A 72,089-nucleotide genomic window follows, 5' to 3' on the forward strand; every position below is an offset into this window, starting at 1 on the left:
AAAGGAGAGAAGCTGTGACAGTTGAGAAGACATATTTGCCATTTTCCAGTTTTTTTATGTGTAAATAGATTGATTGATAATGGGGGTTTAACGTCCGAGCAGCAATATTTCAGATATATTCAGACGATAAACATGAAATGGAGGATAAAATAAACATGAAATGGTGATGAAATGAAAAAAGGGATAGGACACAAGGACAAAAGGGTCGACAACCCTTGGTTGCCACTGGAAAAAGGGAGGGATGGGTAAGGTCGGGCAATTTAGCCTCCTGTGGCGGAGCGCAAAGGTTCCTACTCCTATCAAATACCTTTAACGTGCGAGGAACGTGACATCTTTCCCAACATGGTGCATCACTATGGTTTGCGGTCAGGTTTTCCGTATTATAGCCTGACAACCCCAGCATGTAACACGCCAGGGGTACCCCATTCTACCACCTGGGGCACACATCCCAATTGCTCTGTGGGCAGAGCGCCTAGCCCCGGCTAAGTTACTGAGCACTATTTAGTCGCCTTTTACGACAAGCTCAGCGCTGCTGCGGGCCTATTCTTTTAACATCCGGACCTGCACGGGGCTATGTGTAAATAGGATGCAAACCGTACGAATTGTTGTACCAGATTGAGGAATGTCTACCTAACTATATTTTCAACAGTCCTGTCATAACGAACTATATGGAAAGTAATTAGACCATTTTAAAATTACCCAATACCTCTTAAAAGCTCTAATACTGTATGAAGTATCATCTTATACAAGTATATGTACATATAATTGTTTATATTCGTATTCAGTGAACAAAAAGGTGTTGATATTTACAATGTTTTGTTTTATGTAGAAGTTAGACACAATAAACTTTTTGAAAACTGTTAAAAGGTCCAATTTAGAAATGTCATTGAAAATTCTACTTTAACTTTATATTGTATAGGCTTAAAATATACTTAATGTGCTCAGTTGTACAGTTGCGATCACTTCTATTCTCTCATCGATCCTGTCAGGATTCGCTGTAATAGAACAGTTCTAAACTGTCCGAAACTGTTCTGACCCGCGACACACCTTGTCAGCTCTTTCATAATTTGTCATGGGTCCTGACACCCTCCTGTCAGGAACTGTTCCAAGTAGAACAGATACGTGGATTAGAAGAGTTCCTGACAGATTCTGACAGTCATTAGTTCGAAAATACTTCTCTGTCTGAATTACATACAGTACATGTACCTGATTACGAAAACAAAGGCGTAGCACCCGAATCCGGATTCTTACGACGGGAAGGAAGCCTTGCTATGTTTAAACTTGATTTTTTTTTTCAATTGTTTTACTCGACTTTTATGTATGGCACGAGTAACAACAAAGATTATTGCCTGCCGTACTTGCTACACCATTGACTTTATAGAATTCGGACTGAATTCTTTTTGGATGCAAATCTAGACACCGGTATGATACACATGATCTATATATATATATATATATATATATATATATATAGACATTTTTAAACAGTTTATACAGCAATTTTATACCTTTATGGAACTTTTAAGTGTTCATACTCATACAATTTGAGAGAGTAGGAAATTTTGAATAATTTTGACCGAAATGTATTAGTCGCAGTCACCCACATGGTAGTTATATTACAAAAACATAGCATTTTAGTCAATAATGTTAGGCTCTCATGGAAATCAAAAGTGCTCCCATAAATACATTTTGCAAGAATAAGATAATTTTTTAAAGACTTTTGACTCAAACAAATGTGTCACAGCCACCAACATGATAATTATATTGATTTAGCATTTCAGTCATTATTTTTAGACCCTCAAGCAAATTAAAAGTGCTCGCACTCATACAGTTTGCAAGAATATGACATGTTTGAAGAATTTTGACTCAAATTTATAAAAATATGATATGGTGGACATCTTCAGGCTTGTCATCAAGATATGTCGTTCTTTTTTTTTGTATATTATTTGATATACTAATTATTAGATGGATTTGTTTCATGTTTACATGGTCTTTATAATTTTATTTAATATGATTTGTAATTGTTTTTGGAAAGAGGTATATTTTATGAAAGGCAATTACTTTTTTCGATTAATTGGATGTTTTATAGTTTTACAATCTTGAGAGTACAAACCAGTCCAATTTTCATCCGTTCACTGGTAGATTTTATGAGTCATTGTCGAATAATAAATTATTTAAAACACCAGAATGTAAATGAAATAGTTTATTACAGCATATGATGATAGAAATTCTGTAAACAAACTCGGCGTCTATATGATGTTTTCATTTGTATGGGCGTTCGTAGTAAACCTTAGTATGCGCCTTTCTTTCCTACAAAAGATAAAACAAATATTTTAAATACAATCTAACAGATAATGACTTTCACAAGATGTTTGCCCCTCTTATTGTATAAAATTCTTATTGAAAAAAAGTAACAGCAATAATCACTGCATTTACATTCAACCATATGCATGCTCTAACAATGGATGGCAATTATATTGCAATGTAATATAAAAATACTAAAATTGTACATGTATCTTAGTTTACTTGTTAAAAATAATAAAAGATTAAGCGATTAAAAAAAACTAACCAAGACCGAGACCTAAACCTAATCCACCTCCACCACCAAGGAGTAATCCACCACTTCCGATGCCAATTCCACCACCTACGATTGGACCTCCGAGAATTGGACCGCTCAGAATTGGTCCGCTGAGGAGTGGAGCACTGATGACTGGTGCAGATGCTTTGATAACGGCAGATGGTGCACTGATAACTGGTGCACTTACTACGGCTGGACCAAGACCACCGAGACCACCAATTCCACCAAGACTATCAATACCACCAATACCTGAAGTTATGTACATTATACCGTTAAGTGATACTTTGCATTTTCATCATTCGAAAATAAATGATTTGTCTTCCGAAAACAATAAGAAAATGTTGTTGCGCACATAAGCAAAGTAAGAGAACTCGGCCAAATTAAAAGTCATGCATGCATTCAAGATTGCGTCTTCGCATTTTGTATATCAAAGTAGTAGTTTTGTTCTTGTTTTTTTCTTTTATTTTAAAAAGCATATGTCAAATTTAAATAGTTTATATGAGTAAAACCAATAAAATATAGTTGTTGATTTATGAACAGCAACACCAGAATAAGTTATAATATCAAAATAGTACTTACCAATACCCCCACCTATAAGGCCACCTCCTAGTCCAAGTCCACCTCCTAGTCCAAGTCCACCTCCTAGTCCAATTCCACCCTTCAAAGTTGCCGTACAGGCAGATACTAGGAAGATGAAGGTCGCACAACTGAGGAATTGCATTGTACTGAAATGTTAATTTATAATTGACGGAATAGGTTCAATACCTTAAACGAACAGAATTTTCCGAAATATTTTATATCATTTGCAGGTGTCCATCATTTGAATTAGAACATCATTTCTATACCACAAAATGGTGAACAGTAGCTACAGTTATAGATGTGTTAGTTAGGAAAATATTCTAAAACAGGTTTTAGGTGAGGGTACTAATATTGTAATTTTCATACTTGTCTTTAAATACAGTTTTTTTTTTTTTTGTTTTTTGTTTGATTTGTTTTTGTTTTTGTTTTTGTTTTTGTTTTTTTTTTTTTTGTTTATCAAATTTTACGTACGAATTGTTTTTTATTCCTAACTTCAGAACTGATTCAATTTCATTTCCACAAATATGAGTAAATAGTATTTCAGCAAAGAAGTACGCAGGAGAAATGTCCTACGAAACGTCTTTTAAAACTCACAAACATGAAAAAAAATACCAACTTCCATTTACAAGCTTGGGCGGTCTAGATCTGTCCTGTAGCATGTTTGTGTCAAAACGTTTGACAATCTATGGATCTCAATAGGTTTTCACGAATTATTAATTTGTGACTTTATAAAAAGAAAATTCTTGATAATTAAATATATGATTTTTTTAAACAAAAGAAAACAAGAATTATCGAGATTACACTATTTCCCCCAATAAACAAAACCAACATGTAGCTTTTGTTTGCAATAAAAACAAGTTGCTTATCCGGTTTTCTACTTATTTTTGCAATAAAAGAGACAGGTTTTGAAGATTTTGTAACCAAAAAATGTTTATAACATGATTTTTTCTTCAATCGTGTATCTTCTTTGTCAGTGTTTGAAAATCGAACAAATGAAAATATTTTTTTTTATCATTTATAACAAATAAAATCATTAAAGTAATAATTTGAATATGTGTTGCTGTTATTTGCATGTTTTCCTTCTAAAGCTGTTGATGAGAGATTACTCCTTAAAAAAAGTATAGAGCATATCGAAATTGCAATATATATAATTGGTATTATATGGTAAACCCAAGCATTGAAAATTTTCACACCAAACCAAAGTTGATTTGAAACAAATTGTGAACATTAAACAAACATAATAAAATACAGTATACTTACGGTTGTGTTTTGATATCGGCTTTATTTAGATGTGAGAAATAATTTCCTTTTATATACGTTTCGTTAGGTTCAGAAAAAGATGATGCAAGCGATTTTTTTAATAGGAAACACGGGCCCTATAATTTGAAAATGACATATCACGGAAAACAAGACAAATATATCATCCAAATTGACCTCTCTATAGTTAGAATTACAAAAAAGTGATGATGGTTTGATTAAATGTCTACATTTATGACTGAAAACTGTTTTTGTATTTATTATGTATCACACAGACTTGTGCTGATATTTCAATATCAAAGGGTTTTGCAGTTTAAAGGAATTATTAGTAGACTGAGGTCAAGACGGAGATGTTTATGGATGGATCCAATAAAGTCACTTAGATTGAAAGTTAAACAAATTGATAAGAATATGTTTATATTAAAATCATAAGCTGTACTCTAAACATAAAAATACATTACTAATTTACTGATAATTATTTACGTTGATGGTCATGATATTGCTCAGAGACTAACACAAATTGAGACAAGGTTACTTTAAAAACTGGTCATGACCTTGTGTTGGCTGCTGTCACTCAAGTAACCAAGAAACTATAAAAAATCTCTATAGATAAATATATTTTGTCTTGTTTTAGTGGTCTAGATCTTCTCCGAACCGGGCGTTTTGCTTGCATACCCCATAGTTTACGGCAGCAATAAATGTTAGCCATACATGTTCTGAGGGTTTATATTTGTGTAATTCTGTTGTGTAGAATTTTGTCTGTTTTTACTGACGAATTTCAAGTTGACGCCTTAAAAAAGTCTAAAGGGGATGCCTAGATATGTTGCCGAACCTTACGGTCTCTGTAGAAACACAATTAAAGCAGATTTATTTCTTAAGTAAGCCACCTATCACAAGGACAATTATTTTAATTATTATGGCTGCCAGCTATCGTATGCACCAAAGAAAAAGGTGTTTGTTGATCACGAGGACGAGTAGTGGTATTGCGTTATTTGCAAGTTTCATAAATAGTAATGTCATACTTTGGTAAAATTAATCAAAATAAATTGTTAAAATATAAAATGGTGTCGAATAATAAGTCTTACCAGTGCAAAGTATCTACTCTTACATAATGTTATAACATCGACAATACTGGTACAAGGAAATAAATTGAAGTGACATGATAATAAAAATGTAAAAAAAAACCTGCCCTGTGGTGTGAAGGTTTCGTCGTCGTTTATTGAAGACCCACGCGTGGCCCAAAGCTGACATTTCTCATCTTGGTTGTGTAATTTTCTCTCTCTTTGAAATATTCACCATTTCCCTTCTTGTTATACAAAAACAATACAAAAAATAGATATAACATATTAACGTTCAGTATTACGACTACTGCTACATGTGTAAAATGACCTTTATTCGACTCTGGTTTGTGGTCTATTCATATTTGACAAAGCATGTGTGCTTTTCTACTACATATTGAAGTTCAGGGAAGTACACAGATTGTCATGTCAGTTTTCAAAGACTTTATATTGTTAGCATTGTCGGGACACGTAAACATCAAAGCTGGGGTATGATTTACAAGGTCGATTGAATAAAACCGTTGAGATATGTACACAATAATAAAAAGTATACTTTATTAGTTACTTTATATAATTAAATTATTCTATGTTTGCTTTAAATATCCTTAGATTCTCCTGTCATCATTTGTAGGTATATAGGAGGCTTCAATAAATACATACTGGTCTTATAAGTGTATCAATAATGCTTAAATCAGAGCAAAAGTAGAAATGAATGCAAAGCAATCTATCCTAGCTTCCGCCACCTATTTTTGTTATGGCTACATTATTTCGTAATTTGCCACTTATTTTTCTTGAAGGAAAGACCACTTTTGCACTAAGTTGGGCTCTTATGATAAATCATACCCACGTAAACGAAAATAAATTGACCTTTAATGCAAAATGCGCTTTTATAAAATGCTGAAGGTTATGCAAAGTTCGAAATCCTTGAAATGTAAGAGGATAGCCATCTTGCAGAACTCTCCTATCTAAAGGAAGATCATAGCCAGATTTTATTTATTTCTACTAATAGCTTCCGATTGGCTCGTGAGGTCACTAAGTCGGTTTGATACTGATACAAATACAGCAAATAATATGTAAACAAAGAATATTCCGTAAATTTTTCTACGATCATGTTTATCTAATCAACACGATGACTTGTCAAGCTTACGATTGCACGAATGATAAAAGGGAAATGTTCTAAAAGTTTTTTTACCAGCAACACGAGAATTGTTCGGAAGTAGCCATACGATTTTCCTTACAAATACTAGTCATCTGGCTGCAAATCCCGTTGTTCGTCGATGATGTCTGACAATTATAAATCTCGATTTATTAATTAAGAAAAGGAAATTAATTTGTTTCAATTTAATTTTTATGAATATTTAACAGGTTACTTTCGATATTTACGACTTTCACAACAACATGGTCTTTCCCTTTAAGGCACCGTCTCCCAAACTGGTAACGTGTCCACCTATTCATTACAAAAAAGTTTCACATTTGTTTTCAAATACCCCGGGTACCTCATTATATCACTGTCACTAAACATAGTTATCGATAGAGTTAACTTAAAACCAAATGTAAAACAGAATATATTCAGCGTAGACTTTCATCTACTTGTCAGAGATTATATGCCATATCTGATAACTGACTTTAGTTGGAATTATACATGCTTGCACTTGACTCAGTTTGTTATTATGTAAAAAAAAATGTCCAAACGTTAATACTTGTAGAAATAGGGCCGCTTTCCACAAAGCAGGTTGAACCATTTTTTCTTGTACCTATGTTAATTCATTTAGTAGAAAAAAGTGACAAAAAAATTAAAAGCCAAAAACAGAAAGGAAAACACTGTTTGATAATGTTTTCTTTTCAAGTATTTAAGGAAAAAACTATCGATGATGTTCTCACATACCTCATTTAGTTTCAACTCTAAACCAATTAGTGTAAATTCGTTCATGCCAATACATAAGGTTAAATCACACTTGATAAATCTAATATCAGCTACTGTCGAGATGAACGTACAGGAGAGCTTTTCTATAGAAACAGAAAGCCTTCATTTACTATTGATTAATCTTGCGTTATTCTTTATTGCAAACTCCCATGACGTATATGTTAATCATAAAACAATTATTTATACACGAAATAATTATAGTAGCTTGGTTTCCACTTTTAATATTTTAGGTTTGATCACTTCTTGAATGCGAATTATTTCTGAAAAAGAATTTTTCTAACAATTTGGGACTAATGCTGTTGGTTGGAGTTTACACTTTAAAAAAGCTCGTGTACAGCATACCAAATATACATATAATTGGTATGTCAAGAAAAAAATCCGAACGGAACGAATATAACATGTAATATTGTTTTGAAATGGAGGCTTTCTCGGGAACTTTAGAAGAATGATTTATGTGTTTTCTTTTTGTCGAAAAAAATAGGAATCAAGATGTCCAATGGAAGGCAAAATTTTAATCACAAACTGCACTAAAGATAACAACAAACGTAGGTGATAAAACAAAAAAGTTGGTATCCACGAATAAAACTTCTTTCACTTGAAAAGTACATAAAAAACAACAAAAAACTAGTAAATACTACATCAAACAGTAATGATTATGCCAACGGGGCCGTTTTTAGGTTAGTTAAGGTTACTCAACTCTTACATTTGTACATTAAAATATTAACCTTACTTTTAAAGATTGTGGTATAGCATTAAAATATGTGAAATTGTAAGAGCCCAGGCTCAGATGGTTTCATTTGTGAATTTTACAAGTTCTTTTGACAAGAATTAGATTATTTTGTTTTTAGATCTATATATATGGATATTGGTTACTTTTCAGAATTTCAGTATCGAGGTGTTATTACTTGCATTCCTAGGGAAGGTAAAGATTTGACATTTGTGTACTTGAAGGCCTATTAGTACAGTAAATGTAGACATATATATTAAGTGATCTTCAAAAAGGTTAAGATATGATCTCATGCATTATGTAGAAGAGAATGATATGGAAGGCTTACTTTTACTTGTTGACTTTGACAAAGCCTTTGATTCTGTAAAATTTGGAAATAAAAAATATTCTAATCAAATTTTGTGTGCCGATAGATCCCATTCTAATGTTAAACTTCGTTGGGATTTTTTTTCATTTTGTATGCCAACAATGATTGATATAAATTTCAAACAAAAAATTCAAGAAATTTCTAAGCTTTTGAAAATTTGGCAACATCCAAAATTAACCTTTCTTGGGAAGAATACTGTTATTAATCCAATAACTCTTCCAAACATAATTCATCTGCTGAAATCTCTTCCAAGCCTTTACACTTAAACTTTTGGAAAAGACTTCTGGTACCTGGCAATCAGTAGCTGAGGCATCTTGGCGATTTTTGACTTTTTAGGATTTAAAAAAAAGAGAAGCTTAAATATGCTGTAAATGAAGTTACCAATCCATTTTGGAAGAATGTCATATTTGGTTTATATAAGGTTTAACCCACTGTGAGCATAGATATATACGGTATACTTAGTTATGATATTTTGAATTTCGTGACTTTAGACAGTTTCCAGTATTTTTGTCATTGGAAGTTAAAAGGTATTGGGAATCCGGTTAATCTTATTGATCGAAGTACAAAGAAATTTTATTCTTTTGATAAGATCAGTCAGATTTGTAATACCAAATATTTCCTTAAGTATTACAGTCTTCTAGCAAATACCCATAGATCAGTAAAAATTTGTCTCAATGAGGGTTTGAGAGAGATGACAGCAAATTAATCTTCCCTTAAATTACAAAAACGTTGTAAGAGTAATGAAGGGAACCAATGGTATAGCGGTAATCAAAAGAATGTAATCCAGGGACAAAGACCAGACATGGAAAACAGACATACACACAAAGAACATAAAGTAACTAAAATCATACATGCAAAGTAACAAAAGTAAATGAGCAACTAGGACTCAACTAAAAACTAGGAGCATGGACCAGGTGCACCGGTAGGGTAAGAGTCCCTCTGCTTTTCTAATTTTCATGGTGCAGATGGATACACCATACGGATCCATAAGGAATTCATGATGACGACCATAAAACTTCGGTAGTGATGACTTCAATCTTGTAGCAACATAACCTTGTTTCAGGAACCTATTTGTTAGAGTTCTAGTGCGATACAAAAAGTCTGGGTAGTCTCGGCAAGCTCTGGCATAACGTGTAAGTTGTGATATGTACACTCCATACGCAGGTGCCGAAGCGATGTTGCAACAGACGAAAGGAAAGTTGAAAATTCTGAATGAAAAGTCATCACGTTTGTCGTAAAGTTTGGTCAATAGTTTTCCTCTGTACCATCGATTTCTAAGTGTAGGTCAAGATATGAGGCTGACTTCACAGCGTCTGTATTATCCTTTATCTCAAGTTCTTTGGGGTAGATGTGATGTATCAAATCCCCAAAATTAGGATTGTTTACAGATAATACCTCATCTATATAGCGGAAACTGAGATTGAAGGATCTAGCCAAACGATATTCTTTCTTTCGGATCAGATCAGCTATGAAGTCAGCCTCATAAGAGTAAAGGAATAGGTCAGCAAGTAAAGGAGCACAATTTGTTCCCATTGGAATCTGGACCGTTTGTTGAAAAACACATCCACCACACTGGACAAATATGTTGTCGATTAAAACTTCCAGCATTTTGTAAACATCTTCCTCTGCATATTTGAAAGATAATTTGGATTGAGAAAAGATATTTTCACAATGTATGAGGAATCTCTACCAAGAACTATATATTTGTGTCTAGGTGTACCATCTTTTTTTGAAGAAAAAAAAACCAACGATGTATAATGCTTTTAAGTCGGGATTTTAACTGAGTATGGGGAATAGAAGTATACAGTGTTAAAAAAATCATAGGTTTTAATGCTATTATATTCAGATAATGGTCTTGAACTGATTGTCTCCAACAGATTTTTGGAATTTTTCAGGATCCACATTGAATTAATACCACTACGGGAGTAACAAGTGTTGTGGTAGGACTGCAGACCCTCTTTGACAGTTGTGAGTATAGAAGTTACAAGTTTTAAAAGAGGTTTGATGCTACATTTTGCAGATCCAGCTATGAAACGTTGTTTGCATGGATTCCTGTGTAGTTTAGGAATCCAGTACATAGACGGTAAATCACAATCATCGTCCTTGGTAAGAGTCCAACAGAGGATAGTACAGATTTATGGTTTTCCACAATCTCTTTTTTGGAGAGTGTGGTAGCAGTATAGGTCTGATCACGGCTTTTATTTTCTACGTCTACCTCTGATAATAAAATTGGTGTAAAACGTTTTGCAGACAAAACGATGTTGTTTTGGGCTTTGTCTGCTGGTACGACAACACATTTGTCATGTATAGTAGACAATGGTTTGCTACATCGGGGTCTTTGAAAACTGATGTAGCCTTGGCACTCATTGACCTACTCAAAACTTTCATTCGTTTCAAAATTAAAGACCTCACGGCCTTTAACCACTCTGACAGAGAATCAGTGTCCTGTTGTTCTCGTTTTATCCATTTTCTTGCATAGTCCTCGACGGCATCCATAAGAATTTTAAAGTTATAATTCCAATTTATGGAGCCTGGTTCACAGTACTTGGGACCTTTATAAAGGATATTATGCAGAGATTCGTTTGATGGTTAAATCTCCCTTAACAACGTGAACAGAAGGACCATATTTGAATGGAGAGTTTTTACGAGAATAGTGAGGTGGTTTAGCCTTGAAGTCCTCAATCTCGAGGTTCTGCAATAGCCTTTCATAATTGAAAATTTTGGATGCAATGGGTGAAGTATAGGAATATAAAATAATTGGTATGGATTTGTCTTTGAAATATGTGGGAATTTTGTTGGTAACGTTTTTGTGATGGAGGATGTTAGCCAAATAATTACATCTATACCTTTGTTGACAAACGGTAGTGGAAGAAATGATCGTTTTTCGTCGTCTTGACTTTTCACACAAACTGGTTTAAAGAGGCCTTAAAAACACATATCTTGGAAATTTTCAATATAAATTGTGGAATAGCATTTTGCCACCAAAAACAATACTTTACAAAATTGGCTATGTAAGTTCAAAACAATGTACTTTTTGTAACAATTTATGATGAGATAAATGATTTTAAAATACAAACGAATTTCTAGAAAGCTTTATTGTAATTCTGCGGAAAATGTTTGTTAATATAAATTTTGAGATAAAATATGCGTAACTTGGATACACAGACAAAAATTCGATTCGTAATTTGTTGCTTATTATTGCAAAATCTTATGACTACAAATGTAAATTAGATATGACTTCACCGTGTAAGACTGGTTTACGAGAAAAGGTTAAATATTGTAGAAGCTTAGATTCATGTACTGGTAAAAAATAATGATTTGTATAAAACAGAAAACTTTTGGGCCCCTTGTTATTTTCTCTTAGTGAGACCCATTGCTAGAAAGAAAATATTCAATACTTAGAGCAGTGCTTTTATTGTTGTTGATATTTAAACGAACAAAAAACAAACTTTGAATGAGAGATAAGAACAATAATTGGAAATTCTTGATTTTTGTTTTACCGAGTCCAGTATGTGTGTTTGAATGAATGTGTAATAAGTATATGTAAATTGAATTTATATTAGGTTTATCAATTAATTGAATATGAAATAGTCATAAGTTATTTAATTTATATTCTTTACAATTTACCCCTGTACACCCTAGTCAGGTGGTGATGATGGGGTTATTGTATAAATCCTGGCTATTAGCTATTGAAAAACAAATAAAAAAAAAATTCTGAACATAAACCTTTAATATGTATTTTTGTCGCTCCCTTACAAACTTTTAACGATTATTACATACTATAACAGTAGTATTTTATTTGAGTCAATATTTTTAAAACTCTTTTTATTATGTCTCCTTGCAAAATAGTAGGTGTAGTATATAAAAGTGGTGTTGTGATATTTTATCGTTTAACTTTGAATAATTATACTTTGATCCTCAAAGGAATTACTGTAATAAAAGGCATTAAATTTCTTAATACAGGTAGATGTTTTGTCTGTTGTTAACATCAACATTCTAAGGTTTGTTCATTCAAGGTTATCTAGGTTTGAGAAAAAAAAGAAAAATCAAAGCACTAGAATTACTCTAAGTAGAAACACTTGGGGATAGATATTGATTCCTGTTACGATGCCTTTAGTTTATACAATTGATGTTTGGATTTAGATCTTCCTGTTCATTTTGATCTAATGTTGCTAATGAAAGGTGTTATTTTCTAAAACACGTATACAGGATATCAAAGAGTAATCAAGGGAACCAAGGTTCTAGCGGCAATTACAAGAATGTAATCCAGGGACAAAGACCAAACATGGAAAACAGACAAACAAAACAAAGGACACAAGCAACTAAAAAAAATGCAAAGCAACAAATGCAAACGAGCAACCAAGACGCCAGTAAAAACAGGGAACATAGGCAAGGTGCACTGGTAGGGTAAACGTTCTCTGCTTTTCTAGAAACACCTGTTGAGTTGCTCATAAAAAGTCCAGTCACGGTTAGAGGAAAGAGGAAAGGAAACCTATGACAAGTTGAACAAATCAGTTTTCATGGCACTGATGGAAGAGTAATCAAGGGAACCAAGGTTATAGCGGTAATCAAAAGAATGTAATCCAGGGACAAAGACCAGACATGAAAAACAGACATACACAATAAAGAACATAAAGTAACTAAAATCATATATACAAAGTAACAAAAGTAAATGAGCAGCTCGGACTCCACTAAAAACTGGGAGCATGGACCAGGTGCACCGGTAGGGTAAGCGTCCTCTGCTTTTCTAGAAACACCCGCCGAGTTGCTCATAAAAAGTAAAGTCCGGGGTAGACAAACGAGGAAAGGAAAACTATGACCCGTTGAATAAATCAGTTTTCATGGTGCAGATGGATACACCATAACGATCCACGAGTTCATGATGACAACCATAACGCTTCGGTAGTGATGACTTCAATCTTATAGCAACATAACCCTGTTCCAGAAGCCTATTTGTTAGAGTTCCAGCTCGATACAAAAAGTCTGCGTAGTTTCGGCAAGCTCTGGCATAACGTATGAGTTGTGATCGGAACATTTCATATGCAGGAGCCGAAGGGATGTTGCCACAGATGAAAGGAAAGTTGAAAATTCTGAATGAAAAGTCATCACGTTTGTCGTAAAGTTTGGTCAATAGTTTTCCTCTGTACCATCGATTTCTAAGTGTAGGTCAAGATATGAGGCTGACTTCACAGTGTCTGTAGTATCTTTTATCTCAACTTCTTTTGGGTAGATGCGATTTATCAAATCCCTGAAATTAGGATTGTTTAAAGATAATACCTCATCTATATAGCGGAAACTGAGATTGAAGGATCTAGCCAAACGATATTCTTTCTTTCGGATCAGATCAGCTATGAAGTCAGCCTCATAAGAGTGAAGGAATAGGTCAGCTAGTAAAGGAGCACAATTTGTTCCCATGGAATCTGGACCGTTTGTTGATAAACACGTCCACCACACTGGACAAATATGTTGTCGATTAAAAATTCCAACATTTTGTAAACATCTTCCTCTGTATATTTAGAAGATGATTTGGAATTATTTCTTACAAGGTATGAGGAATCTCTACCAAGAACTATATATTTGTATCTAGGTGTACCTGGAAAAACAACGATGTATCATGTTTTTAAGTCGGGATTTTAACTGAGTATGGGGAATAGAAGTGTACAGTGTTGAAAAATCATAGGTTTTAATGCTATTATATTCAGATAATAGTCTTAAAATAATTGTTTCCAAAAGACCTTTCGATTTTTTCAGGATGCACATTGAGTTAATACCACTACGGGAGTAACAAGTGTTGCGGTAGGACTGCAGACCCTCTCTGACAATTGTAAGTATAGAAGTTAAAAGTTTTGAAAGAGGTTTGATGCTACATTTTGCAGATCCAGCTATGAAACGTTGTTTGTATGAATTCTTGCGGAGTTTAGGAATCCAGTACATAGATGATAAATCACAATCATCGTCCTTGGTAAGAATCCAACAGAGGATAGTACAGATTTATGGCTTTCCACAATCTGTTCTTTGGAAAGTGAGGTAGCAGTATAGGTCTTATCACTACTATTATTTTCTACGTCTACCTCTGATAATAAACATTGGATGTAAAACGTTTTGCAGACAAAACTAATGTCGTTTTGGACTTTGTCTGCTGGAACGATTGGAAATAATGTATGGGCTGCTGTCATTCCAGTAACTATAAAAGGTGTCTTTTAGAAAAAGGTATTTTTTTTCTTGTTTTAGTGGAGTAGATTTTCTCCGAGCTCCGTGATTTGCCCTCGTACGCGATAGTTAACGTCAGCAATAAATGTTCTAATTGGTTATGTTTGGGTTTTTTTTTGTTGTTGTTTTGTTTTGTTTTTTTGTTTTGTTTTGTTTTGTTTTGTTTTGTTTTTTTTTTGTTTTGTTTTTTTGTTTTTGTTTTTTTTTTGTGTGGAATTTTGTCTTCGACTGTTGTCTATGCTGATCTTCTCGGCTGTATTTTGTACACTGATGACCATTTATTTGACTTTTGGTATTTTAGTTTGCTTTGTATATATTGATATATCAAATTGGACAGCTGTAGTCAATATTTTTGTCAAAAACGTTTTATACCCAAATATTTCAAGTTGACGCCTGAAAAAAATCTAAAGGGGATGCCGAGATATGTTACAGAATCTTGAGGTCTCTATAAAAACAAATAATAAAGCCGATTTTAATCTTAAGTAAGCCGCCTTTCACAAGTACAATTATTTTCACTATTATAACTGCCAGCTATTTCATGCACCAAAGAAAAAGATGTTTGTTGATCACGAGGACTAGTAGTGGTATTGCGTTATTTGCAGGTTTCATAAATAATGTCATACTTCGGTAAATGTAATCAAAATAAACTGCTAAAATATAAAATGTGTTGTCGAATAATAATTAGGTTTACTAGGGCAAAGTATTTAACTATAAATATTAATATAACACCAGCAATACTTGAAAACAAATACGTTGCAGCTATATGGGCATAACAATGCTAAATAAAGCCTGTCCTGTGGAGTGAGGGTTTCGTCGTTTATTGAAGACCCATGCATGGGCTAAAGCCAACATTTGTCATCTTAGTGGTGTATTTTTTTCTTTGACATATTCACTATTTCCCTTCTTGTTATATAAATACAATACAAGAAATAGATATAACATTTGAACGTTCAGTATTACTTCTGCTACAAGTGTAAAATGAGTTTAATTTGACTCTGGTTTGTGGTCTATTTACATTTGACAAAGAATTTTGTGTTTTTCTATTACATATTTAATTTCACAGAAATACTGTTTCTTGTCAATTTTCAAACGACTTCATATTGTTACACTGTGCTATCGAGACACGTAAGCATTAATTCTGATATGATTTACAGGGACGATTGAGTAAAACCGTTCAGAAATGTACTCAATAATTACAAGTATACATTTGTATTTACTTTACATCATTAAAATATTTTTCCGTTTGCTTTAAATATTTTCATATTCTCCTGTCATCATATGTAGGTATAACGGTGCAATAAATACATACTGGTTTTATTAGCGTATCAATTATGCTAAAATCAGAGAAAATGTAAATAAGAAAGCCAAGAAATCTATCCTAGCTTTCACAATCCATCTTTGTTACGGCTACATGTTTCGACATTGGCCTCTTATCATTATGAGGACACCGTCACCCAAACTGGTAATCCGTCCAATTGTTCATTACAAGAAGTTCAAAAATATATTAGTGTCACATTCGTTTTCAAATACCCCATGGACCTTATCGAATCACCGTCATCAAACATAGTTATCGATAATGTTAACTTAATACCAAATGTAAAACAGAATATATTGAGCGTAGATTTTCACCTACTTCGCAGAGATTATCTAACATGTCTGATAACTGACTGAAGTTGGAATGAAATGTGCTTGCACTGGACTCCCGGCGAAGTGCTCATAAAAAGTCAAGTCCGGGGTAGAGGAAAGCGGAAAGGAAAACTATGACATATTGAACAAATCAGTTTTCATGGTGCGAGTTCATGATGACGACCGTAAAACTTCTGTAGTGATGACTTTAATCTTATAGCAACATAACCCTGTTCCAGAAGTCATAGTATAAGACGTCTAGCGCGAAACAAAACGTCTACCCAATTACGGCAAGTTCAGGAAAATCGTTTGAATTGTGATATGAAAACTCCATACGCAGGTGCTGAAGGCATGTTATCACAGATGAAAGGAAAGTTGAAAATTCTGAATGAAAAGTCAATATGGTTGTCGTTAAGTTTGGTCAATAGTTTTCCTTTACCACTGATCTCTAAGTGGAGATCAAGATATGAGACTGACTTCAAAGTGTCTGTAGTATCCTTTATTTCAAGTTCTTTGGGGTAGATGCGATGTATCAAATCCCCAAAACTAGATCGACGAATATAGCATATGATATCGTTTTAGAGGCTTTCTCGGATACTTCAGAAGAATCATTCATATGTTTTCCCTATGTCGGAAAAAGCACGAATCATGATTCCAAATAAAAGGCAAGATGTACTAATGATAAAAACCAAAACAAGCTTACGTACTTGAAAAAAGAAAAAAAAACACGAAAATTGGTATTCTCGAATAAAAGTACTTTCACTCAAATAATACATAAAAATCAACAACATCAAATCTAACAAAAGTGTAAAAAATATGTCAACGGGGCATTTTTAAGCTAGTTCATGTACTTCGACTCTTACTTTTTTAAATTAAAAGTATTTTTTCATTATAAACCTTTAAACCAGTTTTGGTTTTTATATATATATTTCAATGAACTAATTGTGTTAGAATATTAAACAAATTATGACATATATATCATAAACATTTGTTGTAAAAAGCCTCTTTCTAGAACAGATAATCGACAGGAAACATTCTTTCAGGATGTAAGCAATTGCCGGAAAATTTCCAACAAATCCATACTTGTTGTAAAATTTTGTCATTATTACATTTTAATAAGACTCATTTCGAAATCAAGTTCAGTTACCTATGTTGGCTACATTTAAAGTATGTTTAAAATATGTTCATTCAAGGTCATCTTTGAGAAAACATTGAAAAATATTAAGTCTAATCTTCTTTAAGCTAAATCGGAGAATTTCTACCATGACTTCATTGTTAATGATCTTGTCTTAGTGAAATGTATGGACCTGGGAAGTAATTATAATAGTTGTACAACCTAATGTCTTTCAAAGACTAAATATTGCATATACTGTATATAGCACTATAAAAATGCACATATTCATTAAAATTTTACATATACTAGTTTGTGTTTGTGGTTAGTGAAGGATTAGAGGTTGAGATGTAATAACTATTGTTTAAGAGTAAAGTTAGAAACAAGCAAAACATATAGATATTTTAAATTTGAAAAAAAATATCTTTGCTTTTTGCATTATCCTTTTTTCTAAATAATTTGATGGATAAATAAAAAAACAGCCAGAATATAAATCATCCATTTTTTCGAAAATTCCTCCTTGATTGTTTTACGAACAATAATATTGAATCTCTATTTTGATTTCTAATTATTTTACTGTCGATCAGTTTTTTAACTAATGAAATGTGCTCAATCGTGTTGCTGATTAGAGTTAGGCACTAAAACTCATGTACTACATATGGAAATATGCAATTAAATTAATATGGTATTTTCTGTGTTTAAGCAATGTTTTAATATTTGTATATATTTTAAGATGTTCTATTATATTACGTTTAAAAGTTTGAAATCAGAAATTTAGAAAACATAGAAACATAGAAATATATACTTTTTTACTTAAAAAGTGAATAATGTTTTCAGAAAATATGTTTTGTACTGTTTCCAGCATATCGAAAGTTGTAATATTTATATGAATGATATTGTTTTGTATTTAATAACCACTTGGTCGTTGCCACTGATGGACCAACATCCCTGAATTTATTCAGAATCAAGCAGTCACACTTGTCTGACCTTTTTCAATTATCAACATTTGATTGTTTCAAATTTCCAAATCCCTAAATAATTGAGATATCATTCCTTGCATTACACAATGTAGAACCTCTTTGTTATAGATATGGCTTCCTGTTACGATGGTTTTGGTTTTGAGTACTCCTTATATACAACTGATGTTTGGATTTTGATCCTCCTGTGTATTTTGTTGTAATGCTACCAATGATAGGTGTTATTCATTGAAAGACATGTACAGGATATCGAAATTTGCAATATGTGCAAGTGATATTTTTGTATTCAATAATACTCAGTTACCTCAACATTTTCCTGAAACATTACATTAGAATGCTACTTCTCAATCAGGTTTTCATAAAAGTTTGAATCAATTTCAATGTTTGTAAAACTTTTAAGAGGTATTGAAATGTTGCCAACAATTCTGCCTAATTTCAAATTTTAAAGTCTTTGAAAACTTTGTGCACTAAACATGAAGTTAACAAAAAGATAACCTTGGAATATAGAATATGTTTATACAGCCTCACGAACATACATGTCTGTTATTTGCGCACGGATGAAATAAGTTTTCATTGCTAAAAGAAGTAGAACACTGACTGTAAAAATGATCAAACTTACGCTATAACTCTAATAGAATGATTGCCATTGTTTTAATAACAGATTTATGTCATATTCTGATATCAATTTAACTTATTTAAAATGTTTGGATGCTTCAATTGTAACTAAAACATTGAAAATGCTTTACAATATTTGCATTTCTAATTTAGCTTAGGTAATATTAACGAATCAAAGTCTTGTTTATAATGCATTATTTGAGGCTATTTTAAGAGTAATAAGACATTATTGTGTAAAAAAAAAACCTAAAAGCTTTCATAATTTGATTTAATATGACAAATATATTTTTCTTTGTCGATGGAGGTATATTAATTTTTCCCAACTCTAATGAAAAATACATTCTAAACCAAATGCAATTATGTTTTCTTTTTCTTTTTTTTTTGTTCTATTGTGTTTTGTTTTTGTTTTTGTTTGTTTGTTTTTTCTTTGTTTTTGTTTTTGTTTTTGTTTTTGTTTTTTTATTGTTTTGTTTTGTTATTTGTTTGGTAATTGCTTTGTTTGATGAATGGAAAGTATATATATTCATGGATACGGTTTTTGAATTTCAACAATACAAAAAAAAAACACTGAATACTAGTAAAAAATAAGTTTTCATTGTGGCATATCACGTAGTGACATCAGTTCTGTCTTTATCCCTGACGACTATATGAATGGGCGTTCAAAGTAATGCTTAGTAAGTGCCTTTCGTTCCTACAAAAGATAATATGAATATTTAAATACTTCATTATGACAGATTATGCCGATCTCATTGTATGTCAAATTTTATATTGATGAAAGTAATTGCAAAAAACATCGCCATAACAGGTAAGAATATTACATGCTTACATAGTTGTAAATTCTTTAATTGATTTATGCTCAGAATTTAGTATGAAAGATATAATAAATATTTGAAAGTGGAAGACAAATAAAAAATATTCGTTTTTAGGGGGGATTACAAAATGTTAAATGATGTAGTGATTACAAATTAAACTTACCAAGACCGAGCCCTAAACCTAATCCACCACCACCATCAAGGAGTAATCCACCACCTCCGATGCCAATTCCACCCCCTACGATTGGACCTCCAAGGATTGGACCGCTCAGAATTGGTCCGCTGAGGACTGGAGAACTGATGACTGGTGCAGATGCTTTAATAACGGCAGATGTTGCACTGACAACTGGTAAGTTTACCAAAGGTGCACTTACTACGGCTGGACCATATCCAAGACCACCGAGACCACCAAGACCTAAAGAATGTACATTATATCTTTTGGATTGTCATCATTGCGAATAATTCTCGGTGCTCATAAAATCAGATTAAAACAAGAGAAATCGACCCATTTTAATGTTTGCAGGTTGCAAGAATAAATATTTATTATGCTTGCATTCAAGTTCACCATATTGCATTTGTGTATTAAATTGCAGAAAGGTTACTGCTCTTTTTTATTTTAACAAAATGTGTCTAGTTTCAGCAGTTTTAACGAGTAAAAAATATTGACATTTTCAATTTTGTTGATTTATGAATTACTAGACTAAAACAAGTTGTAAATATGAAATAGCACTTACCAATACCCCCTACAAGGCTACCTCCTAGTGGGAGTCCACTTCCTTTAAGTGTAGCCATACAGGCTGATGCCATGAGAAGAAGAGTTGCACAACGGAGGAATTGCATTGTGCTAAAAGTACAATTAAAAAACGTGTTTTAAGCAAAGTTATCGGGAATATATTGTCATTCACTTTTAATTCATTTTACGTTTTATTTTGTTTATTTCATGTTTGGTTTGTTTGAGTCTGTTTTCCCTTTTAGTCTTTCAGTCCTGGGTTGCATTCTTTTTTATTTCCACTTGAGTGTCGGTTTCCTTTATTATTCTTCCAAATGCATTTTTAGGATATCTTCATTTATTTATACTTGATTTTTTTTGAAAAATCAAAATTAAAAAAATGTGTTTTGCCACTTCTTTAGCTGAAAGCTAAATAATAATTCTGAAGACATTGGTTTACAGGCAACTAACTGGTAAAATTAATATGTATTTTGTTTAGCATTTATTTTGCCAAATGTCAAACGTTTGACAATTTGTTGATAACAATATATTACCTCAGCTTATTAGTTGTAAATTGATATAATATAAGATAATTGCTAGTGAATTATTCACGACCGGTATATTTTAATTAATTCAAGAGATAAAATGAAAAACTTTTTTTAACGAAATGAGATACTTTTCCGAGAACATTAATGCAGAAATTTATTACATTTTCACTAGTTTAAGCTATACAAAAAAATCTTTGGGAAAATTTGCTTTGATAACAATAGGATAATCTAAATCTATTTATGTATCTATAGAAAAAAAGAAAAAAACAAAATTTGATTTCAAAAACACAATATTGTAGCCATGAATACAAGTAATGAATAAATTGTACTTACTGTTGTTTTCAGGTATCAGTTGTATATTGATGGGTAAAATCATATTCTTTATATACTTTTTTGTGCGGTTGAAAAAAATGATGATGCAAGCAAACTTCTTCTAAAAATAGAAACACAATCCCTTTTTTGTATTACTCAAAAGTGACAAATTGCAAAATCAAATCCAAGACGAACATGTCATTAAAATTGACCTTTCTAAGCTTCAATAACAAAAAGTGACAGTTTGAATTTTAATGTTTACAACTCTGACTGAAATCTGTCATTGTACTTTTTATGTATCACGCGGACTGGAGCTGGTATTACGTCATCAATGAGTTCTGTAGTTTACGGAAACAATCATTAAATTGTGGCAAAAACAAAGATCTTATCGGATATTCCGTCACAAGTAAAGACAAAATTTAAAATAACCATCGAATTTCGAAGACGAAAAGATAAACTTGTTGACATTTTTTTATAGATCGAAAATAAAATTTAGACCATAAGTGTACTATTTCTAAAAATTAAAAGTATGTTGCAGATATGTTTTGTGACAGAACAAGCTGTTGTGTTAATTTTCAGACCATTGTTTAGCTGCTTACACAGAAGTTTAATAGGATCTTGGTGTCAATTTGTTACGATCTTTACCATGACCTATTTTAGCACTTTCAATTTTAGATACGTCAAAAGCTCCATTTCCGTTATCTGTCGTTCCTTTTCCTGCGGACAAGACCTTCAATTAGTTTTACAACTTTGGTCTTTCAAATTGGCAATACTGTTCCTTCCAAACACCAGAACTAACGCCAATCATATAAACTATAGTTCATACCTTGCAGTCCTGTTTGTAAAATAGGCTTATTTTGTATTGTTTAAAACATTTTCTCCGTCTGTTGACTTTTTATATGCGCATATATTTGGACAGTTTCCGTCAATATATCTTTCAAAAAACTTATTCATACCTCAAGTTGGTATGTTAAAACTCACAAAAAAAATAATATGGATATGGAAAGCTTTTCTAAGGAGCAGATTTTTTGAAGCAAAATATAAAGCATGAATTGAAGGGTATTAGAAGTCTAACGTAAACTGACTACGACAATGACAAAAGTTTGTTATGAATGAAATATGGTTTTATGTGCCAGAAAAATGTAGTTATACTTACGAAAACGAGGAGTTATACATGTAATCAACCGTATAACTAAAATTTAAAACACAGGTGTAATTTTTGTCGAGCACAAAAGTGAGTTGATCATATTACCGTCTTGCAGGACACGGGTTAAAGGTCTTGTCTCACAAGAAAATCGTTGTAACAAGCTTTTATCATAGTTTCAAAAAACAGTGGTAGTTTATGTCAAGTAGAAGACAATACTTAATTGTCAATATAATTGTCTAAGTAGCTTCTGCATGAGCCGCTGAACCATATTGTTGAAATCAACATTTAAGCAACCTTTTGTGCCAAAGTTTCTGCATGTGATTATTTCAACGATGAAGATCGTAAATTGTGTTTTCGATACATATGTGTATATGTATTAATTATCACTTATTTCGTCCTCCCGTCTTTGACAATTTTGACAATTTTCTGTACTTTTGACACTCCATCCAAAAACATATTTGTTTTACAGTTGTGAAGTAATATGTGGTAATACCTAGAGTAGACTACAGAACCCTTTGATGATGAAATAACATTACTAGTCAGCGTGATACATAAAAAGTGAGAAAAAAAAAGTTTTCAGTCAAAATAAACATTAAAATTCAAAACATCACCAATTGTCTTGTTATTTAAACTATAGAGAGGTCGCTTGTGATGATAAAAATGCCTTTTTTGTTTGAGATATATCATTTATTTACACGATAAAGGGCACGTGTTTCCTATTTTAGAAAAAAAATCGCTTCCATCATTGTTTTCTTAGCCCAACAAACAGTATATAAAGGACATTATTATGCCTATTTTATTACCACTAATATCTTAATACAACCGTAAGTACATTGTACTTATCAACTTTGTTTTCCGCTAAAAATTTGTTTTTTTTTATTAAATTTCTTGTTGTATATAAAATTATATTCATATCCATTTATATCTACAAATTCGTTTTGATTGAAATTGTTTTCTTACCAATACTTCCGTTTTTTTTCCAAACATCAAGAAGGTTGAGTTGATTTTATGAATATTTTGTTAAACAAATGTTTTAAATGCTCGCCAAATGTTGATTTCCTATCTTCAATTAGTCAGATTAATGCTAACAAACCAAATGGTTTCACTTATGTCAAATTTATATGAAATTTGATTCGAAAATCGAGTCCTCAAAATGTATTTCCATATTGCTATATGGCTACGGTTGAGGTGGTTATTTTGTGGCCATAAAAGTGGAATAGGATAATTATTAGATGTGTATCTTGTTAAAAAGAAAGGAAATCTGAAAAATGATTATTGAAAACATATTCTAAAATATTTGAGTTTTATAATATCATTCAAATCTTCTCTATTGCTGTGGGTGTTTCAGACTTCCTTTTTTTTTGCCTGAATATTGTCATTTGTTATATGGACTTAAATTCTTTGACAGTTGCCTGGAGAGTTTACTTATTAGTTTGTTAATGTTGTAAGAACATACTGCTTAGAATGTTTAAATTTGCCTTTCAGCATAATGCAATTCCTCACCTGCATAACCCTCCTTCTCTTGGTATCAGCTTGTATGGCAACCTTGAAGGGTGGATTAGGAGTAGGACTTGGACTAGGAGGTGGCCTAGTTGGTGGGGGTATTGGTAAGTGGTATTTGATATTATATTTTGTTCTAGTCTCACCATGCATTATTAAAAAAACAACTGGAAATGGTATATTTGAACTTGAAAATACTTTTGTCACATGTTATCTAAAATAAAAGAAAAGTTAATATTTTAACTTTTGATACACAAAATGAGAAAAACGTTGAAAGGTGTTAGTGACCGTCCTAATTTGAAATGGGTCCAGATCCCTTGTTTTTATTTAGTCATGTGCGAAACGATTTATTTTCATATCATAGATATCCATGTTATCTTCATTTGAAACAACATTTAAATTCGATCTGATAATGTTGCAGAATATCACTCAATGGTCAATTGTCAATTCAATAGGAATAGGTGGTATTGGAAGTCTTGGTGGACTGGGTGGCATCGGTGGTCTCGGATATGGCCCAGCCGTAGTGAGTGCACCATTGGTAAGTGCATCAGTTGTCAGTGTGCCATCAGCCGTTATCAAAGCATCTGCACCAGTCATCAGTGCTCCAGTCCTCAGCGGACCAATTCTGAGCGGTCCCATTCTCGGAGGACCAATCAGCGGTGGTGGAATTGGCATCGGAAGTGGTGGTGGACTACTTCTCGGATCTAGTGGTGGATTAGGTTTAGGGCTTGGTCTTGGTACGTTTAGTTTAAAATGAATAATATAAATACTGTTGAATAAATCAAACGTCTATAAACGTCTACATATGTTTAACATCACCAGAAGATGGTTAAAATTTAAATTGAATATTTCGGATAACTGATATCCTTCCTCAGCATAAAACTCACAAAACATATATATATATAGCTGGACGAGTGGTCTAGGGCGCTGGACTTAGTGCAGGCGGTTTTGCCATAGATGTCACAGCGGTACGAGTTCGAGTCCCGCGGAGGGAGCGACCAAAAATTTGCATCGCAAATTTGACAGTTCTAACATCATTGGGAATTTTTCAGACCCGTCAATAAGTTTACGTTATCTTCCCTGTATCAAATTGATCCGATGTATATATATATAAGTAGTTACAGCCTTTAGTTGTCGTTCAGTTCTAAATAATTCTTCATACATTTCAAACCTGATTATATATATATGTTTCGTCTTTTGAAAGTCTCCAATGGTACATAATCTACTGAAATTTTTATTGTTACTTTCATTTACTTTAAGATTATGTGAGGAGATCAAGACCTTAAAAGTCGAAACACTTAATCGTATTCTCTTTTGTAGGAACAAAAGGTGCATACTAAGCTTTATCTCAATCCCTTTTTTAAACTGCTATACCACCTGGACGCCGTGAATACAGACAAAATGATGACAAGATATGCCGCAATAAATTTTTTTTTTTGTTTTTATTTCTTATGTATCAATTTAAAACAATAACGCCTTTTACTAAACGGATGGATATTGTATATGTAGTAAATAATATATGTCTTTTTTAATAATCGACATAAACAAATAATAAAAAACAGACATTTTCGTAAATGTGTTAAAATGTTTCGGATGAAAGTCTTTAAGTCGATAGAAAGAAAATGAAGACCACATTACAGTGCCAGTGAGTGAATTACATTAGCATAATAGGTAAGTACCAAAGATAAGCACATTTGTGAGCAACGTAACCTAATAGCCACCATTATCGATGCTGGTTGCAAAATCAAGGAGCTTTTCAAGTGATGACTTGGTAATTGATTTAACATTATCGGGAAACAATTATTTACCAGTCAAGCGTTTAATACAATGCCATTGTTGCAGTTCGGTACATGCCATATTATATTGTATGGAACACTAAAAGAGTAATCAAGGGAACCAAGATTCTGGCGGGAATCAAAAGAATGTAATCCAGGGACCAAAACCAGACATGAAAAAACAGACAATCACAACAAAGAACATAAAGCTACCAAAATAATACATGCAAAAAACAAAATAAATGATCAACTCGTACTCCACTAAAAACTGGGATCATGGACCAGGAGCATCGGTAGGGTAAGCGTCCCCTGCTTTTCTAGAAATCCCGTCGATGTGTTCAAAAAAAGTCAAGACCGGATTAGACAAAAGAGGAAAGGAAAACCATGACACTTTAACAAACCAGTTGTCATGGTGCAGATGGATACTCCGAAACGGTCCATTTGTTCATGATGACGACCACAATATTTCTTTAAGCAACATAACCCTGTTCCAGAAACCTAACTGTCAGAAGTCTAGCGCGATACAAAAAGTATGCATAGTTACGGCAAGCTCTGGCTCTCGAACATTCCAAAAAGACGAAAAGAAGAGTCGGGGGAAATTTATTTAGAATAATAACATAACTCATAGATTGAATGATAATTTAGCTTTTTCAAACAAAACAAAATATATTGAGGGTAAACTAATGGGAATCATTTCCTTAGTTTAAAGCTGTAATCAAACCTAAGAGGAAATCAAAGCAAAGCCCGGAATAAAAGCAGACAGAAGAAGAGAAATAAGTCACCTGACACATATCCACTTAAAGAAAAAAACAGGAACTAGATGCACAAACCACACATAGAACCGGATTTAATGTAATTGCTCGGGAAATGTTATCACTGCATGCTCTTCTAGTGCTTCTCCTTGAAATGATAACACCATTACAAGTCAATTCTGTTTGACTTTTACTTGACTTGTGCAATCAATGCCTTTGCTTCTTCTTTATAGAAAATTCCAAATTTCCCAGCTTTTCCAAAGATCGCCATTGTAGAGCTCGTACTTATATTATTGTGTTATCTGCTGAATGAATATTTTCATATTTTAGGATTTCTATCCTTAAAATATTATCAAATTCACAACAAAAAGAAACATGACCGATTCTGGTGTTTTATTTCCATCTCTTTCTGAATCATCCATATGCCATTTTTCATCTCGATATATCATTTACATAATAGGAACTTTATCGTCTTCAAGGATTTCGACCCTGTCTAGGTAGCTGTTGTGTTCTATCTGAAAAATGATATGGAACACTGCCATCACATTTCAAATCTTCATATAATAATTTATATTTTGACTTTGTACAAATTACAATTTGTCCAAAAACCGCTTGGACAAATTATAATTTGTAATATAAAATCTATATTCTAAAAATGCATGGAAGTAATTAATTGACTTTACGGTACACTTATTTGACATCTTTCTCAATCCTTAAAATGTTGTTAGTATTTTCTTGGGGAGCATATAATTAATAAATAAATTTGTCATTCAGTTAAAACTACTGATTTAGTTTGTGCTCATTCTGATATTGAGAATGGTTGACCACCAGGATAAGTTTTCTCCATATTGAAACTAACTAGAAATAATACATCACAGCACAATGTACTACACACCTAGTTTAAAATTGATGACTTAATCCAAACGGCTTTGAATGCAAAAACTGTTGATAAGAAAATTGATCAAGATCGGCACTTGATAATCAAGGAAACCAACATTTTAGCGGTAATAAAAAATATGTGATACAGCAATGAAGAAACGTACCTTATTCAAGTGCAAAGATTTCAGAAACTGATACGACGTCGGCAAAACGGTAAGAAATGTTTGTTTTAATATCTGAAACATAATGAATGTTGATAGATACCCCCAAACTAAGTAATAGTTAAGCCCTCCAACACCCTCCTACAAGTTTCTTAAAACTACCCATAAATAAATAACAAATCAATCGAAGCACGTATTTGATACGAAAAAATGATTCCATAAATATCGTTATTCAGTGACAATAACAATGGAATATGCATAAAGAGAAACAAAGGTAAAAGCAGAATTGATTTAGTTTTTACTCTGATATTTGGTATTTCGACTTTCAGATGATCCAATCCTATATTATGAGGCTATAGAGGACAGGTACCCTGTGATTGAGACTGTCCACATTGGCACTGGGCATGAAGGGATCAATAAGGAAGCAAGAAGGAACTCAAAAAACGGTCTGCAAGTATCGGCAGAGCAATAATCAGAATCTTTAGAAATTATTGGGAACAATGTATCATTAAACGAAAGAGTTCCGAGATTTTCAAACTAGTAGTGAAACCAATACTATCCACTGACTTTAATTCCGCACGTCAGTTTGATTTGGTAGATTTCCAGTCATACCGTACAATGACTTAAAATGGATGATGCATTACCAAGATCATTTAACGAGATTCAGTGTTTTGAGATCCCTGAAGTATAGAACGGTGAAGAGGTCCTATATCATTTTCTTGATTTTTTTTGTTGATAGGGGCACTGCATACCCTTCTAAGCGATAACGGTAGAGGCTTACAGCAAATATCATTATAGAACGGAGGTCTGGGAAGAGCTTGCAATCATGCATGGACGACCAAGACACCATCAAAGGGTCCGTCAAATTGGCAAATGCAGGTACCAAAGAATTGAAAACTTCCTGGATGAATGACAATGACACTACACAGTGCTCGAAAATACTTCGTTTCGTCCAATTTAAGAAAAATCCTTTCTATCATAAGGATATATAAATTAGCGATCATGCAAAACCCTGTTAAGAAAACGTACATGCTGGCGAACAGTACTGCTACCACCGAAATTGTCCCTAAAAGATACTTGTACTCCTATTTAGTGGGCGAAGTATTCGCAAATTATCACAAAAACTGGTGGTCAGCGATACCTTTCCTATAAAAATTAAGTGGTTGCAAAAACACAACATGTAAATGAAATCAAATGTAGAAGAGCTAAACTACATTGTAACTCCCATTGTCATGTTCATTGATATGCAAAAACAAATGGAATGACGTTAAATTGAAGTATTGTATTAATGTTTTCCATCGTCATTAAATTATTTTGTGTTTGCAGTAGAGCTACAGCTGACTCTTGTTCATATATATACATACAAAAGATTCTTGTACAAGTTGAAAGTTTTGACAATTTATTTTACAAATCATAATTTGTCCAAGCGTATTTTGGACAAATTATAAATTGCACAAAGTCAATATATAAATTTATACAATTTATTCATGCAAATTTAAACTTGTAGGAAATGACAACTTGTACACAACATATATATTTGCTAAACTTAGTGAAGGCACTGCATAGCTATTGGTCACCCGTCATGTTTTTAATATGTTTTTATTTTCTTTTTTTACGTTCCGACTCGAGAAAGTATATGACATCGTTTGTACATTTTGACATACCATTTGTGATCGTTCATGTGTTTTATATCATTTTCTTAGTTGCACTCTGAAACGACACAGCACTTTGATGATGTAATGCCAGCTTTAGTTCGCGTGATTCAAAAGCATTATATCATTCTAGGAAGAAAATATCAGTTTTATTCATAATTGGAAGCATTGAACTTTTGACCATCCATTATTTTTATCTAAATAATTAATCTAAGATTAATTTTGATGACAGATCCATCTTGTTTACTGGGATCTATCATTTTGCAGTACATGTCCTTGTGTAATCTTTGTGTGAAGTTATTTGCTTGCATCATCTTTTTCATAACCAAATATATAAAAGTTTTATCACATTATTATACAATCTATACACTACCGTAGGTACAGTGTATATAATGCTTGTTAGATTTTCACTCATGAAACACGATCGTAAAACCTTGTGAAAGGTTAATTTCAAGTTTCTAAAAAATATAAGATTTCATTCCGATGACAATTATTTGCACTTGTTATCCCTTTTACACGTTACAACCCACTCGCTTCAATGTTTCATTCTTTTAAGTTAAAGAACAATGAGATTCATAAGCCGTGTTACTATTCTTTTTGTGGTATCAGTCTGTATGGCAACCCTTAAGGGTGGTGTCGAAATAGAAAGTGAACTTGGAATAGGCCTTGTTGGCGGTGACATTGGTAAGTTTGTTTTGTTTTTTTGTTTTTGTGTTATATATATAAATCAATTTTCAAATAGTATACATAATATTTATTTATATTACAAAACATGTTAAAATAACCTATACGTAAAAGAAAATTAAAAGAAAACTATCTTTTTCAAATACCACAATATGAATTAATTATAATTCAATAGGTATCGGGAGTCTTGGTAGTCTGTATGGTCTCCGTGGTCTTGGATATAGTCCGGGAGTTATTAGTCCATCGTTTGGATGTGCACCAGCAGCCGTAATTAAAACGTCTGCACCAGTCATTAGAGCTCCAATACTCAGCGGTCCAGTAATTAGTGGAACAATTCTACGTGGTCCAAAAAATGGTGGCTCTATTCGCGTTCATCCAATAACGGGTGGCATAATCGGTATTGGGGGCGGTGGATTAGGTGTTGAACTTAGTCTTGGTATGACGTGAAATTGTTTTTTCTGTTATTTTGGAAATTGAAAAGGAAAGTTAATTTATAGATTGTAAACATTTGTTAAGTAGAAATAAAGTGATCATGGGTTAATTCATAGGTACTAAGATATAGATATTCTGAAGATATTTCTTCTTAATGCTTGGCGGTGTCGTTTATTGAAGTATTTAACTAAACTATTTTTCTAAAAATTTTTTTGTGTTTGTTCATAGACTCATCTAATTGTGAATTGCAAGTAATTAGACATTTACATGTTCTTTTCTTTTTTTTCAGGAAAGAAAAGTGCATACTAAACTATACCTCAAATCAAAGTTTTACATACAGAAGTTGATGATATATATGGACCTGGTATTAAATCATCCAATAAAAAATAAATTCCTGCTGTTATTTTCATTCAGAGTTTAAATGAGTGTAGCAGATATCTTAGGTATACAAAACTATTCAATTGTGCTTTTGTTTCGTCTTTAATCTGCTGAGATAATAACAAAGAGAACCAGATCAAAGATACCAAAGATATTTTCGTCACAATATATCTTGAAGAATTTATATCACATAGTGAAAAGTTCACGGCGCACAGGAAATGAGTCCTAATACAGAAGACACTAGAGATGGCAAAAACCTGGACAAAAATCACCTAGAAGAACAAACGATAAAAAGGGAAGATCGAATTCTATAACATGAACAATATAAACAGTACACACAGGAAATGAACCCAACATATTTTAGTCTTTTTGTTATTGTATAATCAGTATCATTGATACTGTAAGTATATTTAAAACAACCACATACATCATCACATCATCACAATATTTGCTAGTTATATCATGTCAATATTATGTTTATATATTTATTTTATTGTTTTTGCATGCTTTCAATATGTATTGTTACACACTGTATATGGGAGAAGACTTAATAAGTTTGTCTAACTTTTGTCTAATCCCTTTTGCATAATTACGCAAATAAAATATGTTTAAACTACAAGTCTTTTTGCGACTTTAAAGACTTTCCCATTAAAACTTAGTGAAATTGTTTTAATGATCTCTTAAACCATGTTGCAATCAATTATATTCAGTTTCATACCCGGGGCCAAGGATTACAACAATCTCTATCGTGAGCACAAATGTGTTTAAAACTGCATTAATTAGATGGGCTCAAAATTGGTGAAATTCTGTTAAAGACATGAAATTTCTGTTCAAAGAATCCCCAGACAATTTAGAGCTACGGCTATGTGTTTACACAGACGGTTTTGTTTGGTTGAATTCAAAATTTTGATTATTGAACAAAAATCATTATTTGATACATATCAATTAAAACTGATAAGCTGAAGACATTCATGGCAATTAATTTTGTTAATAAGCACAGGAAAATGCGGTCAATAAAGTGTTAAAGTTATTAATTTTTTGTATTACTTCTTAATATATAACTTTGAGAAACAGATCAAATTAATAGAGATGCAACCGATTGCCTTGGCGCAAATACATTTTTAAAATTAAATACGAAAGCTGCAGAATATGCAATTAAGGAAAATAAAAACTTTCAAACCTTTCATTCACTTGCACTGTACCGACCGCAGATCTTGAAGACCAGGAGAGAAAATGTATAAGGGAAATATATTTATTTATAATATATACATGAAACGAAATCGGTGAACAGGCGACTTTCTAATATCAATTTATTTTATTTATTTATTTTATTATTTTTATAGACGAATTCTCCTTAAGGATACTGTATATTACAATGGTGTATGTGGCTGTGTTGATGACAGTGTTAGTAAGAATATTGACATTTAATTTCAAATTTTTAATGTTCGTATCTAGCACACCGTTTGATTTGGTTTTATGCAATACGCTTAATTGTCTCATTAGATCAAGGTGAAATTGACAAATCAAGTGTCACAATCTTAAAGTGGAATTGGATTTATCTATTATATGTACCTATGGTATAAAACACAATTTATTTATAAATGGTAAATGGCCAGTTAAAATCTTAATTAATTACTGTTAATAACAAAGGAAGAAAATTACTAAATATAAATGATTGTAAAATAATTTGAAAATATTATATCAAAACGTTTTTTTAAACGATAAACTATATGATAAGTATATCTCTTTTTCTAATGGTAATGATCCAAATGATATATTTTTTAAAGAAATATAACTACATGAATATGTCATATTGGTTGGTTGTTTGATGGATCATATACTAGATAAGCAATTTTTTTTGACAGGATAAAAACAATATAAATCTGTCAAGTGAACCTCAAATTACTTGTCTCTATCTCGATTATTTATAATGTGTATAACTTCCATATTGAAAATGATATAATATAGGGGTATTGCGTGAATACTGGTGAATATTGTCCCGAGCAGAATATAATATTGCACGAGCTTGCGAGACGACAACTGTGCAATAAATTCAAAAACGTATTCGGAACGTCTCCGAATTTTTCCGGATACGAATGAATGTTTGCGTGCAAATACCGGGATATATTACATGCTTTGTTTTCTATTGATTTGCCACTGAGGAAATAATGTTTTAGTTTAAACAATTTAAAAGGCTTTATAATCAAAAATATTACACCAAATTCAATAGAATATTTTATTTATATCGTTTCGTTTAGAGTCCACCAGTGTACATTCATATTTTAAGGGGTTTTTTTAATTACTCACATTCCAATCGCTTTAAAATGTGTTCTTTCAATGCAGTTTTACAACAAAATCTATAGTTTCAATTGGTTTTTAAGTATATCAAAACCTTGCTATTACAGGTATGAACCTTTTTGAAGGAAATTTAAGAGTTATTTTTTTTTATAATTATTTTTCTCATTTTTTTTATTTTTATTATTTTTTTTTTTTTGGTATATTGTCTTTTATTTTTGTCTTCATTTTTTTATTTTTTTTTATTTTGTCTCTTTTATATTGTAATGCTTTTTGTACGCCATATCAATAAAAATATTCCCCATTAACTGACGAAATTACAGAATAGAAGACCGGACAGATTCTCCTGCCTAGTGCCTTCGAGGTTTTTCTGTTGAGAAACTAGAGGAGTTCTGATTGAAGGGAACACTAAGTGTAGGTCTTAAATATCGGCAAAAGATATCGATGAGTAAGTACTGGGATAATTCAAACACGTACAAATCCAAAAACTAATTGTGAACACAGGAAACACGATCTTCATACACAATGTAGTGAATCGGATAAAAAGATAACACATACAAACTAATTGTTTTCTTTGAAATTTCAAATATTCCGATTCATTCTATAGCTATCCAATAAAACTCTATTGACATGATTTCGAATACGAAAATACCAAACTTGATATTAACGAATATTGGGAATCTCAGTACGCTTTTCACGTGTTTCCAAGAGCTACCTATCATCATCAGCATTTAAACCAAACAAAAAAATAATCGACTTCAATAATAAATAGTTTTTTGTACAAAATCGAATATGAATTCAAATCCAGCCGTGTTGTGACAAAATAAAATATCGTTGAATATAACGAAAAGAAAAAGGAACGCAATCGGAACTACAAGGCCAATTACGCTATACTAAGTTCTAAGTAAGTTGTAACGTGATGTGATGTTAGTTATGTATATTACACATTATTATAAGTCATAATTTCCTTGCATTTTTGGTCATATGTATATTACTCATTTTCCTCTAGTACTGATGAATACTTTCATTCACATTTGTTACCTTTTGTTATTAATATCATTCCATGGCTTTTTGGAAGCTATATTTATCATTCTGTATTTTTTGGTATGTTCTAATTTTCTACATAAGGAGTACCCTATTATATCACTTTCACTTTTGTTTTAGATCGGTTTCCTGTTTCCTGTGTTATCAATTTCGTCTTAAGGTTACCTTGGTTCGGTTGTGCACGTCAATTTTAATCGTTTCATTATTTATCCATCGTTGTGTGACACCTTACTATCTGAGTAGAACTTTTTGTTTTTATAATCCTATTTAAGTGCGGTATGATTTACTTTGGCAGAAATGTGAATATTTCGTGTGATTTTTTTTTTTTTTTTTTTTTTTTTTTTTTTGGATAGTAATATTGTTTTCTTTTTCATCTTTGGAAATTCATTGTTAATTTTAGGGCTGATTTTAATGCTGATTTTGGTTTTTCTATTGATATTTGTTCATATCACAACGTTATGCCAGAGCTTGCCGAAACTACACAGACTGTTTGTATCGCGCTAGAACTCTAACAAATAGGCTTCTGGAACAAGGTTATGTTGCTACAAGATTGAAGTCATCACTACAGAAGTTTTATGGTCGTCATCATGAACTCGTGGATCGTTATGGTGTATCCATCAGCACCATGAAAACTGATTTATTCAACGGGTCATAGTTTACCTTTCCTCGATTGTCTACCCCGGAATTGACTTTTTATGAGCAACTCGGCGGGTGTTTCTAGAAAAGCAGAGGACGCTTACCCTACCGGTGCACCTGGTCCATGCTCCCAGTTTTTAGTGGAGTCCGAGTTGCTCATTTACTTTTGTTACTTTGTATGATTTTAGTTACTTTATGTTCTTTGTTGTGTGTGTCTGTTTTTCATGTCTGGTCTTTGTTCCTGAATTACATTCTTTTGATTACCGCTATGACATTGGTTCCCTTGATTACTCTTGCATATGTTTTGTAGGTTATGTTTAGTTTTTTTGAGTTAATACATTTTCCCTTATGGTTTCTTTTTAGCTTTTTTACTACATGACGTCAGACTATCAACAGTCATGTTGACGTAACATCTTTTCGTGATGCATGTATCATAAAACTGTGTTTGATTTTGTTACAATTAAAAATTGTCTTTTAGATTTACTTCGGTTAAGTTAACTATTATGCTCCAAACAGAATTCATGAGCTCCACAAGAAATTACGCGTTTAAGTAAAGAAAACATTATTTAATTAAAGTCACACAAATGGCCTAATGCACTCGGAGACATACTGGAGAAGTAATGAAGAGATCAAAATTCTAGCGGAAATCCAGGGACAAAAGACTAGACATGAAAAACCGACACACTCAACAAAGAACAGAAAATGACCAAAAATATCATTTAAAGTATCAAAAGTAAATGAGCGACTTGGGCTCCACTAAAAACTGGGAGCATGGATTTTTTAGAAACATAACGCTGTCCCAGTAATCTAGTGCGATACAAAAAATCGTCGCAGTTAAGGCAAGCTCTGACATAACGTGTGAGTTGTGATATGAAAACTCTATACGCAGGTGCTGAAGGAAATCTGCATAACGCATTGTTTGAATTATCTCACAAGCCGAATGTGATATATTTTTGTTTCCTACGTTTTACTTCTATCGTTTACTTTTTCACCATGATATCCTTAAATGGATGTTACGGTGTATCCATCTGCACCATAAAATTATCAGCGTGAGTCTGCATGACACAAATACAATCTATCTATATTCAGTCAACAAAAGCGACTTCGTAGACATGTTTTGTACTTTATGCATGTATCAGCCTTACTCCGCATGACACAAAACAAGTTCTAATCGGGGAATGAAATATCTTTCAGTCATAATCGTATTGAAATTCAAGTCATTACAGTATTATGTTAAGAGTTCAAATGGAAAGTTTAACTTCATGATATATGGGTCGTTTTATCATTTCAATGATTAATTATTTCAAATTACTAATATTTGTTGCATCCTCTCTATATAAACACAAATGTTCAAAAGAGAGGCTTCTTTATTCTCTTCATATTTGCTTTAGAAACAACTCCTATGTAAGTATATTACATCAAATACTGTATATTCCTTCTCACTTCATTGGGGATATTTTTATGCTTCCTAGTAAAGTTTCAGCAATCTGATCACATTTTATTACCCTATATTTTTTATTTTAACAATGTATACTTATTTCTGATACATCCATATTGTATGATATTGACTTTTTTAAGTGATACTGAACGGCTTTCTATATGTAAAATATATGCATTTGTTTTTAAATATCGAGATAAAGAGTAGCTTAGTAGAAAAGTCTACATACAATTATGGCTGCTCAGTACATGTGATATTACACAATAATTACAACTCGTGTCGATCCCTGTTAAGTGGTTAGAAAAACATAATATTGTATAGCAATATAATTTTCCCATAGAAAGCAATACAAAATTAGCGTGTAATAAAGTTTCATATTGCACTAGTGCAAAAATAATTCAATTTGTGATTATCCATGACAAAAAATTTTAAACAAGACTAAATGATATTGCTAAACAACAAAAAGGTTTTTGCATGAATACTGGAGAATATGATCCTTCGTACAATGTATATTGCACTCAAAAACACTTGCAATATTGAACTCTACCCAAAACAAATATTTTCCAGTATTCATGCAAAAACCCTATAATATTGCATGAACTATATAGCCATAGGTGTTTTATTACATTTTTTAACTGACGGACTCTTTTTATCTTGATATTTTTATGTACATTTAATGTGGTAGAAACAAGTATAAACAGTTTTTTATATGTAGTTCATGTCTTAGGTGTTTTTAAGAACACAAATTAAGCCTAATAACCACATGTTTAGATATTTGATGCAATTATTTAAGATTGTCAGAAAACCGAAAACAGAGAAATTATTCGAATATATTAATTATCACGTTACTACTATAACTCATCACTCTGTATAAGCATAAAAGTAAATACGAAGTTATCAAACATGAAATGCATCATCTCTTAAATCAAATTATTTTAAAACAATTTGGAATATTTTATCAAACACCTAATAATGCAGGCAACGTTTTCCATCATGTATAATGTATATATATTTTTGGGTGTATTATGTTGGTTTTAAATACATATATATGCATTAGTTGTATGGTATATGTACATTGTGAGTTTTTCCCATTGCAAGTATGAATTTTTCCGGTTTTGGTTTGTTTACATCTTTTTGTTATGAAAACAAACTGAGCCACGTGGGTAATACTCTCAGGGTTTGAAGTCGTATTTTACTGTTCTCTTTCAGTATCTATCAAAATAGTGGCAAAAGGAAATATGTGATATTATCAGTTAATTGAACTAAAAAAGTAAATCATTTTATGGCATATGTCTCTCCAAAAATGTCTGTACCAAAGCCGAAGGGATCAAATTTCTGCTGTTTTGAGCGCACGAAAAACACTTCTGGTAGAAGAATTATTATTAAAAAAGCGGATTATTTTTTTTTAATTGTTTTTTTTCTGGTATGTTTTGTTTATTGTTTGTTTGTTTTGTTTGTTTTTTTTTTCTGCTTTGTTGCATTTTTCGAATGCTAAATTTGTTCTTTAATGTCAAAGAGTAATTAAGGGAACCAAGGCTATAGCGGTAATCAAAAGAATGTAATTCAGGGACAAAGACCAGACATGGAAAACAGACACACACAACAAAGAACATAAAGTAACTAAAATCATACATACAAAGTAACAAAAGTAAATGAGCAACTGGGACTCCACTAAAAACTGGGACCATGGACTAGGTGCACCGGTAGGGTAAGCGTCCTCTGCTTTTCTAGAAACACCCGCCGAGTTGCTCATAAAAAGTCAATTCCGGAGTAGACAAACGAGGAAAGGAAAACTATGACCCGTTGAATACATCAGTTTTCATGGTGCTGATGGATACACCATAACGATCCACGAGTTCATGATGACGACCATAAAACTTCTGTAGTAATGACTTCAATCTTGTAGCAACATAACCCTGTCCCAGCAGCCTATTTGTTAGAGTTCTAGCGCGATGCAAAAAGTCTGTGTAGTTTCGGTAAGCTCTGGCATAACGTATGAGTTGTGATATGAACACTCCATGACTTCAGTTTGATTCCCAGGGAAATTTGGAAAATTAAAAAAAAATGCAGTAACTATCGATATGTTTGTTTAAGTTTTAGGAATAACATTATAAATATAATGAATAGTATATCAGGATATTGTGTGGTCATTTTAAATGAAAATCGAAAAATAAACAAAGCAACAAATGAGATGACAAAACTTTACGGACAGGTTTAATGTTTAATAAATATAACGCTTTGTTTATTTTTTACAGTTTCGGTATAATCTTAAATGAATAATTTATCCTTCTGTATTGACCAGCCTTCTTTATGTTTTGAGCCATATAATAACATTCTTCTATTTTACATGTACGTGCAGTAGCTATTCTGTTTATATATGATCGTACCACTCTTTCCGACACCATTATGGAACCTATTTATGGAACCTTGGTATTAAAGCTGCATTAGCTGCCAAATTTGTTCAGTTTTGATTCTACTGAATTTTTCTGATTAAATGAAATAAGTTTGTAGTATTGCAATGCCAAATTTGTTCAGTTTTGATAAGTTTGTAGTATTGCAATGGAAGCAATTAATGTTGATAATACCCACAGAATATTGTGAATATAACGTTTCTTTAATCATAGAAGATCGATAGCATTGATCTAATAATTTTTCGCCATTTCTTCCGAAGATTGCCGAAAGGACATACATGTGGGTTAAAAATACTTTAACCTTTGTACAAAAAATAACAATAAAGGATACACAGGTAAGCACGTGTCTTGTTTTTATTTCATTTCATCTATTTCTTGATTAGTTTTCAAATAAATAATGATTATATTTGAGCCGCATTTTATCACAATACGTAAAAGGATCCTTGCGTTATATTCGAACGTTTTTCTTTTACGGCTTGAGTCCGTCGGTCTTCCTTTGCGTTGAATAACCACTTTCGCTTTGCTATCAGATTCGTTATTAAAGAAGCGAACCTTACAGCACATGCGCGGATTAAGGTCACCAGAAGTCACATGTATACGAACTTATCTAGGCCGATTTTTTTGTCTTGCAAGACAATAAATATATAGACATCTCTATCATGTCTTTGATGCATTTTATGTGTGGATATCAAATGAAATTGTACAAAAAGTATAATGTAAAGGTAATAATTAAGTTAAGGCATATTTCAACAGAAACAAAAAATTGACAGCTAATGCAGCTTTAATTATTATAGTAACCATGCGATATGTAATCATCTTCTTTGGTGTTGTTGTATGTTGAATATGTAATCATTGTGTTTGATGGTTTAAAAACTACTAACTGTTTAAAGAATAGTATAAATGACAGCTATGTCCATATAATGAATTAGTGAACAATAGCCACGTTTAAAAGATAAAAATGAATTAAGTACGAATAAAATATAATTAAAGCGTTAAATTGATTTTTTGTTCAATATTTTCACTTTTTATTCATATTTCATTTGAATTCAATTCCCTCTTTTCTTTTAAACGTGGCTTTTCTTCATTAATTCATTCTTCTTATTTACGTTTAATTTGAGCCACTTCACAACATATATTATTTTTATGTTTACGTAGCCAACTCGTCAATAAATTCCACAACATTACCCATAGGTGACATTTACAGGGAATTGTTACATTTTTACATATTAAGATTTGAATACGGAAGGATGAGTTCGTACGCATATAGTTTGAAGTAAGCATTATACTTAAACTAATATATCATGGATAAAGCATTACTTTTTGACAAGTATTAGGTTATAATTTAAATTGGACATACAGAACAGAACATGCATGAGCAGTACTTATAAATAATTAGCAGAGATTGTTGAATATTTATATTTAATTATCGATAAAATATTCATTTAGATAAATTATTCTAAAATATAAATCAATATAGATATGTGTTTTGAACTATAAATGTATTTGCTCTTTGTTATCAGAAATTCTGGCATTTTCATATTGTCTGTCTTTGGAACTGAGTGAGGGATAAAAGTAAAAGAGAGGACATTGATTGCAATGCAGCGTTTGAATAAAGTAAACATTGTATGTACTTCAAATCCTCTTTTCCTCTTTCGTTGGACTTCACTTTTTATGAGCAACTTGGTTGGTGTTTCTAAAAAAGCGGAGGACACTTACCCTACCGGTGCAACTTGTCCATACTTCAAGTTTTAGGGGAGTCCGAGTTGCTTATTTCTTTTGTTACTTTGTATGTATTATTTTAGTTATCTTGTGTTATTTCCTTCACGACGTTTGCTGTTTAAGACATTCAACATATCCTTTAAGTTTTTTAAAATAATCATTGGGATATTTTGTTGTCATTTAGCATTCTCTCCGTAACGTGTCACTTCCGAACGATGAATTGATTACCTCATTATTTTGTACCCCACTAACTTGCCCAAACTTGTTGCTCTCCCTATGAACAACGAAGCCGCTGAAAGGTAAATGCCATGCTTATGAAACTTCTTGATATATACCTTATTCTCAGATGCATTTAAGATTAATTAAATGCATTGGAGATATGTATACTTCTGTATTTATTACTTTATATATCATTACTATCTTTACATGAGGGTTCAGGCACTTCACTTGGTTTTATTGGACATTTACATGGTAATTTTACAAAATGATATTTTCGATTTTTTATGTCAAAAGGTTATTCATTAATATTGAGTGTTCGTGTAAAATAACATAAAACATATTGAATAGCTGTGTCTTGTGAGAGGGCATATTTTGACAATCAAAAACAAAATATAAAATTTGATTGCGCAGAAATGCCTCAGTAAAACTATGTGCCAATTACAAAGTTAGTCTAACGGTTTCAAGAAATTGACAAATATGCAAAAATATTTTAACTCTAATCATCCTTTGATGTTACAATTCGTTACGTTGAATTTTTGACAATTTCATCACAGGAAAATTCTGCGACAAATCGTAATCGAATTAAATACCTTCGTTCCCGTTCTATATGGTGCCTCGTCGTAGAATGAGTTTGTTGCTTGTTGGGCGGAAAGTAATTTCAATGAAGAGCATTTAAACTGTTTAATTTTCATTTTTTCTTTCAACCATAGGGACGAATGTCACTGAAGTTTTTACGAATAAACATCGGCTCTATTTTTGTTTTCGCCTATTTGCCAAAGTTCTGTACAGCGGTAGACGTTCGTCCGATCTCTTACCGCTGCAGAAAGGCCTTTCGGAATTCTCGGATTCTTTTTACATAAAACGCCGTATGGTAATCGGATAACATTGCGTAAAATCATTCAGTTTTTCCCGACTTAGATTCCTGGTTTTTTTTTCTGACAGGGATGGTTTCAGCGCCAAGATTGAATTACGAACATCACAAGCTGTTGTGGAGCTTGCTGTTTGACATGTATTTCGAATTTTGACGTCTTTGAATTGTTAAATTTTGAAGGTTTCATGTGTGGTTCTGTGTGTGTGTGTGTGTGTGTGTGTGTGTGTGTGTGTGTGTGTGTGTGTTGATTAAGGTGGAATCTTGCGCATCAATTACAGTACGGAAAATTCCATCAGTACAATGTAACAGATCCCCCAACAAAAAAAATGTAACATGATTGTAGTTAAGTGGTGAAAGTCACTGTTAATTTAAAATAATTTAACTTTACTATTTCAATGTGTTAATTTACTATTATTAATGTGATCAGACTTTTTTAAATCTGGTTCCCGACCTTCCTATGTATTTTGCCATTGTTATTTTTTTAAAATGTGTGCGACGTACTGAAATATAAAATTTAAATATTTTATTTGTATTTTCTTTCTTCGATCCGTAAACACTGGGAAAGTTATCTACTACTATATCGTATTGTTAGGTTTGTTATATAAAAATAGATTTAATCTTACAGGCAAATATGTATTTCTGAAATAATAAGGACCATCCTTACTTTGCAAAACCTGGAAAATGTGAGTAAAAAACTAAAAGAAAACATTTGATCAATTTTTATTGCAGCACTTCTGAAGATAAATTTTGTATGTATCTTGGGCGTCTATGCATGAAAGAATCATGGTCTGGTTTAGTATGCACCTTTTCCGACTGAAAAAAAACAGTCATACATTATGATATTATCTTACACAAAAAAAGTAAAATTGATTACTTAACACGCATGACATTGATCGTCGACAAGAGTATGTGAGTTATATAATTATATGTAGAAAAAACATCCTGAGAAAACGTCATATTATTCCTCATAATAATGTGCAAAACTTGATATATGTGATCAGTGTTAGTTCATAAAAAACGAGTTTATTTGAGATTTTTGTTTTATTTGATATTTCGTACGTACCGCCGCCACCGCCAACAATTACTCCAGCGCCTCCTCCAATACCATATCCACCAGCAACAATGGCTGGTCCACTTACTACTGCACCTGGTGCACTGACAGCTTTGACGACAGATGTTCTCACAATTGGTGCACTAACAACGGCTGCACCATAACCGAGACCATAGCCTCCGTATCCTCCATAACCACCGTAACCTCCATAACCACCGTAACCTCCATAGCCACCGTAACCTCCGTAGCCACCATAGCCATATCCAAGTCCGCCATAACCGTAACCTAAACCTTTAAGACCTTTTTTATAGAAAAATACATTTTTTAAAAATATATATAAATTGTTTTTGTCTGCAATAACTGTTGCAACTTATATTGTTTCTGTGTATATTTGAAAAAAAAAATACGATTTACCTTTGCGGTTTGGTATAAATACTTTGTGATAACTACATGTATGAGCGATCTTTAATTCGTAGATCATGTGAGAACAGTTCTCACTGAACATTATCGTTGTGAATATGAATTCGTGGTTCAATTGAATCCTGAAAAATTGGTGTTTCCACAGATTGTTATTTAAACAACAGTTAAAGCATTTAGAATCATTAAAATCAAAATATATTTGGCTTCCGAAGAACAAGTATATTTAATTTAAAGCAGTAACAGTATGTTCATACCAATTCCGCCACCTATAAGAACACCTCCTCCACCTGAAAAAAAATTCAGCGATTTTTTTAAAAGGTCTTCCATAGCTTGTCTATGCATACTTCGTAACTTATTGATAGATATATTGTTAAATATGTACATCAAATCGTACGAACAACTTGCTGAAAGTTGCCTGTTTTGCGATGTGCAAAACAGTTCTAATGACATGAAGACAAAATCATTTCATTGTATAATATTACATATTCATATAATATTTCAAAAAATATTTAAGTAGCTGTCTTTGTAAGAATCATGCAAAGTCTGAAAAAAAATGTGATACACCTCCAAAATATCGATTACTGATTCTGTTCGGTTTGCTAAACATATTAAAAACATTCATTAATCTCGTCTTCAAATTAATGGGTATTAATTTAAATTGTATTTACCATAGTAACCTCCTCCTCCATAGTAACCACCATAACCACCAAAACCGCTAACCATACAGGCAGCAACCAACAGGAGAGATACACAGCTGAGGAATTGCATGGTGCTAACAAAAATGGGAAACATAATAGAGTATAATTATGAAAAGTAAATATATATCTAATGTGGTTAAATGAGTCATTTCTAGAAGTTCTTCAAATAAATAAACTTTTTAATCAAATCTTGTAAAAGTGTATTTCTGAATACTCGAAAACTTTTGAAACTTGGTTAATGTAATAAAACGTTTCATTGGTTCATTTTTTTAATGAAAATGGAGCCAGGCACTGCAAGAAAACACAAACTGGTTGACAGAAATGGTAAAGGGTAATAATGGAAACTTCTTCAGAGATCACAGTAGCGTTAAAACATACCACTCAAAATACATTGAATGGTCTTACTCCCATGGTTTGTTCTTAATCAAAATTTACTGTTATTTTAAAGAAGTCAAGAACAACTTATATCTGAATTTCTCTAGGGAAACTAATTTTGTCACGGGTATGGAAATAAAATTACACATTTATAGTTTCACATTGAAAAAAAGGGAAATGATGCATACAAAGTAATCCTATAATTTTTCCTTTACTATTGATTGAACACAACAGTCCCTATTGTTCATTGATGTTAAAATTTACATCTATATATGTCTTTTTCCTTGGTAAGTAAACTGGAAAATGGTACCCGTTTCAAACCAAATTTGTTGTAAAGTAAATACTGAAAGTTTACTCTATCAATTGCAAATTAGAAACGTTACAAGAGAAAAGAAATAAATAGAACTTAATAAAGGATTAGATGTACTCACTTTTGGTGTAGACTATGGATGTGAACCACTAGGAGAAATGCATCTTATATATACTTTTCAGTGGTGGAATAAACAGACTGGTGCAAGGAAAAAACTTAATTCATAGCTTAAAAGTCTTGATCTTTTTACCAAAAATATCTATCATTCTGAATCGCAATAAATCCACAATAAAAGTAGACATATTGCTTTTAAAAGTCAACGATTTTATTTTAAATTTTGATGATTTGAATATCAATGGGAATTATAATGACAAAAAACTTTTTTCTCCATTTTTTTTTTACATGTGTATTTGTAAATAAGTTTTGTAAGATAGATGACAAGCAGTCGTGTGCGCGTGATGATCGTCAATTTATACCATTCATCATTATTTCATCATAAATCCCGAACGCAATTTTATAAGCTAAATTTGAAAAAATAATTTCTAGATTTCTTGTCTCCTAATGCTGTATGGTGTAAATATTTGGCATATATATCTTTTTATTTTGCAAAACAGTATATGAAAAACTGTTGTTTTTTTTATCTTGGTGGATGTGTAGTTGTGCTTAAAGTATGTGAGGCAAAAAGTTTGCGAAGTATATTTAGGTGTTTTCCATAGCCGCTACAATACGTCAAAATTAGTACCCTAAAAGAAAATTCGCTATGCGTTATTTACTTCAGTTTAATCCTTTATAACTTGTATCTCAACATCCGATGGAATACTCTTTTCGCGTTCAATGTTATCTAGAGGATCAGTATTGATTTAGTTCGGTTGCTCCTTGAATGTGATTTCTATGTTTGAAAAAAAGTATAATTTCATTAAATTTTATTTGATTCATTGTCCTGAAAAGATGCAATTCAGTGGACCTATTAAATAAACTTCAATTTATCAATAAGACAAAAACTTGTTAACAAAATTGTATAAATACAATCGTTAAAAGCTGTGTGTAATGACGTTTAATGAAATAACAAAACAGATAAAAACAAAATATACACTTTCTAATGCATTTTGTCTTATTGAATGAACTATTCAATTGAGTTATCAATGAACCAACATTCGAGCGAAAATCAAAAGAATATATTCCAAATATATCGACTCGAAAGTGAATATACACACTAGTACAACATAGAACGTGAACAAACAAGTAAACTGTAGTTAAGAGCAACCCGGACTCAATTTAAACATTGGAGCATGAACCAGGTGCACCGGAAGGGAAAGCGTCCTCTACTTTTCTAGAAACACCCGTCAAATTGCTTATTAAGAATAACGTCCTAGATAGACAAACTATTATATAATGACCACATCGGTTCTCATGTTGTAGATGGATATACCATATCGATTTACGAGTTCATGATGACGACAATCCAAAATCTGTAGTAATGACTTTAATCATAAAGCAGCATAACCTTTTCCAGAAGATACCTAATTGTGAGAAGTCCAGCTCTGGAATAATGTATGAGTTGTGATATGGAAACACCATACGCAAATGTTGAAAGGATGTTGCCACAAATGAAAGGAAAGTTGACAATGATAATTAATTGCGTTTGTCGTATAATTTGGTCATGAGTTTTTCTTTTTAATAGATCTCTTACTGCTTGGCTAAAAATAAGGCTGACTTCACAGTGTCTGTAGTGTACTTTATCTCAAGTCTCTGAGTATGATGCAATGTACTAAATCATCCCAACGGTAGGATTGATTAAAGACAATATGCCATATATATATAGAAAGGTCTGAAAAATTCCCAACGATGTTAGAACTGTTAAATTTGCGATGCAAATTTTTGGTCGTTCCCTCCGCGGGACTCGAACTCGTACCGCTGTGACACCTATGGCAACACCGCCTGCACAAAGGCCAGCGCCCTAGACCACTCGACCAGCTGGGCTATATAAAAATATAGCTTTCGCTGGCCGGGTCATTCCTCCTCGTAGGATTAATCTAGGGCTGTAACTTGGTACACGATGTATGGTAGTACGGGACAGTTCTAACATCGTTGGGAATTTTTCAGACCTTTCTATACGTTTACATATCTTCCCTGTATCAATTTGATCCGATGGAGCAGTGTAGCGAATAGAGACGTCACATTCTGAGACGTTGTATAATATTGATTTGTTGTGACATGCATCATTAATTTGATCCTCTATCCTACATAATAACATCTAAATGAACTGTCCCGTACTACCATACATCGTGTACTAAGTACTGGACTTTGTGCAGGCGGTGTTGCCATAGGTGTCACAGCGGTACGAGCTCGAGTCCCGCGGAGGGAACGACCAAACATTTGCATCGCAAATTTAACAGTTCTAACATCGTTGGGAATTTTTCAGACCTTTATATACGTTTACATATCTTCCCTGTCTCAATTTGATCCGATGGAGCAGTGTAGCGAATAGAGTCGTCACATTCCGAGACGTTGTATATATATATAGCAAAATGAGAGGCTAAACTTCTATTGGATCAGATCAGCTACAACGTCAGCCTCATAAGAGTGATAAAATATGCCAGCAAGCAGCGGAGCATAATTTATTCCCATTGAAATGCCAACCGTCTGATGAAAAAAAAGTCCACAACACTAGATATAAAGTTGTCGATCATTATTCCAACATTCTGACAATATCTTAGTCGGTATATTTTACAGTTTTAGAAGATCATTTGAAATGTAATTTAGTTAAATGTTTTACAAAATGCCCAAATGGCGACATGTTAGCATAGGAAAACTTGTCGCATCTGATCAATCCGTCTACGTTATTGATTTTATCAAATTAAAGTTCCGTTTTTAAAGTCGATTTTCAATTATATTTTTATTTCTGTAAGATTCTGAATAATAATCGACCTACACTGTCCATTTTGTATAACATAACTTGGTATTTCAGCCACGCCCTATTATTAAAGAACTACTCCAACTAATCCCAATATACTACAGGCATGCATGTCAATTACAAATGGCGTTGTCGATTGATGACAATGGCAGAATTTATCCGCGTAAAAATTTCATTTAAAAAATATAATATCCCGATTCATAGAGCATTGTCACACACAAACACTACTAGCTGTACTATATTATGAGTTCGTACAGTTCGTTATTGTATTGGTCGAATCATTGTTTATGACCGACAGTGTGCATAATGATTTTTTTAAATAAAAAATAGACTTGGTTTTTAATGTATACCATTTTTTTGTTGTTTTTTTTTTTTTTTTTTTTGTTTTTTTGTTTTTTTTGTTTTTTGTTTTGTTTTGTTTATTGTTTAAGGTTATTTGTTTGCAATACAATAACTACCTGATATACTTTCTTCTATAATTTATGCACGATTTGAACATTGTCTCAATTATGATACAAGGCTTTAGGTTTGACGTCATGATGTACAGTGAATGATAGTGACAACCAAATACTATCGATCAAATGTTCCATAAAAGCATGGTTTACACTTCAGAATTAATATTCTTAATATTCCTTATCACTTTCGTATTAAACTTGTCAAATTTCTTTTAGCAATTAATTTTGTGGGGAAATCTAAAACATTTTTCTTTGATTAATTACCTTTAAGATCAAGGATTGTGCTTAATATTCTTCATTTAATCTATAGAGATGACATCAAGATCTTAACACCAATGGAAAATATATACATTAGAAACTTTCCCATCGTTCTTAATCTACTATCAACAAGATAATGTAAGTATTATTTAATTACAATGAGTTTGATGTAGGGTAAAAGTGTTGAGTTATATCATAATGCTTAGATTCTATGATTTGTAATCAAAGACTTGTTTTAAAAACTTTTTTTAAATGCTTTGGTTTTTCTCCTTAAAAACGTATATTTATAATTAAATCTATAATTTATCTCCTTAACACAAAATGGAGACACTTCCATGAGGAGAAAATGAGGATATTGTGACAAAATTTATCGTTTGTCTGCAAAACACTTGTGATTAGATCTGTTTCCTTGTTGAAGCACCATGAAATTCCTTAGTTGTGTTACCCTTCTTTTGGTTGGTGTCAGTATGGTTCGCAGCTTTTTGTGGGGTCCCGAAGTAAGAGGCTATATTGGTAAATATCGCAATAAAGAGCACTCACTACTGAGTTACCTGTAGACAAGAATAGATTTAATGATAGTACTTAAAAATAACTTTGATTGAAAATTTGCTATACTGTTATGTATATTATCACGATATGGGTTCCGCAATCATAAAAACGAGGCTAACTTATGATATTGATATAACATTAATTACAAATTAGGACATTGGTTCTTTGACAACTTCATGAATTGTGCTATTATTTTCAATCGGGATTGCGTACGTATGTTTGAAATGTAAAAACGAAATAACGGTTAATATGTATTGAATATTTAATTGAAAATATAGATATTTTATAAGAGAAGTTTAAGCGACTCGGAATAATCCGATACTGTAAACCGGAAATTTTTGCGCCGTCTCTTTTTACGCAGTTTCTGCAATCAATCGGTTTATGCAGTTTTTCAGGAGGTAGACCTAGGGTAAGAGACACAACTTTTACAAATCATTTGTATTCAACTTTTTACATTAATCGCATGTAAGCATCAAAATAACTTGGATTGATTTCATTCTGCTTCAAATGAAAACTTGTAGGCTTTGATAAATTGTATATGATACAAACATATAACTGATTCCAAGAGTTATGTCCATTACCTTAGGTATACCTCCTTAAATCGCAATCGTTCCTCGAAATGTATTATAATGTTTATTGATCAAAACATTCACGACAGTTTAATTTCCGCTTTAACTCACAAAAATAGCGAACATTAAACTGCCACCAAAACTTCAATGTTTTCATAGTTGAATTCGCCATATGAATATTACTCAAATCACAATAAATGAGGTTATTAAATACAGTGGATATAGTTGTGCATCTCTTATTGATAAACTCCTAAAGGTAATGAACAAGTCAGTTACGGAGTTATTGGCTAAATTGTCAAAACAATACCTTTAGACCTTTGGGTAACAATCAGTCTATCAAGGGAAGACAACTATTTCCCAATTACAAAACTGAGAAAAAAGATGATTTTGTTTTGCACCAATTTTAGGTGGACGTTATCTTGTTGGCGGTGGAATAAGTATGCATAAAACATCATTTCTTTGAATTTCGAACCCATCCCTATATTTATAAAGTTATAAAGTATATGCTTCGTTAACTTCAGGTTTGGCCATGAAAACGAACTGAATGAAATAAATATGAATAATGAATGCATCATATTTAGTAAAATTAATGCTATCTTCAAGGTTGCCATCAAAATCTTTATTGCAGTTCATTTATGCCCACAAAACATGGAAACCTAAATGCAAACTTGAGACAACTAGATATTTTTCCTGTAAACGCCTAGTAAAGCAAACAAAAATAAAATGGTTTTAAACGTATTGCCCATTTGTCGACCGACAAAACACCTGCAAACCTTCTTAATTCGTATGAATTTAATGAAAGGTGCTTAGAAACCGTGTCTTGTCACATAATTTTGACCTTTGAATGTTCTACAACTTGTTAATCGATTTTGTCTAGAATTTTTTCATTACGTTAGCACAGAATAGGAGCCAAAAAAGTCTTAATATTTTGTAACCTGGATTTTAAGCAAATAACAGAAGCGGAAACAAGTATATATACCTCTTTCTTTGATTTAAATTCCTTCGTAAAATTTAAAAAGTTAATGTATATACATTATTGCAGGTTTGATAAAAACAGAAATATCATTTCAATTAATATTTGCATTCATGAAGGTGTTAAAGGCATTGGATATGGCGGATACAGTTACGATGGATATGGCGGATATGGTTATGGTGGATACAGCGGATATGGTCTCGATTACCGTGCAACTGTAGTCAGTGCACCAGTTGTCATGACATCCGTTGTGAAAGTCAAAACAGCTGCCCCTTTTGTCAGTGCACCGGCAGCAGTTATTGGTGGAGCCGTCATCGGTGGAGGAATCGCCTACGGTGGTAGCGTAATCGCCTATGGTGGCGGCGGACGTATTGGAGGTAAATTACTACATAAAACGTAATTATTTCTATCTAAAAAATGACAATATATATCATAACTAATGTAATGTTTTATGAAATGCAAATATAGAGAAATAGAGTTAATTCGCTGTTTAAATATATTTTATCGTTGTCATTCAGTTTCAGGACTTATTTTTGCAAATAACTACAGTAATATTTTGTTATTATTTTCAATTTAGGTGGAAAATATTAAACCGGATCCTGAAACTCCATTGCAACAAAACTTCCCACTGTAGACGACCTAATTACGAATTACCTATCATCAGACTTCCTGAAATAAAAAAAAATCTTTTATACACTTTGGTTATATGTTTTGATGTGACCATTTGAGATAAAGATGTGTCGATGAAAATGTTTGCTACACGTGACAAGATCGTTCTAGTACGAAATACGATTAACCAAATCCATCCTTTATTGTTATTTTTCAATTTCACCTTTCTTTTCGTATTTTTGTATATATTTAATGAATTTCTCTTCATTTGATCTTGACCTGTGCGGGTCCGAGTGTCAAAAGAATAGACATGCAGCAGCGCTAAACTTGTCGTAAAAGACGACTGGATAGTGCTCAGAACCCTGGCCGGGGGCTAGAGAGCTCTGGCCACAGAATAAGTGAGATGTGTGCCAACGGTGGTAGAAGGGAAAACCTGACCGCAAACCATAGTGGTGTCACGTGTTGGGAAAGATTGCACATTCCTCGCACATTCAAGAATCTGCTGTGGTATTCGATAGGAGTAGGAACATTTGTGCTCAACCACAGAAGGCTAAAACGCTCGACCCTACAACCCTCTCGTTATTTCCAGTGGCAATCGAAATTCGTCGATCCTACTGTCCTTGTGTCCTACCTCATTTTTCATTTCATCATAATTTCATGTTCATTTTATCACCCATTTCATGTTCATTGCCCTGATATAGCTAAAATATTGATGATTGGGCGTTAAACACCAATATATCAATCAATCAATCGTTTGTTCTTTCTCTACCCTAAAGAAAAGAACGAATATTCAGAACTAAATACTTTTTTTTCAAATAGTTTCATATCGTTTATCTGAAAGAATAAAAGAATGATTGTAAAATAAAACCAAACTTAACAGACGTTGATTGCGTAAGGAACAATTTATATTTTTTTCGACAACATTTATCTGAAATTAATGAAATTATGCCCCGTTTCCGTTTAATGTAACCTTCTTCTAACATTAAAATTAACTCTGAATTGTTTTTAATAATTCAATCGACAATCGATTTCATTAAGTATTTTATCAGTTGTCCTTCAGCGAGCTGAGAGCATCTAGCTGGGAGACGGACCTTGTACATTAACCGATAACAATAGCTTTATAAAAGTAAATAAAAGATAGCACCAAAACAAAAATGCAAATTTACAGCATATTTCTTTCTACTATATGAAGTCGGATCGCTATGTTCTTATTAGACTCAATAAACGAAAATAATTTATCCATAGTATCATTTGTTAAACACAATGAGTTTGGAATTAATGTTCCTTGTGAAGAATAATTGATTAAATGATCGATCAAAAAATAATAAAACAAGTTCCTTTTCTTTTCATATTCTAATAATAAAATAATAAAATCAATTTTCAAACAATTTGGTGCCAAATTAGCCCCTACGTACACAATGACAGGGATTTAGCAATCACTACTTGATTAACTGATATCAAGTTTCTATCCTTATGACGAAAAAAGAAATTTTCCCTTAAATTTCATATAATACTAGATTCATAAGCTACCGAAACTGATGCTGACCGGATTTCAATCGGGTGCTCTGAGGGATCAAATTAACCTGCGATGTATCTACCATTGTTTTGTAGGAAATGAAATTGCAAGTGCTTCAGTTTTATTTTGTTTATTGTTTTTTTATTTCTTAGTTTTGTTTCGTTTGTTTTTGTTTATTGTTTTTTTGTGTTGTTTTGTTTGTTTGTTTGTTTGTTTGTTTTTTGTTTGTTTTTTGTTTTTTTTTAATGTTTGTTTAGTTTTTTGTTTGTTTGTTTGGTTTTTGTTTTTGTTTTTGTTTTTTGTTTTTTGTTTAGTTTTTTTGTTTGTACTGTATGCCGTTTTATTTTGTTCAGTTTTATATGTAATTGATCATTGTATATTATTCTGTTGTCAACATTTTGTACATGAGTATCAACACTGGTATCATATATTGTTACCATATTCATCTTTATGGAGTAATATCTGATTGCCTAAATACACAGCACAGCAATGGAATAATCACCTAAATAGTTATGGATGTATTTGATTTATATGATAAAAGATGGGTCAGACAAGAATATGACGAAGCACCCTTTTTGGTAACCTTGACGAGGGCAATTAGTCTAATTAGTCTTCGGCACAATGTCAAATCCCCTGAATAAATACCTAAATATATATTTTGACCTTAATTTGTACATGGAGACCAAGACAAATGTTGTCTTTCCTTAATTCAAATGTCGTTCCTGCAGACAAAACCTCGAACATTATGTTTGTGCTCTATGGATGTCTTATTGCAGATTTAGATCTACATGACGAGTTTGGTGATTGTACATACAAACGCACTACTTTCAACAAAGATGAAAGCAAGAAGTATTTCATGGCTTCTTTAAACATACCAATGGAAACCAAGTCTATAGACTTATCTTATTTGTATTGGATATGTAAACTCCACAAAACTCCATACAAAACGAGATGCACTGTCGGTTCATCAATATGCTCGACATTATATTTTCTCTCAATTTTACAACAACAAAAAATGACAAAATGATAATTCAGTTTTTAAAAGTAACTGAACATGGTAGGTAAAAGGTCAATGGAACGTATTGTAGAAGATTACAGAAAAAACACATAATATGGTCAAGTAATGGAACGAAGGAATGGGGTAAACAAAATATCGAAGAATAAATAAAGATAACAAATGATGATAATATCAATTTTCTTATATGTATACATTATGTAACTGGGGTTAATCTATGGACAATAAAACATGCTTTTAATGCGTTATTATACAGTGAAACTTCTCCAAACCGGCCACAGCTGGGACAAGAAAAAATGGCCAGTTTATAGGAGTGGCGGGTTTTGTGAAAAATGATAATGCATTATAAGAGTTGTCTTCCTTTATGTGTTCTATAACCCTACACACTGTAGTAATATAGAGTAGCATTCGACTACTCACGTATTCCAATACAACTCCCGTACATCGTATATTTCGATATGACTATGAATTTTTTTAAGTTGAAGTTCTCCTTAAAAATGCTTTATAATTTGAAGTTGTTAGATATTTTCTGCTCGTCCGTCAAATTTCTAACACAATACAGACAAATTTTCATCCCTGGTTATTCAAATTGATTCCTTACTATCCATTCGAACAGGGTTATGTTGCTACAAGATTGAAGTCATCACTACAGACGTTTTATGGTCGTAATCATAAGCTCGTGGATCGTTATGGTGTATCCATCAGCACCATGAAAACTGATTTATTTAACGGGTCATAGTTTTCCTTTCCTCGTTTGTCTACCCCGGACTTGACTTTTTATGAGCAACTCGGCGGGTGTTTCTAGAAAAGCAGAGGACGCTTACCCTACCGATGCTCGATAAAAGTATTATTTTAATAGAATATTCAACCACATATTCGAATTTGGCATGATTGATTGTTCAGTAACTCTTAAATCAATTTTGCCAATATTTTACGGGAAAACATAAGTGTTCCGTCTTATACCATGCGTAAAGTAAGGTAATCTCGCACAGCTAAAAATGGGAATTTTCTCGTCTTTTAGTGAGAAATGGTGTTCTGTAGGGTCTGGGTAATGGTTTTAGTGTCGGAAATGGTCATATATATGGTTGTTCTAGTGTTAATGAATATATCACATATAGGCAGCGGAATTCAATTGAGCTCTTAAAAAATATATTGTCAAAAAGTATCTCAAATTTTGTTAATCTTCTTTCGTATATTCAGGATATATTCCGTGGTATTACTCTCCTCTTGGTAAAATCGTGATTGTAAAATTTAGTTTAATGTACATTTCATTTTCTACAAATTAAAAGATTTGACAGCAAACGCCATCCAATAATTCAGCAGGAGAAATGATATATGTCCTCCACATCATCCGTTTAAGTATGATTATGTTGAATGCACTTATAGTGATAAGGAAATCTGAGAGAGAAACTTAGAAACAACTCATCGATATACTTACATTGACTAGTGGATAGTTAGCGAAGATAGATTATGTACCTTTTAAACCTTTATGTAGTGTAAAACTGATGATTAAAGCATCATTATTAAGTGTTATTATTGAGATCGTAAGCCTTGATCTTAAACTTTGAAGTAATATGTCATTATGATAAGCCATAAATTTGCAATTATGGTTTATATTTTAACATAAAACATCTACGTTTTGACATTTAAGTGTACCGGTATGAATGGCAATTGACTCATTCGTGATCTGTTGATCTTTTTCACAATTTATCGCTAAAATAAGATGTATCGCATTTGTTGTATATGTACTTAAATAAGGTTTTTAAAATTTTAAAAGAATTTGAAAATCATCAACCCAATTTTGTCGAACTTTCCACAAATGACTTGTTTTGAAATATTCAATTCTTATTTGCGTTTTAACAAAATCAAATAATAAATATTAGTGCGAACTGATTCTTGTTAAACACAAACAGTTTAAGTTTGAATACAAATAAATTTTAACTGCAAATATTTTCCTTTACTTTTGACTTTCACAATGATTTGTTTCAAAACTGTCGTTTGAATACGACTATTGAGTCTTGTTTTAAATCAAATGTGGAAAACCAAGAATTAAAGCTGATTTTAAATGACACTAAACAGCTATAACAAGTATCAGCAGGTATCAATATCAACATTCTAAAGATTTTAATTTTGGTACCGATAATTATCATATTTGATGGTATATGTTTTCCATCATTAGATTTTAATCACTACAAGTTTACTGTCGTAGGATCATAATGAAGTTTTTTTATAGTGCTTCCTATGATCCAGACAACCTTCCCTTTCTCTCTGTCGTGTTTTGTGAGACAGAGAGGTATTCATCCGATGAAAAAAAACGAATTCCTCGATAACTGCTGATAAAAGTTCATTCCAAGAATTGTAAAGTGTATGGATACATCGTACCACACATGATGTCTTAGAATTACTGGAAATTCCGCAGTAAAAGGTAAAACAAATTTCTCTGTTAATTACTATTTGTAATGAAATGTTTATGTTTAATATGGCGAGATGGTCCTAAAGTTAAACTTTGCTTCAGTTTTCCACCTTATATATCTTGAGATTTTCGGAACTGCTTGTCATGTACAATGTCCATATCTAATTCAAAACCTCTCAAGTTGTGGTTGATTGCTGTTTGAATATTTTTCTTGGTTTTCTTGTGATAAGCTTTCGACTACTCCGTCTTTAATTTACTTCCTCTTTTTTCACAAAATTTTGGTGTTACCTCGGCACCAAATTTACACAATGGTAAATTTAATTTTACCGGTGTTACTGATTAAAAATCAGTAGCATTTCCGGTCTGTTCAAGGGTTCGTCACGAAAAAAAATAATTATGAGGTTGTTTTTTTTGTAAAATGCCGGTATCACAGGGCTATATGCCATATATTTGATTATATTGAAAAAGGAATTTGAAACTAGAGAAAGCAATTAAAATACGTCCATGTCTTCAAAAGAATTTTACAAGTGCTTCTTTTTGTATGTGAAATCAGTCGTCATAAAAGAATTTTGGTTTGCTTCCATTTGTAAATCCACGAAACTAAATAGTACAATTCAGGGACAACGACAAGAAAAATGTTAAAAACACACACACTACACACATCACATTCACATACACACACACACACACACACGCGCGCGCGAAAGGACATGCAATTACTAAAATAACACACACTCACACACACTTAATAGAAACAAAGGTAAATGAGCAATACAGCCTCCTTTAAAAAATGAGAATATTGGTCAGATGCATCGGTAAGTCAAATGTCTAGAAAAACCCACTGAGTCTGTAGTAGACGAACGAGGAAAAGGAGACTATGACACGATGCGCAAATCACTTATCATGGCGAAGATATATATCCCATAACAATCTACGAGTTCATGTTGCCGACCATAAAAAAATAAAGTGATGAATTTAATTTTGTTATTCCAATTTGGCTTAATAGTACATACACATACTTTATTCAATAACTATTATATAATTATAGATTTAGCAAATTAATTAGCATATACACTTTGCAATAGGCATTTAAAATACTTATTTAAATACTAGGATCAATTTCCTGTTTAAAGAACCATGCCATTCTACGCCTGCTTAACCCTGTTGTTGGTAGCTGCTTGTATGGTGAGCGGTTGGTGGTCTTGAAGTAGCACAATAAATAATCGTTTTGATATATCGGTGTACATGTATTTTTTTCTTTCATGGTGTCAACTACACATTATATTTTATCCTGCAATGAGATTATTTGTTTAACGAATAAAGGTATACGGTTATTTTTTTTTTTTTTTTTTTTGCTGTATCCGTACATTAGCAGGTTATCGTCTTTTTGGCTCCTCCCACTCACGTGATCGGCGGAACTACTTTTTTCTGGTATGCGTAAATTAATCATGGCCGCCACCATAGATACGATATAAACAAATTGCAAATCTTTTTTTTTTTGCCGTTTTGTTTCGTTTTCACCTGAATGAAATAAAAGATTTTATGTAAACCAAATAATGATTTTGCTTGTATTTTTTTTCACGGTCATATATATGGCAACTCCCAAATCTCGTTCAGATTTTATTCATTATCAGTTTGCAGACGACTTCCAATATACCAATCAGAAACAAGTCAGCTTCCACCTTCCTCGCGAAATTCAAAACTTTAATGTTCTTTAAATCGACTTTACAACATTCAAAATATTTGTATTTATTGTTCATTTTACTTATTTGTCTCTTGGAATTAAATAAATTTTGATATATTGCTTATTTTCTTCAAACAACTTTGACGGATTATATGGTGCGGATTGAATTTCAATGTTTACTGAGTCATGCGCCATGCGTATTAATTTTTTTCTTCGGGTTTAACGATCGGGGCTCCTCAGGGGATATGCATTTTAAAATTTTATTTTAAAAATGTACACAAGCACAAAAGTATTAATATAACAGGATAAAAACATTATAGGTACATTGTCGAAAATTATTGAAGATATGTGTATTCGGCTTGGAACGAGGGAAATAGCTCGGCGGAGCCTCGCATTTCCTACCCGTTCCGTCGTCTCATCACATATCTTCAATACTTTTCGACAATGTACCTGTATTACATATTTATTTTTCTAATTATTATATCTTAAGAAAGAAATAAAACACAAAACTAAAGATAAATGTGTGTTTGTATTTCTCAAAACTGCAGTGGAAAATTTTTGTTTTCGCCATTTATTCTGGTGTGATCCACCAATTACGTCAAAGGAATGCAGATAGATATTGCTTATATATCTTTATATCAAATTATGAAATATAATGTCATTTGTTCTTTTTTTTATTTTCGTCTTCAGTCATTTGTATCTTATATAAATGCAGTTTCTTCTTTTAAAAAAATAATTAACGAAACAGGTATTTACCTCGGATATGGTGGTCCGTACGGTCTGAGTAATGGTTTTGGTGCTAAATATGGTATAAGATAGGTTTACGGCTGATCACCTATTCCGGTGTTACTGAATTGACTACTGTTCGCTGGTATTTTTATATTTTTCCTAAATATCTAGTCTTATTATTAAAAACAAACACTAAATGGTTGAATATAGGTAGCAAAATTTAGATACACGTATCACATTTTGAAGACGTTCGCGTTTAAGATCACAGTACTTTTTTGTGAGGGTAATATGAAAACAAAAGAACATGGCCTTTGATTAGGAAGTATGTTTCCTCTTCAATAGGTTCGAATAAATTTTCTTCCTGCTGTCTTTAAAATAATGAAAAATTGGTGTTCTGTTTTCTTACACTTATCCGATTCCTGGTACATCATTCAAAGTTCAGGATACGATACATATATTGTTTTTCTTTATTTCACTAAATCGAACTTGTGAAACAGATAAAGATGGAAACAATTAATTCAGACATATGTACACAGACAGTAACAGTGTATTTTCTTGAGAAAATAAATTATGGGTGAGGCTTAGAATCGGGGTAATATGTGAGGCTTCATATATCGTTTTTTTCATTAATATTCTGTTATGTGTTATACTGCAATCCTAACCATTTTTAAAACAAGTTTGATATTATACAATTTGTATATTACATTTTTCCCGCTATTGGCCCTCATCTTTGACACTACTATAAACAGATATTTCGTGCAAGGGAAGAGTTGGTGAATTCAATAGACACTGATCGTATGTCATCAATATATATATTTTCAATGCATGTTGGTTGGTCAAATGAAACGATTGAAGTATAATGAGATATATTTGTACAGTAATGACGACTAAAAGACGAATATGAAATGTCAGTTTTTCACTTAACTATTATATGAACAGCACAAAAAGCTGAAACAGTACAGTTTTGCAGGTTATATTCAAAATGAAATACATTTTGGGTTATTGAACCTTAATTCTTTCTCAAAATATCAAACATTGATTTTATACTAACAGCAACAAAACAAAACGTTTGATTCATTGTACATATCATTTTCGTTATTTCATATTCTTTGTTTTGTATGTGTTTGTCTGTTTTCCCTGTCTGGTATTTTCCCTGGATTGTGTTCTTTTGATTTTCAATAGGATCTTGGTTCCCTTAATTACTCTTTCAAAGGTAGACTTGAAACAGTTCGTCAAAAACAAAACACTAGCTTAAAATCAATCAAAATGTAAACAGAAACATGTAAATTCAAGAGAATATGACTGGCTGGTTTTCTTTTAAAATACAGTAAATTTCACAGTTAAATCAAAGGCATTAGAGTATTTTAACTATACGAAATAATACTTCCTTATAACATATTGTTCAAGGAAACCAAGGTTATAGCGGTAATCAAAAGAATGTAATCTGCATTTGTCATATTCCATGTGCACAGACATGGCATTTTATGCACACAGATTCTTGCAGTGATCACTTCAATCTTGTAGCAACATAACCCTGTTCCAGAAGTCTACTTGTTAGAAGTTAAGCGCAATACGGTAAGCTATAACATAACGTATGAGTTGTGATTTCAATACTTCATACGCAGGTGTTGGAGGGATGTTGCCATAAATGAAAGAAAAGTTTATTATTCTGAATGAAAAGTCATCACGTTTGTGGTAAAGTCTGGTCAATAGTTTTCCCTTATCTTAGATTTCTAAGTGTAGGTCAAGATATGAGACTGACTGCACAGTGTCTGTAATATCCTCCAAGTTCTTTGGGGGTAGATACGATATATCAAATACCCGACATTAGGATTGTTTAAAGATAATACATCATCTATATAACGGAAACTGGGATTAAATGATCTAGCTAAACGATATTGTTTCTTCGAGATCAGATTATTTATAAAGTAAGCCTCATAAGAGTGAAGGAATAGGTCAGCAAGTATGGAAGTGCAATTTGTTCCCATTGGAATGCCGAATGTTTGTTGAAAAACGCGTAAACCACACTGGACAAATATGTTGTATTTTCTGTAAACATTTTTTTACTGTTTATTTGGAAGATGTTTTTTTAATTATTTCTTACAAATTATGAGGAATCACTACCAAGAACTACATATTTGTACTTAGGTGTATCATCTTTTTGAAAAAAAAACAACGATATGTATAATGTTTTAAGTCGCGATTTTATCTGAGTATTGGGAATAGAAGTATACAGTGTTGAAAAATCATAGGTTTTAATGCTATTAACTTGAAGTGATGGTCTCCAGAAGATCTTCAGGATCAACATTGAATTAATACCACTACGGGAGTGACAAGTGTCGTGGTAGGTTGCAGACTCTCTTTGAGAGCTATGAGTAAAGAATTTAAATTTTGAAAACGGTTTGGTGCTACATTTTGCAGATCTAGCTACGTAACTTTTATGTATGGATTCTTGTGGAATTTGAGAAGCCAGTACATAGACGGTAAATTACAATCATCGTCTTGGTAGAAAGACCAAAAGAGGATAGCACAGACATATGGTGTTCCACAATTTAATCTTTGGAGAGTTATAGGTCTTATCACTGCTATTATTTTCGAAGTCTACCTCGTTTTGCAGAAAAAAAATGTTGTTTTGGATTTTGTCTGCTAGTACGACAACATATTTGTCATGTATAGTAGACAATGATTTTGCTACATCAGGGTCTTTGAAAATTTTTGTAGCATTGGCACTCATTGACCTACTTAAACTTTCATTCGTTTCAAAATTAAAGACATCAGGGCCTTCAACCACTCTGACAGAGAAACAACGTCTTATTGTTCTCGTTTTAAGACTGAAATTGGAAAGGGTTAATCATGTTTTACACTCTTAAAAACTTTGACCTTGCAAATTAAATGTATGGTCACATAGACCAAAGATTAGTTGTACAGATCCTACGTTTCTACGACTTCCGATTGGTATTTAAATATTCAAATAGCAAATGGACCATCTGAAAGGTTTAATAACGAATTGTGCGTTCGTGTTTATTTATACCATCATCTATTCCTACGCACATCAATTATTGGATTGATTTTATCTATATTTTTTGGGGATATCTGCAATTAAAAGAACTTGTTTCGAACTGATATAACTTTAAACCTATGTTTATCTGCTTATAGTATGTGGTGACTTCTACATGTAGAGGTAGGATCAAGATTTATTTTAATATGAATATGGAGGGGAACCACGTTGAAAAAGAAAGTTGATAAAGGGAAATAACTTCTACAAGGGTTAACGAAATACTACACAAAGTTTTTCTGCCAAGGTCCTCAATGACGTATAGTATATTGCTAGTCCGAATTTAGTGCGGATGCATGTATCAAATAAAAAAAGTTTTGGCTACAAACCCCTCAACCAATCTCACTATCAAGCCAGAGAAATGCAGGTTTAAGTTTCAATTAGAAGGGATTCATTTATATTTGATAGGTGTTAAAAATCATAGAAAAAATATATTTATGTTCCTTTTAGAAATTTAGAAATAAGATAAATGTAATTTAGGGATATAGGTTCTGTTTCGACGGCATAGGAATTGGTTATAATATTGATCTCCAGTTTCGGAAAGTTATTACTGAGAAGAACAAGAAATATATATTTTTTTATTTATTTATTTATTTTATTGAAGTACTTCTGTAGATAAGCTCTGAGTGTATCACTGTCTTTGATTCAAGGAAGCGTCTTTTCTGGGGAATTCCGAGTTTAAACTTAGTATTTTCCTGCTAAAATAGAAAACAATAAAAAAAATCAATACTTTACACATCAAAAAGAAAACTATGGACACTTTGAATTTGAAACAAAATACTGGGATTATACACATTATACTTCAATTATAAAATGAGTACACTTTATACTAAGTACATGTCAACGTAAGAATCGAGTGCGTTGTGACATGCAGTTTACGAAACATAAGAGCTATGGTCCTTTTCACAAAAAATCGTAATTGTAAAATTAGTCGTAAATTATGATGTCATAATAGAGTTAAGTATTGTGACGTCACAACTTACGACTAATTTTACTCTTAAAAACGGGCTGCAGAAATACAATTAAAGGATAGAAAATAGTTTTACGCAAGTAAAAATGATAAAAATATTTTGGAGAGATGAAGTGATTTTTGGCTTTTTAAAAGGGGTAACTTTTATAATTTTTTTCTTATTTATCTATTAATTAGTTTTGTTGAGTGCTTTTGCTTTTTTTTGGAAGCAATTATCACCATCGCAGCTCTACATAACAACGATAATAGAGAGTTCATTAAGGCACTATAAACATTTAAGCAATAAAACTGCTTTAAAATTTTGATGATTCTATGTTGTTAGTATTAGGTCTGTTTACAACAGCACTTGTATGGAGAAAGCTACATATCCTATGGTATCTGGAGGATGGGAAATGAGGGTGATATATGGGGGAAAGGGGATTTCGAACGGGTAGGATGGAGGATTTAGTTTTTGAATATTTATAGATAATAATAAAAGTATTAAATTTAATTGAAAGTAACAGTTAAAATGTTGAAAAATTTTAAAATGTGAAATTTAATTTGATAATGTAATTACTTGATAAGAGACTTGCAATGGGGATTTCAAGGGGGATGGAGATTTATCTATGGGTATGTGTGATTCTCAATGGAATTTTGTTTGGGACAATGGGGAATGGGACATTAGTGGATGATATATGGTGTAAGTTGGAAATTTATACCATTGATGATCTGTAACATGAGTCTGTTATTAAACAACTTACCACCACCTCCAATAATGCCTCCTCCGATGAGGCCTCCTCCGATGATGCCTCCTCCGATGACGCCTCCTCCGATACCACCGCCAATAATTGCTGGTCCACTGCTTACTGCAACAGCCGGTGCGGCTGCTTTGACAACAGATGTTCTGACAACTGGAGCACTAACAACGGCGGCTGACCCGTAACCAAGTCCTCCGTATCCAAGTCCTCCGTATCCAAGTCCTCCGTATCCAAGACCACCATATCCAAGACCTCCGTATCCAAGACCTCCGTATCCAAGACCTCCGTATCCAAGTCCTCCATATCCAAGTCCTCCATATCCTATGTCTTTTATTTTTATACCTTAACAATAAAATATTATGTTTTATATATATTTGTCATTTTTCAAACGACCTCTCTTATCTGGCTAAAGTTTTGGACTATTTCAAACACCAGAATTGATATAAAATTAAACAAAGTGTTTTTTTTACGTTTTTTTCTTCCTTTTCAATAACATGCAGTTATTCTTCAGAAATAGCTTCCTTGGCGTATATCAATTTATCTTTCAACTTCCAAATCTTGTGATAATTATCAATTTTCACTATGACCTGCTCACTATTGTTGATTACTTCTAAAAACAAATTAACAAATCGCCTAAAATTCATATCAGTTGTTTTTGTCATGCATATTTCCTATATTAATATCGTTATAAAATGTTTGTATGCAGATTCAAAGTAGGGAGGAAAACCATTGTACACATTTGACCAGATAAGGTTTAGTAATTTCTATTATTTTTTTTTTTGTTCATACCAAGTCCTAGTCCAGCACCAGCAAGGTATCCACCACCTGAAATAAAAGCAAATTGTCCTCATTTGTAAAAAAAATGACGAAGATTATTTGTAACATTTCTAATTAAATACTATTTTCTCTACCGATTTAACTTTGTCTTTTTAGCGCTTTTGTTTCTCGGGAAAGCTTTCTTACTCTTGATTTTTCCTTTTGACTAATGAGTAACATTTGTCCGCCAGTTTTACGCTGTTATTACTCTTTAATTGAAGTTTAATATATTTTTAACAAGGAGGTTTGTTCAGTTTACATCTGAAAATAAAATAACTTAGTCAAATCATTATAGGCATTTCATAATATTCTGACAAATGTGTGCTAACTATGCTTATAAAACAATGAAACCTTTGTGCAAAACAAAGACAACATGATGAGTATTTTTCATTTCATTACCCCTTTAAATATTTCAACCAAAAAGGCCTTTTACATCGAGACATCTTTTGACAAAATATTTAGTTTGTCGAAGAATGTGGCCCATTGTCCGGATTGAAAATCCACTAGGAAACCATTAAATGGGGTAAGAACTAACGAGTGTTGCTTAAAAAAAAATACGTTTGGGAATCGATTTTGCAAGCTCTTGTTCTAACAGCTCGTTCATCCGGATAAACACATCTTTTTAACATAAAATCAAGCTAATTACACCACCAATATCATATTATTATGGTGTAAGGTTTTCAATATTGGCTTAGTTATTGGTCTGTGACAAGCCATATTGGACTATGGCGTAACCAAAGTCCAATATCGCTAGTCAAAGACCATTGTAGCAATTATTTTGGAAAACCTTACGCAATTATACATTTATTGACTAATTTGTCCAATACGTCATATCGGCCTAAGTCCATATGGATTTAAAGCAGGCCAATGTAATGATTTGGACGGTTAAAAGCCGCATTTGGCGGCTTAATACATTATTGACACACTTTAGTATGTATTGTGTTGTATTTTGATCATATTTAGGTTAATATTCGAACGTTAGTCAATTAACCCTATATCGAAATCCACATATACGTAGTGGGTAAGATACGTTAGTCAACAAATGATATTTACCAATGTAACCACCTCCTCCATGACCACCAATGTGTCCGTTTACCATACAGGCAGCAACCAACAGGATTGATATACAGCTGAGGAATTGCATGGTGTTTTAACTGCAATATAATTCAAAATGCTAAATAACAGATGTTAAATGGTGAATGGTAGGCGGGATATCTTTGCTTTTAATATGTATTAACATATAGATATACAAGAAATAACTATTGATATAATATGCGACCTATGTTTTATCGAAAAATAACAGAATTAAATTTTGTAAATCCTTCTAAATTTAAAGCGACAAATAGTAGTAAGGCAAAAGTAGATGAAGGATAAAAAATATTATTAGAATTAACACATCGATATACTTACACTGACTAGTGGATAGTTAGTGAAGATAAATGATAAATTCAGCACCTTTTATACTTTCTTGTAGTGTAAAACTGATGAGTTAAGCACCATAACTTAGTCTTTTTATTGAAAGTATAAGCCTTGATCTTAAACTTTTAAGTAATTTGTCAAACCGATAAGCCATAAATTCGTAATTATGGTTTATATTTTAACAGAGAACATCAACGATTTGACATTTAATTGTACTGATATGAATGGCAATTGACTTATTTGTGATTTGTGGATCTTTTTCACAATGTGTCTTTAATGAACAATGTATCTTATTGGTTGTCTTTATTAAAACAAATGACTGTCTTTTATAACTTCAAAGGAATTACAAAACCACTATTCCAAATTTTTTAGAACTTACCACTGATGACGCATATTGTTTCATTCGTTTCTCACAAACAAGCATTTTGATTTCAGCTTTTTTTCTTTACCCTACTGGTGCTCCCAGTTTTTAGTGGAGTCCGAGTTGCTCATTTACTTTTGTTACTTTGTATGTATGATTTTAGTTTCTTTATGTTCTTTGTTGTGTATGACTGTTTTCCATGTCTGGTCTTTGTCCCTGGATTACATTCTTTTGATTACCGCTATAACCTTGGTTTCCTTGATTGCTCTTTCATTAAATGATAAATATACGTTTAATTTGTTTCATTTTAAAAACAAATAATTGTAAGGCTTCATATAAATAAATTTAAGTAATGAAAATATCCCTTTGACATTTCACAAAAATAATCTTAAAACAGTCATTCGTGTTATTTTTACGCTTTCAATGTAGAAAAACAAAATTATTGCAGAACTGGAGCTAAATTTAATTTACACTTAACTTATTTTACAAGTTTCAACAAGTTCAAACATTCCTACATTAATATATATGGAACCGATAATTAACATATTTGATGTTATATGTATTTAGTTATTAGATTTTATTTGTTTGTTTGTTTGTTTGTTTTCTTTTTGTTTTCTTTTTTTTATTTATTTATTTATTTATGTTCTGGGAATCAGTTCATCTTTCCAAGAAGTTACACCTTAGCATATTTTCTTGTATTTGTATTTGTTAGTTAACACTAATGAGTATTTTAATGCTGAAAAAAAATATATATTATATAAATATATATAAATATTTATATGACTCACACATTTGCAGACTTTATTTCGTGCCATATACCTTAGACAGTGTGAAACTGTGAAACGAAGATGAAGTGATGCTGTAACAAAAATAAATTGTTATTCGATTTTATAATTAAATGTTGTAGGATAGGAATAAACACTTGTATATCGACATAGCATTTTCTATTTACTCCTGTAGACCTAATATATTAGTCAACTTTTCTAATAACAGGTATTAAAAACAGAACCGACAAATCGACCTATGACTACCAAAAAGGTTTCATTATCGGCTTGTATTTCATTATTATATAACTATTTTAGGGACAATGTGATATATACGTACGGTGGTACTTTCCAGGTGCAATTTGATGCACGTGAACATGGTAATAATCACTTATACGTTTGAAGAGCTATCAGATACAATTTTCGAAAGCAACAACATATTCAAGGTTAGTAATGTTCATATTGGATTTATAACACTTTTATTGTTGTTGTAGTCTTGTAAAAATGTAGTTTCCAATGGTTACTCATTTTACATGTACCATATTCCTTGTTGATGAGCACTGTGATTTTACTAGATAGGCATCATTGGCTACTAGAGAGATTAGTAACAGAACGAAGTTCATGAAAATATATCAATTCTTAAAAAATAACAAATATAATAGTAATAACAAGATACAAGACAGAATAATGGTACATATTACTAACATAAATAATGGCTTATAGAGACGATATTTTCAACAAAATAACATAGCCAATTAATTTTTGATTAAGTTTACAGTCAATACACTTGCATTAAAGAAGTGGTACGTTTTGTTATGGTTTTCACAGAATTATAATTACAGACATCTAACTACCATTCTGTGTAAAATCAAGCTATGATGGCACACCATTTTCCCCAGTTTGGAATTTGTTCCCAAATATATTTAATACATTTAGAAAACAACTGTAAAACTAGCGCTATTTAAATGAACCATCAGGCATCTGTGACGTAAGAGTATTTTGACTGTTTGTCCGGATCAAGGTTTTTAAATATTGATTCCATAGGGTTCCATACATTTTGCATGGATATTTTTGGTTGTAGCTTGGCCCATATCATTTATTGAGATATACGGGACCACTCAAGGTGATCGAGGCAACTTCTAGCACTCTAATTCAAATATTGGGGGAGTATTTGTGATTATTTGTTCGGTATTTTGGTTACCCCGAAGTATGGCGTCTTATATCCTCTATATATCAATAAGCTTGCACTGTTTTCCCATTCAGAAGTTTACTTTCAAGTTTATCTTTATTTAAACATATTTTTTTATTAAGCAGTTCCTATCATTGTAAAATCTTAGATACACTTCAGTCTAGGTTTCAAGTGGTGATGGTATTTGCACAATTATTCCAATTAGCAATTACAGTGTTGTGTAAAGGTTACAGACCACCAATTCAACCAATGAGCATTTGGAACGTACGCAAAAATAGTCCTACGCAGAAATTACCCCTGTTCCTCATAGTGCTGTGAAAAAAGTTCTTATCTTATTTAAAAAATTGAAACAGTTTCTGAAAGGAAAAACATTTCTGTACATTTTATAGGTGCATTTTGATTCTTGTGATGTGAAGCCTAATCTCCATAATGATTTTTAAATATACCCCTATCTTGTGAAAACACTGGGATTTCCCATGCTATTTATAGACCCTTCACTTCCGGTGACCAGTACTGCACTGCAAGTCTGCTAACCCCACATGCCATTCTGAGGATTGTGAGCTGACACATATAGAATCATGCTGATATATAGTCCTCTGCAGGTTAAAGTTAAGGTAAAGTCCAGAGAAGCCATTGAATATTGTGAAATTAGCATAGAAGCCTATGGGAAGTGGAATTAGTGGTTTTTGGCCTTAAGCTGAAGCCATAGCAAAATGAAAAGTTTTTTGAAATAGGTTTAAACTACTTGAAGATCTTGTTAACTTTGCCATGAGAGGAATACACTACAAAAATCCTTCAAAATATGCATTTTTTTAAGTTATAGGTCCAAATTATGGAAAATTGGTCTTTTTGGCTGATTTTTATGTCCTATCTTGTAAACAGTGTAGAAAATTTAGTAAAAATATCAAATATTAAACTTTTAGGGCTATATTTACCTAAATATGGTGGTAATAAGCACTTGAAATCAAGTTTTGTGTAGATTTGAGCAAAAATTAGGTTAGAAATGAGGAAAAACTCACTTTCATTACTGCGGTTAAGGCCATATAAGCATTCCCCTATGGCAACATGGAAAATCCATTATTGAGTACTTTTTTTGCTTTAGGTGCCCTTTACTGGTCATGTTTTAATGTGAAAACACTGTATTTACAAATTTAAAGCCAAATATATCACCTTTTGTGAAAATTTAAAGATTTAGGATTTTTGACATGTGATCAAGAAAAAGGGGGAGGCATGTCAGAAATAAATTTTTAAAAATAGACCAATTTCTCAGAAAATTATTACTTTTAAAACTATTTCTTCATTAATATTGTTAAAAAACAAGTTGTGATTGATATTTTTTATTTGAAAAGTCAGAAAAAGTTCTTTGCAAATATTTAATGCATTTAAGTATGGTAGAATATTGTCACTTTTTTGCTCGCACAACTTGGTTACCCTATATTTAAAAATCAAATATTTAAAAAAGTGCTTGTCACATTTCACTGAAACTTTGCAAATGCATTCAGTATGTGTGTAGGAAGATACCTGTATAGTTATTTATTTTTTCTAAGACAAAAAGTGACCCTTTAGGTTACAGACCACCAATTCAACCAATGAGCATTTGGAACGTACGCAAAAATAGTCCTACGCAGAAATTACCCCTGTTCCTCATAGTGCTGTGAAAAAAGTTCTTATCTTATTTAAAAAATTAAAACAGTTTCTGAAAGGAAAAACATTTCTGTACATTTTATAGGTGCATTTTGCTTCTTGTGATGTGAAGCCTAATCTCCATAATGATTATTAAATATACCCCTATCTTGTGAAAACACTGGGATTTCCCATGCTATTTATAGACCCTTCACTTCCGGTGACCAGTACTGCACTGCAAGTCGGCTAACCCCACATGCCATTCTGAGGATTGTGAGCTGACATATATAGAATCATGCTGATATATAGTCCTCTGCAGGTTAAAGTTAAGGTAAAGTCCAGAGAAGCCATTGAATATTGTGAAATTAGCATAGAAGCCTATGGGAAGTGGAATTAGTGGTTTTTAGCCTAAAAAGTAATACTACTTTTTGTCTGACTCATTTTAAAATTTATAAAATGTATTTGGCAATATAAATAAATGCAGTAATTTTTTTTTCCTGACCCAGTTCAAAGTACATTTCAGGTATTCGGCCAAATTGGGCAAAATGCAGGAAAATCTTGCCAATTTCCCCTGATGCATTTCAATTGTTTGATCTATCAATTTGAAAATAAAAAAGTTTCCTTATTCTTGTTCACATTTTATAAGCAAATCAGTGGGTGTTTCTACAAAAGTAGAAGACGCTTATCCTACCAATGCAACTGCTCCATGTTTCAAATGTTTTGTAGAGTCTGGGTTACTCGATTACTTTTGATTCTTTGTACGTGTTTGATTGTCATTTCTTGATGATATGATGTATGGATACTTGGTAATCTGGTCCCCAGGTCAACATCGTAAGCGACACTAGGATCGCAAATTTAGACTCAGGTCAACAGCGGCGGATATGCACAATATATGAGTAAATTGCCGCTTATGAAATAGAATAAAAACTAAGATGAGATTTTCTTAATTAACTATATAATTGTGCATTTACATCGAAAAATGATATAAGTAATTTGGAAAATATTTTAACGTATTTTTCGTTAAATTTGTATATTGGAACGTATAAAAGTAAATAAAATAACGTCATATATTTGCTCATCCAATCAAAAGACAGAAGACGTCACTGGTGAAACGGGGTTATATTTGAGAGAAACTTGTGGAACGAAAATATTACCCGGGCTTCCAGGTTAGGATACTTGGATAATTCAATAAAATCTCTGTCTTGTTTGTTTGTTTGTATTTTCAGGTGTTGTCATGTGAACAACCCCTTATAAAGATTTGGCTGATTCTTCGACAGAGAAATTCTTAACAGAAGTTTTGACAAATACATCATAGGAAATATGGTAATCGAATCAAAAGAAATTACAAAATCATCAACAATCTGGCCCATCCTTCATACGTGATGAAATACATTGACATTTAAGTTTCCACAATTTATTACTAATAAAATATACACTGTTTCGTAAAAAAAGTTACATTTATTGAAGATAAAATAAGTACTTAGAGATCTGTCTTCATGTAATGTTCTATCACTCCTTTAGAAAAGTGTTAGACTTTTGCTGGTTAGGCGAAAATGATAGAATAAGAATTTTGTGTCATTTGAGGTACATCCTAAATAAGGAACTCGCTGAAATGATCTCGTTTAAAGTAAATGAGAATTGTTCCTTTTTTTATTTGAATAATTATATCTACTTTATAAGAAGTTCAGTTTTCTGTTGTTGTAAATTCCTTTTGATTATAAAATGTATTTCATTTTCACTTAAGTGAAAATTTCTCAAAAGAAAAAGGTGCTGATATGCACAAGCAAATATTTGATTGGTCGGCTTCCGTTTATAAGGGGTAAAATGACGAAAACAAACAAATGACATTTTTATTTTAAGTTTTATGCTTGTATATCAAATAATAAGATTTTCTAACGATGGGATCATCATATTTATCATATTTCTGCTTTATAGATAGTTGAGTTGCGGAATTAGGAGCCAGCGTGTTGGACAGGAATCAAATTTCAGGAATAAATATATCAAGAGTAGATAAATTCGATTATCAACGTGTTTAAATGTATCATGATATTCTTTATTCAAATTTAAATTACTGGAAAAAAACATATGGTTATTTTTAATAATCAAACTCAGCTAAACGTGTATGAAACCAAACAATAATAATCGTCAATAAATGAAACATTTTACCTGTGTGAACAATGATCTTACAATGCTAACGACTGTTGCCATAACAACGTTCTATCTAATTTGGCCTTTCCTTCATTATGAAAAAAAAACAAAGCAATGTTTCACTGGCGACCATTTCAACTGACATAGCTAGCGTTAAGTGTACAGACAAATATGGAAAAATATTGCGGGTGTTAGGTTACCGTAAAAGGTCACACGAAAATGTAAAAAGTAACATTGTGGTCTCATTAGAATTGAAATAAATCCCGGAGACACTGTCGCTCGGGGTAAAATAATAATAGTCAGCCTAAGGTAAAACAATGATTAAACGGAGTTAAATCCGATTTATTTCTTATATATTGTTCCGAATAACTTTTTTTTTTAGTACATTGTAATTTCAATTTCAACTCCATCACCAAAATGTTTTTTCACAGCATTCCCCTGACATTAAAGGAGCTAAAAAAATAGTAATTTCCTTTATTTTTCTAAGACTGGCTTATTCAAGTATTGACAAGCTCAAAATATAGCCATGTATTGCAAAAAATAAATATATCTAAGAGTGTCATAAGACCAAGCTAATAATGAAAAACTTTCAGATGTATTCGAATATATATGTGTCACAAAATCAAATTACATTATTGTACAGAAATTAACCATATTTTTGATTTAAAGTGTTAATACCAAAATTTTATTTAAATAGTCCTACAAGTAACTTCAAGAAATAGAACATATATAATACTATAGTTTAGGTACTTATAGTTATATTTGATAACTCTGTCTTTCTTGAATTGTGCTTACCCGATCAGCATTTATATACAGTCGAACTTTACTCGCTGGAACTCGGATGGCTCGAACACCCGGGATTTTTCGAACACAATTCAAAGTACCAAAATTTTCTCCTATATAATCAATATAGATAACCTTGGATTTCTCGAACACTCGAACTGACTAGTCGGTCCGTTCGGTGATAAATCTTAGAGAATAACCCTCACTAACTCGAACTCGTCAGCAATTTTGTCAGCTAGGGTAATAAAAGGTGTGGAAAACTGACACCCTATCATTAATCAGT

General features: G+C 32.1%; 5 protein-coding genes across 5 annotated transcripts; 2 read left to right on the forward strand and 3 right to left on the reverse strand.

Moving 5' to 3' along the window:
* Positions 1-2,188: 2,188 nt before the first annotated feature.
* LOC148601178 (uncharacterized) lies at positions 2,189-4,518 on the reverse strand. The gene is made up of 4 exons (XM_088556055.1): positions 4,418-4,518; positions 3,158-3,303; positions 2,570-2,827; positions 2,189-2,310 (listed from the first exon to the last, which is right to left on the reverse strand). Exons 2-4 carry the CDS (start codon positions 3,297-3,299, stop codon positions 2,291-2,293), a joined length of 420 nt encoding a protein of 139 aa, XP_088412181.1. The 5' UTR covers positions 3,300-3,303; positions 4,418-4,518; the 3' UTR covers positions 2,189-2,290.
* An 18,846-nt stretch (positions 4,519-23,364) lies between these two features.
* Positions 23,365-25,498, forward strand: LOC148601179 (uncharacterized). Its single transcript, XM_088556269.1, has 4 exons — positions 23,365-23,381; positions 24,043-24,164; positions 24,513-24,794; positions 25,378-25,498. Exons 2-4 carry the CDS (start codon positions 24,047-24,049, stop codon positions 25,395-25,397), a joined length of 420 nt encoding a protein of 139 aa, XP_088412395.1. The 5' UTR covers positions 23,365-23,381; positions 24,043-24,046; the 3' UTR covers positions 25,398-25,498.
* Positions 25,499-42,107: 16,609 nt separating this feature from the next.
* On the reverse strand, positions 42,108-44,404 carry LOC148601180 (uncharacterized). Its single transcript, XM_088555278.1, has 5 exons — positions 44,379-44,404; positions 43,543-43,646; positions 43,129-43,161; positions 42,467-42,754; positions 42,108-42,216 (listed from the first exon to the last, which is right to left on the reverse strand). The coding sequence occupies exons 2-5, from the start codon at positions 43,640-43,642 to the stop codon at positions 42,197-42,199; spliced, it is 441 nt and encodes a 146-aa protein (XP_088411404.1). The 5' UTR covers positions 43,643-43,646; positions 44,379-44,404; the 3' UTR covers positions 42,108-42,196.
* Positions 44,405-48,215: 3,811 nt separating this feature from the next.
* LOC148601181 (uncharacterized) lies at positions 48,216-50,660 on the forward strand. Its single transcript, XM_088556643.1, has 3 exons — positions 48,216-48,397; positions 50,095-50,352; positions 50,553-50,660. Exons 1-3 carry the CDS (start codon positions 48,307-48,309, stop codon positions 50,564-50,566), a joined length of 363 nt encoding a protein of 120 aa, XP_088412769.1. The 5' UTR covers positions 48,216-48,306; the 3' UTR covers positions 50,567-50,660.
* A 10,907-nt stretch (positions 50,661-61,567) lies between these two features.
* LOC148601182 (uncharacterized) lies at positions 61,568-64,947 on the reverse strand. Its single transcript, XM_088555282.1, has 5 exons — positions 64,930-64,947; positions 64,573-64,673; positions 63,493-63,528; positions 62,707-63,045; positions 61,568-61,694 (listed from the first exon to the last, which is right to left on the reverse strand). Exons 2-5 carry the CDS (start codon positions 64,661-64,663, stop codon positions 61,681-61,683), a joined length of 480 nt encoding a protein of 159 aa, XP_088411408.1. The 5' UTR covers positions 64,664-64,673; positions 64,930-64,947; the 3' UTR covers positions 61,568-61,680.
* Positions 64,948-72,089: the final 7,142 nt, after the last annotated feature.

Source organism: Perna viridis, chromosome 12, assembly GCF_037379345.1.
Source record: "Perna viridis isolate PV_CMFRI_1.1 ecotype Kerala chromosome 12, ASM3737934v1, whole genome shotgun sequence".
NCBI lineage: Eukaryota > Metazoa > Mollusca > Bivalvia > Mytilida > Mytilidae > Perna > Perna viridis.

Bases quoted from the DNA above. Each gene is read 5' to 3' on its own strand.
- LOC148601179 (XM_088556269.1), top strand. From the start codon at position 24,047: ATGCAATTCCTCACCTGCATAACCCTCCTTCTCTTGGTATCAGCTTGT. The intron at 24,165-24,512 runs GTAAGTGGTATT...TCAATTCAATAG, and splicing joins CCTAGTTGGTGGGGGTATTG to GAATAGGTGGTATTGGAAGT. The intron at 24,795-25,377 runs GTACGTTTAGTT...TCTCTTTTGTAG, and splicing joins AGGTTTAGGGCTTGGTCTTG to GAACAAAAGGTGCATACTAA.
- LOC148601178 (XM_088556055.1), bottom strand. From the start codon at position 3,299: ATGCAATTCCTCAGTTGTGCGACCTTCATCTTCCTAGTATCTGCCTGT. The intron at 2,828-3,157 runs GTAAGTACTATT...ACATAACTTCAG, and splicing joins CCTTATAGGTGGGGGTATTG to GTATTGGTGGTATTGATAGT. The intron at 2,311-2,569 runs GTTAGTTTTTTT...TATCTTTTGTAG, and splicing joins AGGTTTAGGTCTCGGTCTTG to GAAAGAAAGGCGCATACTAA.
- LOC148601181 (XM_088556643.1), top strand. From the start codon at position 48,307: ATGAAATTCCTTAGTTGTGTTACCCTTCTTTTGGTTGGTGTCAGTATG. The intron at 48,398-50,094 runs GTAAATATCGCA...GCATTCATGAAG, and splicing joins CGAAGTAAGAGGCTATATTG to GTGTTAAAGGCATTGGATAT.
- LOC148601182 (XM_088555282.1), bottom strand. From the start codon at position 64,663: ATGCAATTCCTCAGCTGTATATCAATCCTGTTGGTTGCTGCCTGTATG. The intron at 63,529-64,572 runs GTAAATATCATT...CTTTTATTTCAG, and splicing joins TGGAGGAGGTGGTTACATTG to GTGGTGGATACCTTGCTGGT. The intron at 63,046-63,492 runs GTATGAACAAAA...TTTATTGTTAAG, and splicing joins TGGTGCTGGACTAGGACTTG to GTATAAAAATAAAAGACATA.
- LOC148601180 (XM_088555278.1), bottom strand. From the start codon at position 43,642: ATGCAATTCCTCAGCTGTGTATCTCTCCTGTTGGTTGCTGCCTGTATG. The intron at 42,755-43,128 runs GTATGAACATAC...TCTATAAAAAAG, and splicing joins TCTTATAGGTGGCGGAATTG to GTCTTAAAGGTTTAGGTTAC. The intron at 42,217-42,466 runs GTACGTACGAAA...GTTTTTTTTCAG, and splicing joins AATTGTTGGCGGTGGCGGCG to TCGGAAAAGGTGCATACTAA.